The sequence below is a fragment of the Nelumbo nucifera genome, chromosome 1 (assembly GCF_055504915.1).
Source record: "Nelumbo nucifera cultivar China Antique chromosome 1, China Antique-T2T, whole genome shotgun sequence".
NCBI classification, from domain to species: Eukaryota; Viridiplantae; Streptophyta; class Magnoliopsida; order Proteales; family Nelumbonaceae; genus Nelumbo; species Nelumbo nucifera.
The window spans coordinates 109,014,135-109,075,082 of record NC_142649.1 but is presented as its reverse complement, the minus strand read 5'-3'; the positions used below and the strand labels follow the sequence as shown (position 1 = coordinate 109,075,082).

At 37.3% G+C, this 60,948-nt stretch overlaps 2 protein-coding genes across 6 annotated transcripts; one reads left to right on the top strand and one right to left on the bottom strand.

The window, feature by feature from the left end:
• Positions 1-11,798: 11,798 nt before the first annotated feature.
• Positions 11,799-22,910, top strand: LOC104605927 (tRNA modification GTPase). 5 transcript variants are annotated; one of them, XM_088892067.1, is made up of 11 exons: positions 11,799-11,929; positions 12,003-12,256; positions 12,350-12,639; positions 12,994-13,132; positions 15,335-15,456; positions 15,598-15,801; positions 16,619-16,678; positions 18,554-18,692; positions 19,250-19,368; positions 21,518-21,742; positions 22,554-22,910. In XM_088892067.1, the coding sequence occupies exons 2-11, from the start codon at positions 12,034-12,036 to the stop codon at positions 22,746-22,748; spliced, it is 1,716 nt and encodes a 571-aa protein (XP_088748193.1). In that variant the 5' UTR covers positions 11,799-11,929; positions 12,003-12,033; the 3' UTR covers positions 22,749-22,910. The 5 variants fall into 5 exon arrangements, with proteins under 5 accessions (XP_088748193.1, XP_010269184.1, XP_088748194.1 ...); XM_010270882.3 differs by having other exon boundaries at positions 11,835-12,256; XM_088892068.1 differs by having other exon boundaries at positions 11,835-12,256; positions 15,335-15,460; positions 15,602-15,801.
• Positions 22,911-23,998: 1,088 nt separating this feature from the next.
• On the bottom strand, positions 23,999-39,696 carry LOC104605928 (acetyl-CoA carboxylase 1-like). The gene is made up of 32 exons (XM_010270885.3): positions 39,160-39,696; positions 38,039-38,411; positions 37,370-37,576; positions 37,126-37,287; positions 36,809-36,901; positions 36,593-36,688; positions 36,230-36,403; positions 35,509-35,602; positions 35,223-35,410; positions 35,086-35,136; positions 34,950-34,989; positions 34,371-34,495; positions 34,148-34,264; positions 33,913-33,987; positions 33,757-33,813; positions 33,550-33,654; positions 32,663-32,749; positions 32,391-32,582; positions 32,126-32,314; positions 31,834-31,944; positions 31,642-31,731; positions 31,382-31,558; positions 30,357-30,434; positions 30,074-30,196; positions 29,538-29,807; positions 29,105-29,445; positions 28,284-28,521; positions 27,841-28,193; positions 27,533-27,746; positions 26,834-27,013; positions 24,572-26,725; positions 23,999-24,483 (listed from the first exon to the last, which is right to left on the bottom strand). The coding sequence occupies exons 2-32, from the start codon at positions 38,408-38,410 to the stop codon at positions 24,427-24,429; spliced, it is 6,810 nt and encodes a 2,269-aa protein (XP_010269187.1). The 5' UTR covers position 38,411; positions 39,160-39,696; the 3' UTR covers positions 23,999-24,426.
• Between the last annotated feature and the right edge of the window lie 21,252 nt (positions 39,697-60,948).

Here is a 60,948-nt window from a genome sequence, read left to right as displayed (position 1 = left end):
AGTGGGGTATAGAAGGGGGGACATATCATTATTTTTTGTTTTTGATGTTGCACTTGGTTAATAAATTGATTATACTACTGATAACTATATATTTTCCAAACTTATTGGATTTCCTTGCAGATGTTTACCATTTTCATCCACTACAGGTAGGGGTGTAAACAAATCAAATTCGAATTGGATTAGGCAATATCCGCATTCAAATCCGATTAAAAAATATGATATCCAAATTCAATTTGATATCCGACAGATATTGAAAATTAATATTCAAATTCGAATCCAATTAAATATTTGAATATTTGATTCAATTCGAATTTGACTAATTAATTATTTTAGGTAATTAATAAATATTTTATTTATATAAAGTATATAAATATATAAATTATTTATATAATTTAATTATTATATATATAAATTATATAAAACATTTAAAAATTAAATACATATATATAAGAATTAAATAATCGATTGAATTCAGATGTTTATTGAATCGAATCAAGTCATATCCAAATTTGAATCCAATTAGCTATTCGGTATGAATAGGATATCTTAATTTGACCGATTAGATATTTGAATTATCCAAATTTGATTTAATTACATTGAATCTCGAATTCGAAATTAGATTTTTGAATACCATTGACACCCCTAACCACGAGGGCACATTTGTTGTGTTGCCAACATTAATTTATTGTGGTTGTGAGGTGGCAGTTAGTAATAACATGGATGGTGATTTGTTATCATTTATTGAGATAGATACAATGTTGAGGGAGCTAGGGTATGCTGACAAATGGAAGGATGTGTTTTATAGGAAGCCAGGATTTGACTTGGAGGATGGGTTGGTACCTTTGGAAAACGATAGGGATGTTTTGAGTATGTGTGCACCACATGAGGGCAAGCCTCACATAGACTTGTATGTGGTTCATGATGTTAACAATGTTGGCCCTGTCCCACATGGGGTGGATGGTGAGGATGAGGACCATGAGGGTCAATCTTATGAGGGATTTTCTGATGCTGATTGGTTTGATTATGATCTATGAGAGTTTCGATGATGACACTGCTGATGTTGATTATGAAATGAATGATGATGATCTTGAAGAAGACCAGTGTACATCATTAGATGAGGAAACAAGTGCAACACATGATTGTTGTGATGGGCAAACCTCAAACCCTGTCCCTCCTAATTATGCACAACAAGCTAACTATGAACCTCATAATGGAGCTAGTTGTATACCAGTTGAAGCAAATGTAATTGGACTAGAGAAGTTAGATGATTATGAGCAGCCTTTTGATTTGCATGGTACACATGGTTTGTGTGATGAATAGACCTCACATTTTGAGTCATTTGTACCTAAGAGGTAGATGAATGCAAAGTTATCAATGGGAATAACATTCCCAAATCCATCAACATTGAAGGAGGCTCTCTAGTCACATTTGCGATTGTCAATGGCATCCAATTTGATTATGTAAAGAACAACAAGGAGAAGGTTACCACTATCTACAAGCAAAGGTGTGGTTGGCATATATATGCCTCTTGGATGAAGGATAGGGAGGCATTCCAGATCAAATCATTTATAGATAGGTGTGAATGTGCAAGGGCTTTGAAGATTGGCAAGCTAAGTAGTGCATGGCTTGCAAAAAGGTACAAAAACAAGTTCATAGATGACCTGAGTCTGAAGCACTTTTAATATGTACTAAGACACTCAAAGAGTATAGGGTTGACATTAGTAAGTCAACTGCATAGAGAGCAAAGAAAAAGGCAATCAATGGTGTTCATGGGATCCATAGTGAGCAGTACAAGAAGTTTCCTAATTATTGTCATGTATTATTGAATTCAAATCCAAGGAGTGTGGTGAAAATAAGTTAAGGAATATTCTCCGAGATAGCTTCAAAGACTCTTTGCATGTTTCAATGCCATGAGGGTTGGTTCCATGGAGGGTTGTTGCCCATTTACTGGGCTAGATGGCTGCCATTTGAAGCAATTGAACTATGGTCACATATTATCTGCAATTGCATTAGATGGGAATAACTGTATATTCCCGATTGCTTTTGCTATTGTTGAGTTAGAAGCCAGAGATTCTTGGACATGGTTCTTGTCATTTCTGTTTGAAGCAATTGGGGTCCTAGAGGAGCATGGTTAGTCTTTCATTTTAGATAGACAAAAGGTTATTGAAATTGTGCTTTAGGGCCTTGTTGAAACATTTGAGAGAATGATTCCAGGGGCTGAACACTGATTCTGTGTGAGGAACATGTACACGAACTTTAAAGGAATCTTTAGAGGCAGGGACTTGCGAGATTGTTTATGGGGGCAACTACTGCGTACACAACATCTGGATTTGATTGGCATATGGAGTGTCTAAAGGCTCTGAACAAGGATGCATTTGACTTGTTGAAGAGAATACCCCAAGCCTTATGGTCTAAGTTAGCATTTGGGCCAAGATCACGAAGCAAGGTTCAAAGTATTGATACGATATGCATTTCGGTCGTATCGCATCGGTACTTAGAAATAGTCGATACACACTTTTTTTTAGTTTTTTTTTTGAATTTTGGTTTTTTGGGAAGCTTATAATATGTTTTTTATTATTAAAAAAAGTTGGGGTCTGAAACACCTGGAAACAGGCTTTTCGAACCATATCATTTTCAAAAGATACGATACTGTACGCCTGATACAGGGCGTATCGTATCGATACTTTGAACCTTGTCATGAAGTGATGATATATGCAACAACTTCTCAAAGGCATTTAACAAGTGGATTTTGGATGCAAGAGATAAACCCACCATTATAACGGTGGAAACCATCAAGAAGCAGTTAATGAAGTTGCTGCAAAAGAGACACCAGTTGCTTGCTAATGACAACAGTCTTGTTTTCCCAAATGTGAAGAAGAGGATAGAGTATCTACAAAATTGTGCTCGTGATTGTTTCCTTGTGTTTGTCAGGATGTCCACATTCGACGCGACTTACTTTAGCAAGAGGGCGTTTGTTAATTTGGAAAGGAGGACATGTACATGTAGATAGTAGACATTGATTGGGATTCCTTGCTGCTATGCTATTTTATGTATACAAATGCAAAAGGGTTCAGTGTATGATTATGTGGATCATTATGACCCCATCTACATAGTTGCAAGGTAAATTTGAGCATACAAGAACATCATTATGCCTATTCCTGATGAGACACAATGGCCCCAAGTTGAGTAAGTGATCCCCATTGTTCCACCTACATAAGACCACAATTGGGGAAACCAATGAAGTTACGATGAAAGGGTTTCTAGACATCAGGTGTCCATAATGGGCAGAGTCATGAGATATACTTGGTGTGGGCAAACGGGCCACAACAAGAGGGGATGCAAGGGTAGGCAAGTAGGAGAAACATCAAGAGGTAATGGGAGTGGGGGTAGTGGAAGTGGTGCTTAGGCTGCACATGTGTTAGATACCATGAGCATAACACAAGCTTCAGAGGTCAAAGCACATAGAGGGAGGTCATTAGCACATAGGGGTGGAGCTAGAGTTGTGCCTCTGAGGTATAGAGCACCAATTCGTAGGGGTGGAGCTCCACATCATACAGCCAGTGGTAGGCTAGTGTTGCAGTTGCCACTGCCCCCAGTGAGAAACAATACAATTGTTCAATCTCAGGTACATTACTCATTTAAATGATTAGCTGATTGACTATCGGTACTGATCCAACAATTATTGACTTATAATTTGAACCCTTATTGACTTGTGCAAGAAAGATTTAATTTTGAAGGAGGACCTTCAACACAATAACTCATATCAAGAAAGGTTTTCTAGCTTTTGGTAAATTTATAATCCTTAGTTCAATGCATGTTAAAGTTCTTAAGTGAGATACTTACTTCTAGTTGTTTGGTAAACTATGTCTTTATTGGTAAACTAAGGCCCTATTTAGTGTGTCTTTTCGTGCGGTCTATCAGCTATTTACAAGTTCGAAGACTGCGATTTGGTCTATTCTCGTTTGGTTCGTGGTAAATCTAGCCGCAAAAAGCCAATGCATTGAAAAGATGCGAGAAGCCCAAAACAGGCAATTTTCAGGAAGCTTCAAATGAAGCTTTTGCACTTTTTTCTATTCGTCTTCACGTGGAAAGACACACCTTAACCAAACGGGCTTAAGGCTGCTCAGAATCTTAATGCAAAAGCTCAATTTGGCTTTTGACTGTCAAAGCTACCAAAAGATCTTCCCAAAAAGACTTTCTAAGCGGGTCGTAAGTCTTTATTCAAGGATCTTGGCACTAATTTTATATTTTCTGAGGTTTAAATGCTTTAAATGCTGAGATAGTGGACAACTTTACTCAATTGGGTCACTCAAAAATTAAGAAAATATATGATTAATTAACCCACCAGTTTTTTTTTCTTATTTTTAGGTGTAGGAAGTAAAAGAAAATATCCTATTTTTTTTTATTTATTTAGGAGATTCCTAGTGGGTGAGCATTGACAAATCCAAAACAACTCCTAATTGTTTTAAATGACAAACCCACAAGTAACCTAAACGACTCATAATACTTTCCTAGTCTTGCTTAGACTAATGATGTGGTAGACTTGCTTCTGCCTCTGCATCACATTGTAGTGGAAGGCCAATGTTCATTTAGATTGATGTGGCAGATTGGAAAGTAAACATTCACATGGGCCTTATTACATGTTTATATCCAAATATGACCAAATTCGTAGACATCTTTATATATATGAAAAAGGCAATAATGGGTGCAACCTAGGAAATCTAGGCTTGTCAGGTGTTGGATGACTCCAAAGTGATTACAGGGTGGTTGGAGACTAATCAGGTGGGTTTGTGGATCTATAGGTATAAACCCACAAATCAGTTGGATTCCTCAGTTGTCTAACAGTATTAGCAGATAGATTGGCAAAAAGGGGGATTATTAGGGACAATTTGTTTTTTGGGACTGGTAATTTAAAGGGGGCTTTTCTCTTATGTAATTTTTGATGTGGCTAGGTGAGGGTATCCACTTTTGAACTTGATGTAACCCTTTGTTTCACATCAACAATAATTTTCTGTTTATTGCTAATAAAAAAAGACAGTAATAATGAGTGTAGACATCTTATTGACTCAGATTTGAAGCAGTAAATATATGATAGAAAGGATTAAACAAGTGTGACTAACACAAAATAATAGTAAAGATCTAACAGTTTAGGTCGATGTCTTCTCTTCTTGGGATATATTTGCTTCATTGGGAGTGTGAATTTTTAGTATGGCTTTTGTTCATGTGTAGCATTGTATGGTTTTGATGGTAACATGCAAAGTTGGCAAGATGGCTATAGTTTCATGTACTGTTTTAGCATTGATGTTGTTCATTTGAATCAATATATTATTGTTTTGTAAATAGATAAGTAATAATGTTGAGGCTACAGATTTAGGCATATTCACAGGGTAATTATTCTGACTGATTTTTTAATGTGGTTTTGCATTAAAAAAAACTTCATTCTGCGTCCATGTTTTGTAATTTTCTTTTTATCTACTTGTTCAAGATTATTTCTTGTCGAATAAAAGAATTGGTTTTGTTTTATTGAATACATGAAAGCCAGTTCTAGCTAACAAAGCATGAATTTTCAAGCCCTGGACATGGAAAATATAGTGGCATTTGTTAATCTCTTCATGTTCTTTCTGTGTTTTCATTTACTATAGTGAAAAAGGGGAAAACAATTGAAGTTTCTGGAATGTTGTTTAATTTAACCCAATTTTCCCTTTTTTGTTTTTCGTTATGATAATTATTCTTGTATTCTATTACCAATTTCCCCTAGATACTAACCTAGGCTTTGTCCTGGGTTATGTGGACAGAGTTCCCCTTATTGCAAAAATATGTGGGATTGAAACTGTTAATATCCTAATACCCTTATTATTCTGAATTGGCTGGACCATCTGCTATAGTATTAAAGTCCATAGAAATCCATCTCATTTAGGCATCTATGCTCGCTAGATTCTCGTAAATCACAATAAGACGTATAAAAGACACCAAGGTCCCTGCAGAGGTGGCAGGATTTTCTCTTATGTCATATACTATTGCCTTTTCTTTTGTCCAAATTGCTTTGAGCTTTTCTTGTACCAGTTCCTGCAACTATTTCATTAAGATTATTAGTATTTCTAACTTTAAATCACATTAATATTATGAATTTCTAATCCCTAATTAAAATGATCAAGTCAGAAGTAATTCTCTAATAAAGATGAAAATGCCTCCTACATACTTAAAGCTTTGGACAGATTATTCTGATAAATCTCATTGCCTGTGGGCAGAATAATGAGATTTATCATGCAGTATAAAAAGCTAAAAGAATGGAAAATGTAAACAGGCCTTGGCTATCAGATTTACAGCTTGTCACTCACAAAAGTGGGGCTCTTGGCTGGCCTGTACTCATGCAATAACCTCCCTGACTTGAATCTTACACCACATGCATTGTGTAGCTCTTTAGATATTTTCTATTTAGCAACAGTCAATCTTACGGTTGACTTGGGGGTATTTTTAAAATTTTACAAAAGTTGGGGTCTAGAAGATCCAAGACCATAGGTACGTAAAACCTAGAAACCCAAATCCAATGACACCAAGATCATCCAAATCTAACATCGTTTATCCCTTCATCTTGATACCCAAAGCCGAAACCGATTCCGATTGTCTGATCGGAGTCATTTTAATCCTAATCCTCATTTCACATCAAATCCAAAATCCGAGACCGTAGGTATGTAAAGCCCAAAAATCCGAATCCAACAGCACCAAGATCACCCAAGTCTGACACCGTTTACCCCATCATCCTAAGACCTGAAGCCGGAACCGATTCCGATTGTTTGATCAGAGTCATTTTGATCATAATCTTCATTTCAAATCAAATCCAAAATCTGAGACCATAGGTACATAGATTCAAAAAATTCAAATCCAGCGACACCAAGATCACCCGAGTCTGACACCGTTTACTCCATCATCCTAAGACCCGAAGCCGGAAACAATCCCGATTGTCCGATCATAGTCGTTTTAATCCTAATTCTCATTTAACATCAAATTCAAAATCTGAGTCCATAGGTATTTAGAACTCAAAAATCCGAATCCAATGACACCAAGATCACCCAAATCCGACACCGCTTACCCCTTCATCTCAAGACCTAAAGCCAGAACCGATTTCAATCGTCCGATCGGGATCATCTCTGATCCTAAAGTCTAACCCATAGAAAATCTGAAATCCAACCCTGTAGATGGATATGACTCGAAATTCTAAGTCCAACGGTACCAAGATCGTCCAATTCCGACACCGTTAGCCCCTCCATCTTGAGACCTGAAGCTAGACTCGATCCGAGCCCTCCGTTTAGAATCCTCTTCACAATAACTTCGAACCAAGGGCATTCCATGACCAAAACCTCCCCTCAACCTCTAGAACATCTTAAAAATCTAAGATTTGACCAACTATAGCTTCCAATCAATCAAGTCAATCACCTAAACTTAGAATGTCCAGTTTAGATAAATTAGTGAAATCTTTCACTCTTTGTCTTGATTGATTGAGAGAATCTCTCACAAAGCTGTCTTGACAATACATTCTTTCAATCAATCTCCCTCCAAAAGCAATTCAAACATCAACCATTGATCTCCCTTATCTTCCATCTCAGCCCTCCATTCCCCTATCAAAATATCTATAAATACCACCCCTTTCTTACATCCAAAACACACAAGAAAGCCTAGAGAGATGATCCTACACTCACTAGCCTAAAGAAATCCCCCCTTCACATCCTAACAACCCATGTCGTAGTCTCTCTTCCCATCATCTATCATGTCCCAAGAATCCCCCATAACGGTAATACAGTCCACGAAACCCTTAGGTTACATTGTATTTATGAACTTTGAAGCATTCTTAAGTCCAATTTAAACCCAAAATCAGCCAATATACGATCAAGAGCACATACTACAAAAATCTCGAAGTAGAAATCATTGAAAATGTCTAAACTGTCTTAGAGAATGCATCGATGAAGAGAAAGGCAAGTTCAGCTGGTTAAGTTCTTGAAAAATGTACGCCGGTTAGCACCCCAACAGCATAATTTCTATTCAACCCCCTTTTTTATTTCTCTTTGAAAGTAATTGAATAGGATTAGTCAGCAATCTATCAACTTTGTTGTTAAGGTTTCAAGTTTCTTCTTTCCGTTAGTTTATTAGTTCAATCATCATTCATCTTAAGATTGGCCAAGTTGTGTTAGATTTCATGATTAGCATATATTTTCTTCATTCATTTAGTTTTCTTTTCTTTGTTTTGTATTGCATTGGTATGTTTATTTATTTGTTTTTACACTTAAGTGGCACTGTATCTAGCTAGATCATCTGCATGCATCATGTTTAAACTTATTTAACTCCATTGCTCTCCCTCTCCATCATATTTTTCTAGTAGTATTTGGACAATTCTCTCATATAGTGTCGTGGCTGCTTGTTTTGTTCTCTTATTTTGTTTAGTCTCGTTAAATTACATGATCGCAGGTATTGGCAAGTTTGTTAAACATATTAGGTAAGTAATTTTGTTGAGTAGAATTCTCGTTAAACACACTCTATGCCATTATTGGTATCACACACCTTTTTCTTTACTTTTGGATGGCTTGTTCCCTGCTCCCAATTCATGTATATCCTTGTTCATGTGCTCCTTAGTATGAATTTTCTGATGTCCATGATATGATCATGTTACTAGTTGCATATTTAGCATTTCACATGTTTTCCGACCATTCCCTACTGGTCATCTAATTTGCATTAGCTACTCGACTCTTTTTTTTTTTATTAGTTATTATAGTCTTTGTGACCTATCATTTCTTTAGTTTGTTCATTAATATAGTCTTTCTTTTATCTCTCACTCATTTTCTTGATTGATTTTCTCTTTTGGCATGTTACGGTATAGTAGATCATTTGGATCTATTATAATTCAGCCCATTCATTTGCTTATTTGTCTATCTTAGCATGACTCTTTAATTGTTAGTTTACTTTAGTTTTTGCTTGATTCATGCAATTTCAACAATTTGAAGTTCAAAATTATGACTAATCATTGGAATATTGATGAAGTAGAGGCCGGTTTAACTGGGCACGTGTGGGGTGCCTAACACCTTCCCACACCATACCTTGGTAAGAATCTCATCCCATTGGGCAACGAATCACCAAGAAAGCAAAATGTTTTTTTTTTGAAAAATCTGTCCCCCCCCTCCCCCTCTAGGTCTGGTAGCCACACATTGCACAGGCTTGGGTGCTGGCCTGTACTCATGCTCTTGCCATCCACTATGGTGTCTTCTGTGATAGACAATGGGTGCACCTCCTAGGCTGCTGCCCCACACCAATAAGATTGATGGAGTTCTAGTATATACTTAGTACTAGAAAATATAATTTATATTCCCTTCCTTTTTCTACCTTTTCCTTAAAACCAAACATAGCCTTAGTAAATGCAGTTCTAATGGCTGGAATTCAACATGTAGCTCTTTTGGAATTCAAGATTGGTGATTGGGGGGTCTTTGTTTCATTTTGGCAGTATGATTGATGGGATTTGGACAGTGGTGATGTTTTTTGTGGATAAGTTAAACCAACAAATGTTACAAATATATTCAAAAGATATGAGAGCTTAAACAAAGTTTTTTTTTTTTTTTTGAAGATGGCTTAAATAGAGTTTTTTTCTTTTCAAGAACGCTTAAACAAAGGAGTTTACTCATTTGCATTAAGACATATGTGCTAGTAACACATTTACATGCATCAAATAGAGGATCAAGAATTGCCATCAAACCTCTTCATGAGTAAACATGAACATGAATTCAAAAGAAATTCATTCATATAGTCATGGAATGAAGGTGTGGGTGGGAAGAAAAAAGACAATTGGAAATCTAAATTACTGTCACAAGCAGGAAGGAAGAACAACTTTGGTTACAACAGTCATGCAAGCGGTTCCAATTTAAACTATGGGTGCCATAATATTACCTCAAAATTCACAAATGAATTGAACTTTGAAAATAATCCGAATGGACTTTTGGTGGTATGGCGGTTTGGCGACTGCTAACTGAACTAGTTTGATTAATCTTTGACAGATATTTAAAGGAGTATATTTTCTCTACAAAAGCCAAAACTGCCTCCTCACCTTGTGGAAACAAGTGATGGAACTAAAACATAATTTCATTTGGCAAGGGTAAAAAATATCAATATATGATCCCCGGGTACTGAATTCACATCAAATGTTTACAACCCAGGGGTTCAAAACCTAAATAAGTTCAACATCATGGTAATTGGATAAACCCAAAGTATATACTTAAGATTGCCAAATTGATTCTGCCTTCTTAGCAGGGTCCACAAGTAGTTACCCAAGACTGTAACTTCCACTGATTAATGAGCTCACCAATAGAATTAGGAGGAGCTCCCATTGTCCCACCCTGACATAAGGCCTTCCACTGGTTAATGACTTTCACTCGGATGGATGGAAGTCATATCCTTCCCATGTTTGAAATTATAAAATAACCTATTTTAGGAATTTCCATAAGCTTTTAGCCACATGGCAATTGAAGAACATATGGCCAATGGAGATAAAAAGCCATATGTTCTCCCTATCCTTTTTCGCTAGAGGATGTCGAACATGAGGAAAGAAAAAAGTAGACTTTGTCCTCTATGTCTATAGTCAAGAGAAACCATTCAATTCATAAATAAATGCAGGGGAAACCATTCACTTGATAAATAAGTCAACAAATACTTCCTTTGGAATAGTTAGACCCAAATGGGATTGGACAATAGTTAGACCCATTGGGATTATGCAAAACTACATCACCCATGATATGTTCACTAAAACCCTATCTTATACAAACATTTAAATAAAGTAAAATCTATCTTCAATAACACACGATTCATTAACAACTTGACATGATCAAAACCCTAGCTAATACAACAACCTACCTACTTGTAGATGTATATGCCAAATAACACAACAATGAACACAATGATTAAGGCCCTCATTGTCTTCAATAACGACTTGTTTGGAGGAAGTCATATCCTTCCCATGTCAGAACTTCTAAAATAACCTACTCGGATGGAAGTCATATCCTTCCCATGTCTGAAATTCTAAAATAACCTATTTTAGGAATTGCCACAAGCTTCTAAAATAACCTACCTATATGTTCATCAATTGCCATGTCTGAACTTCTAAAATAACCTATTCGGATGGAAGTCATATCCTTCCACCGATATATTTGAAAGTTCGGGTACTAACTTGATACTATCCCCAAAGTTTAGGGTACTAAAGTGAAAATTTCCCAACAAAAAAAGGGAATCACACATGGATTTCTGAACGTTTTGAAAAGTTATGGTAAGTTTTAAGATAAATGCTAAAAATCATGGTGAGCTTCAGACAATTTCCCTAAGATTTGATGAGTGATATGGTTGTAACTTGTAATATACTAATAATCCACCATGGAAAGGATCATTCCCTCCTTTACTGAATTGAGGGTCCGTTTGGTTCGTAGTCGGAATCGGAAACGGAATTGAAATCCTCTAGAATCAGAATTGGAATGGTCCATTCCCATAATCTGTTTGGTTCAAACAGGAATAGAAATGAGAATTATGGTAGCAGGAATGAGATTTCATTCGCAAGAAGAGCAAAAAATGGCCATTCTCTCAAATGGGGGAATGCAATTCTAATAAGAATGGAAATGAGCTGTCCAATCAAACAGTTAGAATCCGAATAGCCCATTCCGATTCCGGACCCCTATTCATATAAACCAAACGGACCCTCAGATGTAAGTTGCAAGTAACAGTGTATGAAATCGTAGCCTTACATCGTCCTCACAGCATATCCTGCCTGCACATCGGGAACATATACGGATCCCAATTCTCGCGAATGTCTCGTGTTTCCGCCGTGCTACCTTGAGACAGGCCAGCCGATTGAGAGTTTTTGCTACTTCAATATTAGCTAATAACTTCCTTTCGACTCCGGATCTCCTGCCCACACAAACTCTGCCCACGTCTCCTTTCGGGAAGCCTGGAAACAGTGTAACTGGAAATAGATAAAGAAGAGGGATGAGAGTAGCGTAGAGTAGAGCAGAGATGGCTGTCCTCCCAACATTTCGTCATCTCCTCAACCACCTCCTTCGCTCCACTTCAATAACAACGACAACAAAAGTAGCAGCGAAGAACTCCCACCTTCCCCACATTTCAAATCGGACTGCGAGAATCTCCCTATGCTGCTCTCCCTCTCAAATTCCCCAACCTCAACTTACACCTAAGTTGAACTCCCATGAAACCCTAAGACCTTCTCTCGCCGCAAAAGGTTTCCTTTCTCTGCAAACCCTAAAATGCTCGTTCAGGCACTGCTTTTCAATCTCATTCACTATCTTCTTACCTCTTTGTGTTCTTATTGCAGAGAAAGCCTTTGTTCTAACAAAAGATGAAAGGTTGGGTTCGTCTCCTATTAGCGCTGAGCATATCGAGAGTTCGAGCACGATTGCTGCCATCGTCACTCCCTTGGGTGGTCGGCCGGGTGCGGTCGGGATTGTTCGGTTATCAGGCCCTATGGCTGTGACAATTGCTGCTCGTGTCTTTCGGCCCGCGAGGAATAGGAAGAAGAAAAACTCCAATTCTGAGTGGAAGCCCACAAGCCACTTTGTGGAGTATGGTGTGGTTTCCGACCTCCACGGAAATGTCGTTGACGAGGTAATTCTCACCTCTATTTTCCTTTACCATCACTTGTCAAAAAGGATCACTTTTTAGCTCTTCGTTATCGAAAAAATTGAAAAACGAATATATTTCCAAGAGAATTATGTCTCAGTCTCACTTAGCTCTTTTAAATGCTCTGTTGCTAACATTGCTTCCAATTCTATACGAATTAAAGTTTTAATGTTCATGTTGCTTGGTTTGTGATTCTATCATAAAAACCCCTGCGTAATTTCTGTTATAGTGTTGAAACAATTGGCCTAAATACTGAGCTTAGCTTTTCTTTTATTTGCGTCTGTACTTGGATCTTCGAGGATGGATTTTCATGTTAAGTGTGTCCCGCTCCCGAACCAGGTTTTAGCAGTACCGATGTTGGCACCTAGATCCTATACTCGGGAGGATGTGGTGGAACTCCAGTGCCATGGAAGTGATGTATGCCTGCAGCGCGTTTTGAGAGCCAGTTTAGAGGCAGGAGCAAGACTTGCAGAGCCAGGTAGGTTTTTGGTTTAACTTTGAGTCGGTTCTTTTTGCAGGTTTGTTAGAAAGGATCAATTACATTGTTTAACTTAGACGATAATACCTGAAAGAAGGTTAGAAGTAATAAAATTATTAGAAAAGATATTTCATATATATATATATACATATATCGCAAATAGGGTAATGGGTTCAAGGAACCCAGCTTGTCAAGCTCTATATATACTTCTTGCTGTGATCGCTATGTTTTTTTTCTTTTAAACATCTAACATGTTAAAAAAATTGGCCAACAAACATTTATGAAATATTATACAGTAAGGGAGTAATGAAGTGTTCTCACTTGTATTGCCTTGTGATCTCAATTCTTAACCATGCTATTCAATATAATTAGCTGGAGTAAGCAATATAGCTTATTTCCAATGCTTAGCACCTTGATCAGACCGAGCTTCCTTAATTTCAGAATCTCTATGTTTTTTCTAGTTTTGCGAATGCCAATTTTTTTCTTTATTTAGATGTATTTCAATGCAATTCTTTATGCGTCCAATTTTAGACTTTAGTTCCTTGCCAACACTTGATAAGGTTGAAGGAAGACTGTCTTACATAAAATCTGAAGATAGTAGGATAACTCTCCAGTCATAGTTGTCAAGGCGATGCCTAGACGATAAGGTGGTCTTTAATGGTCGCCTTGCTCAAATGCTTACATATTTATATGCAAGGCACCGCATAATATTTTTATATTTTTATTGTATGTTATAAAATAGTAGTACAATAGATATTATTAGACTAAATTGTTCATATTTTGGGTTCAACCAACACACAAGTCAGTGACATAGTCCTGAACCCTTTAACACTTTATAGCGGTATAGCCTAAATTCACAAGTAAGAAATAACTTGGAGATTTTATCCTATTGGCACACAAGACAATCAATAGGACCTTTTCTTCTTCTTCTTCTTCTTCTTCTTCTTCCTAGGACCAAAACAAGGGCTCAGCCCTTATGTTTTGTACACTTTCTTTCCTTTTTTATTTTTCTTCTCATAAATATGTTGATTTTCTATCTTTTGATATGGGGTTTATTCTTATTTCATGAGGATTGTGGTAATTATTAGTTAAAGATTACTGCTTATTACTATGAAATCTAAGGAACTACTCTAGGATCTATGTTTTTTATTCTAAAAAACTCATCGCCTAGGCGATGAGGCACTCCCCTGTTGCCTAGGTTCACCTTGGCACCTTGAAAACTATGTCTCCAGTCCTCATCCTCCAAAACTGGTTGTACGCTGTGTATGTTTAACCCTACATCCAAATGTTCTTTCTGTTTTGCATGGGGTTCCACCCTTGACCCTGCAAACATGGAAGGTTATTTCAATTAAGATACTTGGACCAGGAACCATGTATCATTAACTTTTTCTCATGAGTTGCAAAGAGTGAAGTTTTAGTTTCTATTATCAAGATCACTTGGCTGAACAGTTTCTTTACTTTTATTTTGTATACTTATAGATATGCATATGCTTCTCTGCCTGCATATGCACAAAAGCAAGGTTTAAAATATCGATACAGGGTGATACGCTGGTAGGGCGTATTGGCCTGTATCGGTACTGTTTTTTTTTGTTTTTATTTGTTTCGAATCTGGTTCAAAGAGGCCAGTTTAAGGCTGGTCTAGCCCCCTGAACCACTAGCTGACCTGAAACACCCCATGTAGGGGCGTATCAGGAAGGCCCCGATACGATATGTATCGGGCCGATATGTATCGAAATTTTGAACCTTGCACACAAGTATATTTGACATATGAACTGAATAGGAAACATCCAAGAGGAAATGGATTCCTTCTGGGAAATTAGAAATATGTCTTGCAATTTTCAGAGGCCTCCAAGGGTTTAATGTATTTCAGGGTAAATATCTCATAGTTGGGGAGGGTTGATAGCTTTCTTTTGTCATATTATTTATCTCTGCACTTTATTTTTATTTTTCTGTCTTAATAAATTTTTAATCACTTAAAGATAAGAAGAGTATTTCAGGAAGACAATTTTTCCAAAAGACAGTTATTTTTCTAATGGGTGTTTATGTGCTTGTGCACTGTGTAGCAGTTCAAGCAAGCCACTGTGCATGTGCAGTCTCTTTCATGGTCATTTCCTTTGGAAGTGTCATACTATCAATGTGATAATGAAGAAATAAAAAAATAATATGGAGGTCTTAATGCTACTTGTTCTTCACTTTTATCAGGGGAGTTCACTCTCCGTGCCTTTCTCAATGGACGTTTAGATCTCTCCCAAGCTGAAAATGTTGGAAAGCTAATTTCAGCCAAGTCTGTGGCATCCGCAGATGCAGCATTGGAAGGAATTCAGGCATGTTTTGTATATAGGACTATAAATACTTGATTCAATCAGACTTTATCAGTTCTTCTATCTGCCTGTTTCTTATTGGAATATGCTTTTGTTTATTTTATGACTTTAAATGTCTGAATCTTGAATGTGTGTGTTTGGTAGGGAGGTTTCTCTTCTTTAGTCAAATCACTAAGAGCCCAGTGTATTGAGTTGCTTACTGAGATTGAAGCTCGCTTGGATTTTGATGATGAAATGCCGCCTCTGGACTCCGACATGTTAATAAATAAGATTCATGCCATACAGAAAGCAGTAGAGCAGGCATTAGAGACTGCCAATTATGACAAGTTGTTGCAATCTGGATTGCAGGTATAACTGCAATGGAGATATCTACGACTCCTTCCACCTCCACCCCCACCCCCACCCCAATTGCTCGTGTAAGAATCAAGTGAATTGTTGCTTTAGAGCAAAATGCCAAGAATCCACCTTTTTTGCCTTGCCTCAGACATGATAGGTAGCAGCCAGCAAATAGAATCACACCATTTTGTGGGTCTAGTATAGGAGGCCTCTTGGAAAAGAAGTGCCTGATGAGATAAACCTTACGTGCTAAAGTGGCTGAGAAAATTTCTACCATCAATTTGACAAAATTACATGAGATTCCCCACAATACACAAGCATCTCATTTGTTTAAGCACTATCTTGCTTGCTGTGTATAAAGATGTATGCTCTACTTTCTTTCTAGTCATTGAGCTCCTAAGTCATTCTACCATTGTCTTAAGCTGTAATGTTCCCTTGACATGTAAGCATGATGTGGCTAATCCAAGCCATCCACCAATTGGGGAACCTCTGGATTGGCTACTACTTTTTTCAAGCCTCCATTCCACATCAGTCCCATATCCAATCTTTTATTAGTGCTTTTCACAAATAATATTAGGCATCTAAAGTTTCAATATTTTAATACTATACTTGCCAAAAAGAATGGTTTATTTTGACCACATACCGAGGGTTTTTGGTCTGAAATTGGCCCATCAATAGAGGATAGTGAGAGAAATATGCATGCCACTTTGATTCCCAAACCAATTTTCTATGGAAAGATAAACATAGATAGACATGCACACACACACATTTTTTTGCTTATATGCTGATCTGAACTTTTTAGATTTTTTTTTTTTTATTTATCTTGCAGATAGCAATTGTTGGTCGGCCAAATGTTGGGAAGTCAAGCCTCCTTAATGCTTGGAGCAAAGTAAGTTGCACAACTTATTTTTGGAAACTGAGATGGAATATTACTCACTTGTTCATTTTGATCAATTCATGAGAAATAATGGAATGACCTAAAGATACTGCCTTCCCATGAACTACTGTTGTTAGAATTAGGGAAACCTTTGAGGATTTAAGCTTTCCTTGATGAAGACAGGGTGGTATGGGGAAGGTAAAATTTTTCCAACTGTTACATAAATAATGTATCTCTATATTGGAAAAGGAAAACCACATAAGTTGACATTTATTTCACAACCGATGCTTCCACAGCCAGCCATTGACACAAATATGAAATTCCACATATACTCTAATAGCATAATGCTTTTACTGTTGGCACTTTTCTGAGAACAGCAGATTTGTGCAAATTTCATGAAATGTATATTATCATCTTTTACACCATCATCTATGATCCTACTTAAGTGGAGTCAGTATATGAATATCACATATCCCTTTCCCCATTATGGTCTTCAGTATTTTATCATCTTTCTGTTCTACCTGAACCCAATTTCTTTTTAGTCTTATTTTTGCCCTAAAACCTCAACTTGCATCACATTTCTCATTTTCACTATCATGATCTTTTGTTTTCATTCAATATGGGCAAGCAATTGACATGGTTAACAGAATGGAATGGTGAAACAGGATTCATGTAGTAACCCCATATAGTTGGGACAGGGCTCTCAAAAATAGGGAAACAATCAGATTTCTTTGATCGAGAATTGCTGCTATACCTGACTTCCTCCTAGTTTTGTTACTCATCCATCTCCCTATCCTCATAAGTTTTTTTTTGGTTCCTTCTATTGGCATCCTTGTTAATCCCTCCCTTCTTATGAGTAACCAAGCCAAGACACTCAACCCAACCCAACCTTTGACTTTTTCTTACATAAGGTGGCTACTCTCAAACTTGAGCCTGCATTCTTACACTTGTCAGTTTGAAAATTTACCATTGCACCAAGTTATTGTCTTTAAATCTCTCAGTTATTTGATGGGTTTTAGATGCACCATGAAATGTAGCATTTCAATGCCAAGACATGGCAAACCCAGAAAAGAAGAAAACTCATCGTGTTGTGATGGCTGACACAGTATGAGTATGTCATGTTATTGGGCCTGGGAAGTATACTTTATTAAAAGATTTATGTCATATGCTACAACAGGATTAATTTGAGATAAAGAGTATATCCATATAAATATGTTAAGTAAAAACCTAATATCTGAGTCTTATAAACCTTGGTAGCAATGTTGATAAACATCAAACCCATATATAGCTACTAGAGATGCTTGTTATTACCATTTGAAGAGCTCACCTAGGAGCTCCTCTTTGTTCATGATTTTGATGATTGCTGATGCATCCAGCTGTTCTTCAGCCTAGAACACATGCTACAAGTGTCAGCATATGATATGGGAATGCCTGAAAATGCAATGCTTAAAAGCGGCAGTACACTTGGCAAATAAATCATAGTGTCATGAAACATACTAGTTTTTCATGTGGTATTTATATAGATATGCTGGGATAAATATATCAAGTAAAAAGAAAAGTCGGAATTGGTAGTTTTATATGCATATCTTATGCACCTTGGAAATGTTCCATAAATATCACAACTCTATGATTTCTTGGGTAGGACTATCATTGAAAAATGACAACCACTTGATCTTTTGCATCCTTTTAAGATTTGCTATAAATGTGGTGGACAACTAAGGAAAGCTCATTGTTGGATTAGTTTTGAACTTTTGGGCCTGGGATATATATTCTTTTCTTTCATTTATCACCTAATAAAATTAACTTCTGATTCTGCTGGCATCCTTGATATGCAAATCAAATGTATCATGACTCTTATGAGTGCTATCATTTCCTTTTAGCATGCAGAGTGAGAGAGCAATAGTTACTGCAATTGCTGGAACCACGAGGGATGTGGTTGAAGCCAGTGTTACTGTTCAAGGTATCCCTGTCACTCTTCTTGATACAGCAGGGATCAGGGAAACTAATGATATTGTGGAGAGGATTGGTAAGTATGTTTTTCCCCCTGTTCAAAGTTGATGAACAAAGCCTCTTAATGTCAATTTAGGAAAAGTATGGAAGTGCATTGCTTAACCTAAATGACCTGCTAAAAAGCTCAATTGATTCAACTTATCTACTGATTTGTGGTGTTAATCTCGTTTTAGATCAAAAGAACAAAAAGTAACAACTCATATTAGAAAATTAGATGGATAACTTTTATAAATGTGTTTCCTTTAAGTTTGGTGCCATGACTCAAGTGAGATAATTAGTCATCTATGGTTATGCAAACTTGGCTAATTTTCCATGCCAAGTTAGCTAACCATTTGGTTTGGTTAGGGTTTGAATGTCTTGATTTTGCCATGTGCCAATCTGAGCCACTGAATGAATACGCGAGTAATGCATCTTTCTGGATGTATTGAAGTAGTTATAGAAGGGTCTTCCTGCTTATGGGCATTTCTTATTCATGGTTTTCTGCAATCCCCAGTGGTTACATGTTACAAGTGGCTAAGATAAACTTCACAAATGTCATCTCTTCCTTAGTACTATTACCCATCTTATATGCAGGTGTGGAGAGATCTGAAGCTGTTGCCATGGGTGCTGATGTGATTATCATGACTATTAGTGCCCTTGATGGGTGGACTTCTGATGATACCAAACTTCTCAATAGAATTCAAATTAATAAGGTACAATTACCCCTCTTTTTTTATCAAGTTACTTTACATCAGAAAGGCCTCCTTCACTAGGGGGTGCAACTTGGGCATGTCACACTCATAGTTTTCAAGGCGCCAAGGTGAACCTAAGTGACAGGGGAGCAATTAGCCGCTTATTTGCCTAGGCGGGCGCCTAGGCATCACTTAATGTCTAAAAGAAATAAAATAAAAAGGGGATGAACCCCTATTTTTGCCGTTGAAATAGAAATAACAGAAGGGCAGAGCCCCTATCTTTCTTCCAGAAAAAGAAATGGAGCTGTGTTTTTTGTTCCAGAGGAAGAAGAAGAAGAAGAAGGGGTGGAGCCCCTGTTTTTTGTTCCAAAAAAAAGAAAAAGGAGGGGTGGAGCCACTGCTTTTGCTCCACAAAAAAGAAAAAAGGAGGGGCGGAGCCCCTGTTTTTGCTCAAAAGAAAGAAAAAGAAGGGGCGGAGCCCCTGTTTTTTGTTCCAGAAGAAGAAGAAGAAGAAAGCATACCTTGAATGTGATTGATTTCCCTTTCTGAGACATACAACTTGGAACGAGGATATCTCTTGAACTCTCTTCGAATATCATATCTCTCAATTAAGAAGATTAGAAATTAATAAAAATTTTATTATAATATGAGAAAATAAAAATAATGATTCGGTGCATCAGGTCTATGCTTATATTATAAATTTTTATTATAAAAAGAATATTAAAACAGGTAACAGGTAACAGGTTATATATAATCGCTTGAGACAATATGGCATTTGGGCTAGGCGAGCCCCAAAAGCGCCTAAACACGGACACACCGCGTCGCCTTGACAACTATGGTTGCACTAATGCAATACAGTTACTTCAAATCTGAATTGTCCAATATAAACCTTAATTTGATTTTCTCTATCTGAATCCAGTCTAAATCCAGTTAGGTTTGGTATAAGTTGAGTTGATTTGAATGCTATAGCATGCTAAATAGAGAATTTTCAGTGAGACTTAAACTTGGTACATCCTTCTCTCAATGCAAGGTTCCAAATGCTAGGCATCCAACCTCTATTCACATTGCAATTTTATGTTTCACACACAAAGTTGTGTTTCACGCACTAAACACAATAAAATTACTTCAAATCTGAATTGTCCAATTTAAACTTTAATTTGAGTTTCTCTATCTGAATCCAGTCCGAATCCAGTTAGGTTTGGTATAGGTTGAGTTGATTTGAATGCTATAGCATGCTAAATAGAGAATTTTTAGCGAGACTTAAACATTGAACATCCTTCACTCAATGCAAGTTTCCAAATGCTAGGCATCCAACCTCTATTGACATTGCAATTTTATGTCAAACACAAAGTTATGTTCAGTTTGAGCAGGTTGTTCAATCTCTTAATCTTGGCCCAACCAGTTTTATTGGGTCTGTATTTTTCAACCCTAACCGAACCTGATGCAATACAAAGTCTTATCTAACTGGTCTAACTCAGGTTAGGTTAACAGGGTTATGCAAGAAGGTTATTAAGTGATTTTCTGAAGTGATAATTTGGCCTGGCGGTTCTGCTATTGTTGCAAGGGAATAAGGAAGAAATGACCAGGACTTAAAATTGGGTTGAGTCACAAAGGTTCCAGAATGGTAATTTTCCTAAACAGGTAACTTGCTGTTTTGTCATCCCTGACCCTTGCAAGTAATTATTAAATGTCAGGGCCCAGAATCCTTTTGTTAGTGGAGTTCTGATTGGAAAATCATTTGAGTAATTGTCTGCATTAGTGACTTGTCTTTTTGTTAATTTAGCCATTATTGGAAGGGGAGAGTCCACCAAGGGTTTGAACCATGGAATATGCTTAATATATCCCACTCATATTTGTGATTTTTCCTGTTTCCAAATGTTGAGATAACTAGTGGAAAACATCAATTTTACCTCATTTTGTCAGTGCACTAAGGGTGTGACCACTGTATTGACATGTTTGTCACTCTATTCACATTTTTTTCTTTCTTTTTTTTTGTCTTAGGTGCTGATGTAACTATTACAGTATCAAAATTTCCTCTATTAACTTTGTAGAACATAAATAAAACAAATTTAATTATCTGTTGAGCATGATATACTAATCAAATTAGTTTTCATCAATTATCTGTTGTCTTACATGTTTCTTTTTTCCTTTTTTCTTTTGGTAAATGCAGGAGGCAAAAGGTTCTTCTGCACCAATGGTTCTTGTAATCAACAAGATAGATTGTGCTTCATCGGTTTCCATTGAAGTGCCGAAGGCAGGTGGAAATCCTTTCAACAAGCATATTTTTACATGTGCAGTCACCGGCCAAGGAATATTGGATCTCGAATCTGCGATACTGGAGATTGCAGGCCTTGACCAGATCTCAGAGGGTGGACGCCGATGGACTGTAAACCAGGTTAGCTATACTTTTCCATTTAAATCATTGTCTTGAAGTTAGTGACTGTTCCATAGTTATAATTTGGACTGAATTGGGAATTAAATGACTTGGAACTAGGGTAATGGGTACTCAATAGTAAATTTAATGGGTTGGTATATTTGCTTCAACTATGATAATGATTGAACCATATACCAGTGATGCCAGTTACCTTGTTCCTACGGGCCCAATGAGAAATGAAGCACCAATCTTTAAATTCTATCCGCATAATTGCCTTTTTGTATGTAAAGGGGTAAGGTTGCACCGCTGCATACATCTTTAAACTCTGTCTGCATCTGTTCCTCCCCAGGCCCCGCATTGGTGGGAGCCTTGTGCACTGGGCTGCCTTTTTATACTGTATTTCTCTTGGATGAGTGCTGATCTAATGATTCTAACAATCTGATATGGAGTTTTACTCTTTTCACATTATTTTTCAGCCACCAAACATCTAACATGATATATGTCTGTGGCCCATCCAAGAGCTTTGCTACCAAGTGAACTTGTTAGATTGATGGGACTACAATTACTTGTTAAATCAAATTTATTTGTTTCCATAACAAGCAAAAATGGAAGGTAAATAGGTTTCCTCTTCTGGTAAACAAGTGCGCTGGTAGATGGTGAGATCTTTCTTTTGATCATTGAGTGTCCATGCTGTTGTTAATGGCCACACAGCAGTCGCGAATTCAAAATTTCAAATTATTGAAGCTCATTACCGAAAATAAAAAAACCTGTTTAAAGTATTGTTAAAAGCTAATTACTTATTATTGATTTGCTTGATGTTTTAATTTATCAGAGACAATGTGAGCAGCTCGTCAGGACCAAGGAAGCACTGCTGAGGCTGAGGTCATCCATAGAAGAGGAGTTGCCTTTGGACTTTTGGACAATTGACTTGAGAGAAGCTGTATTGGCCCTTGGACAGATTAGTGGTGAAGATATATCCGAAGAAGTTTTGTCCAACATATTTAGCAAGTTTTGTATAGGTAAATAAATCACGGATGACTCAGATATAACATTTGTATATTCAACTCAACTGAACAGAGCCTTGTTCTGCTATTTGTTTATTTACTTATTGGCTACTTGGACGCTGGTTATTCTTCCCCCATGTTGTCATCTTTGCTGTATATTAAGAAATTTTGTTTTCCTTGTGAAATATCATCTCCCGTAATATGATCCGATCTGATTAAGCAAGATAGGATGTTAAATGGGTTGACCTGATTGCAAGGTTCAAAATATCAATACGTATCGGGAGCTTCCCAATATGTCCCTACAGAGGGTGTATTAGAGTTTTGACCGGTTCAGGGTGGATGGACCTTAAACCGGCCGTTGAACTGGATTTGAAAAAAGAAAAAAAAACTAAGAAAAAAAAAGCTACCGATAACCTTGCCTATACACATTTAAGCTTTACAAAATTCGGACATTTTTTTAGTAGTTCGGAAAAATTTATTTTTGACTTTGCGTAGGTTAACAATCTACCGTCCACCAAAGCTCTATTCATATAAGGGGCCATTGCTTAAATCTTGGTCGATCAGGTAAAATCTCATGATAGCCGCCACTCCGTGCCAAAAAATTAAAAGAAAGAAGAATAAAAAGGCCAAAAGAATGGCCTTTAGCTCGAGTCATATTCTAGATCAAGATTTAAGCTTATATTCAACTATGTTAGAACCATAATTCATATAAATGATTTAAATTACAGAATAGACCTCCAACGTCCATCCTGGTCATGGATGGGCAACACAGCATACCTAATATTTTTCAATAAAACATGGAACCAAGACAAGGGCTTAATAGGGGTACCATCAGTTTTAAAGTAGAATAAAATCTGACCAAATCATAAATGAATGTTAAAATTTGGCCTAGAGGGTAGGACTGGAGGAAGATGAACATCATGAGCTGACAGTTACAGCTCAAGTTATGCCGAACTCTACTTGATTCTTGCACATGCCGTGTGCATGACATAGACATGGAAGGGCGTGCAAGGAATGAACAATTAACTATCCCATTGGAAGTTAAAAATTAAAATTCACTAAAACAAATCACATGCGAGTCCTATAAAAACCAAAGTCATCACATGACATAACACTCCCTCTAGGATTGATCAGATTTGAAAGTTGAAAAATCCAACCAACTGGAAGTCTGGATTCGGGAACCCACTTGCGCATTATACAAACAGTTTGGATGATTTACATCAACTTATTATTGTGCGAGTCCCTGTCTGGAACCAGCAGCAGAACAATTGTCTTTAAGGCAATAATGAATAAACCATTAAGAAACTTTATTACCTTGTTCATAAATAGAAGAATTTATTAGCCAATGCTTACAGCTAATAATTTCTAAAACTACAGGGACTGAACAACCAATCTAGAAGGTTGCCAAATAGAACCTGCCAATGCTAGCGGCTACCTTCTAAACATCACAAAATTCCCTACACTAACTAGTCTCTTGACAAAATTTACAATTCAGAATGGAACAAATAAAACCCAACTCACCAAGCACATCCTATTCCTACCCTTCATGCCAGCATAATTCTATTTTGCTGTTAAGGACAATATTGGATCAGTCGTGGGCCATAGAAATTGGATTCAATTTTAGAGATAAGCAATATTGTACAGATGATATAATCCTCAAGATGGAGCCTGAATTTTGTGCTATAAACCTGTAGCATCTGATTAGCCAATCACCTTTCGAAGCTCAGCAATCAACTGTTTCCGGGTTGAGGGTTCCACCTGCATTGGGTTTTAAAAATGGGTGTCAGGGTTCTTTGAGATAGACAAATTTCACCCCTACGACAAGCAAAATAAATAGATAGTTTACCTTGTCTAGGAGAACAGAAAGTCCTTGAGGAAGGGCTTGTAAATCTGATGTTGATTCACCAAGATTTGACAGTTGATGCAATACTTTCTGCACCCGCAACTCCTGCAAGTGGTCCTCATAATTCTTTGGATCATTCTTCCATGTGAAGAAAGTATTGTCATCCACCCAGGCATCTTCTCCAACTCCAGCGGGCCTAGAAGCCAAGAACCACTTCTTGATCAAATCCATAGCTGATTTATGAGACAGCAGATCACCTGCAGCATCCTTTACCATCCCAATAAGTGATCCCTCAGCAACTCTGCGGTGTAGCCTCTTGTAGAAAAATGACCTGGAGTTAGCCCAGTCCACAACTTGTCTAACTACTCCTTTGGAAGCCATTCTGAGGGAAGTATCATGTAATTCAGCAAATCGGGTGGCAATCTGAGTGTAAACTGGTAATAGTTGCTTCTCACGGGATCTTATCTGTTTTTGTAGAGTTTCAACAGCTCCAGGAGCTCCACTGTTTCTGGCTTCCTGAAGTTTTGCCTTCAGATTGATCAACTGTTGATCAAGTCTACCCATGCAATCAAGCAGTTCTTTTGTTCTGAATTTGATTTCAATCATCCCTTCTGGTTCAAGAACATTTCCCTTGGCTGTTCTCTCAGCATACATCTCAATGTGGTCTGGGTTGATCCTGCTGTCAACAACAACCCATGCTCCACCACGAAGCTCACCCATCATGGGAATATAAACAAAGACAGGTTGCTTGTATGTTCGGAGGTTCTCCACAATAGTTGATCCTGCCTGAAGGATCCCTTCAAAGAGATCCCTCTGCCCACCAGAAAAGCCTCTCCAGTTTGCAAGAATAAAAAGTGGGAGTTCTTCCCTGTTAAAATCCAACAATGCTTGAGCTGTCTTTGTTGCAGAGTCCGGAAACCATACTTGCCCTGCTTGAGGGACAACCCTCTCATGGGAATCAAGCTGACCAGGGTCTGCAGGGATAACTTGCATCATGGTCTGTGTTTCAACAGCAACAATTCCTACAGGGATCCCCCCGAGCTTTGCCCTTCCTGTTACCACAGTCTTTGCCCAACCTTCCAGAGTCTCCACAAAGCTATCCTTGTCAAAAATCCCCCCAGACCACTTCCCTTTTCCATCCTGAACACCACAAATAGCTGCACGAGGATCACATGAGTTCTCAGGGAAATACTCAACAAGCCTCTCAGGAGGATCTGAAGGACTCAAAATAGGAAGGGGCCCACCTACATGGGGAGGGACATAACTGAGCCACTTCAGTATGGATGAAACACCTTCAAGATCATCTGAGACTGTAAGATGAACAACCCCATTTGTTGCCATGATTTTAGGTCCACCAAGTTGCATGTGGGAGCTGTATACTTCCCGCCCAAGAAGCTTGTTCAGTGCAGAGAATCCAGTCAGAATAATGGGCTGATCAAGCCTCTGGATGCACCGCATGCCAAGCCGAGCAAGATATGCACCTATCCCTACAGTTCGACTAGTCACATATGTTAATGTGAAGGTTTCTTTGTATGCCCTTGAATATGCACCAGCAATGGCTCCACTGCCCGTCAAGTTCTCAACCCCCAATCCATCTTCCTTCCCAACAATGGTGTCTATGACCCATCTGGTTTCTCCAGTTTCCATCTGCAACTCATGTGCAATCACAGATGATCCAATACGTGCATGGTCTTCAGGGGTTAAATATACATACTGAAATCCACGCTCAGGACTTGATTCATCAGACCACCCAACTCTAAAACATGCTTTTACTTCTTCAGCTACTCCAATTCGGGCCCCAGAGTTTGCTGCCAAATAAATCAAAGGTACTTTCTTATCACAAGCTAGATTGGTTACGGCAAGGAAGAATGCATCCTCTCTTGGGCCAAAAGATCCAGCTTTGAAAGTCACATCATTTGCTACTATCATAATTGTTCTTCCTTTTGGAAACTCTGGTGTAGACATCTCCATACACCATGCTACCATGCCCACATCATTGAGTGCAGGAGGACGTTCTACAGAAACAAGAGGTGTACCCCAGGCACCTTGTTTATCAGCAAACACAAGCTCTGTAACTTTAACAAGATCCTTATCCATGGGTCTGTTAACACCCAGGAACTGGGAAGACCATGACCGTTTCAAGGCCGTCTCAAATGCCTGCAAACAAAATATTTCTTTAGGAAAACATTTCTGGCATTAAATTTATTAATGCTTAAGTATCAAAACCTAGATAGAAGTAAAGAATAGATGAATTAAAAATTTCACCAATGGAAAATCATAGCAGTAAGTGGTGTTGTTTTTCCTCGCCAAAAGACGTCTGCGGTCAAGAAGGCCAAGAGGTTGATAACGTGCATTCACAGGCAGACCATGCAAAGGACCTGAAACTTTGTAAACTGAATGATAGACCACTTCATGCTTGCTGTTAAGCTCCACTTCTCGGTATATCTGCAGAGTGAATTTGAGTAAGCATTTGAGAAAAGGAAATACGTATCAACAAAAAAAAAAAAACTCAATAGGAGATTTTTATGCTTTGCACTATAGCTACTACATGAACCAAAAAGTCGGTTTGCATATAGAGAACTTGGTATGTTTGTTTGTTTTCCCCCTTTTGTGGTACTCTAACACCATATGCCACACTAAACTAGGTATCGACTGGTCTGGACTGTTTACTTTGTGAACCACATATTTGGGAGCCATAAAAGATCACATTAACAAACAATATAGACCAAAAAAGAATGAATAGAATTATTCTGTAACTCTAAACTCATATTTGTTTGTGCATCCAAATTCTGGTTCTTGATTGGATGGTTAAGTATCTCCCTGTCACTAATAACTTATGAGCAGTTGTCCATTTAGATGCCCACCTAATAACTAGACATTAATCTGAAATTTGTCTATGCTGGTAGTAACATCCACAAGGGTAATTAGCATTTTGATGAAATCATAAACCAAATACAAACTCACATGCACAGTACAAGTGTGGCCAGTCACATTTGTAACTACAACCCTCCAAGCACCACTAGCAAATCCAGCAGATGCCATCCAAAGTTTCACCTCCCACTCACAAACACCTAGCCGATGCATTCTTACACCAGCAGATTGATGGATCTCATGTGCCAGCTCTTCCAAGATCATCCCAACCATAGCTTCTTCTTGCCCACCATTCATGTCCACTCTCCTGGCAATGACTTGATGGTGAGAAAAGTGGAAGATATCTTCTTGTGTACAATAAGTAGTAGATAAATGCAGAACAAGTATACAAAAATGATTACCTGGGGTAAGGCACAAGATCATCTACTTGTTGCTCTCTTAATATGCAAAGGTACATATGGGCGTGTTCAGATTTGACAGTATCATTGTGAACAAGTAGTTCCAATTCTTCAAGTGCAGCCATTAAAGACCTTAGGACACTCCTTGCAGTGTAAGACATGGATTTTTGGAGTTGGCCCATTCCAACATCCAACCCTTGATAAACTGAGAACCCGTCATTCATGTTAGGTTGTCTGACAAGGGTTCGAAGAAACATCCTGTGAATGGGTTGTGGCTTGTCAATAACAGTGTACAGGTGCCACTGGCGATCCCTGGATGGGGTATACTGTATATTCTCATAGCCTTTGAGTTTATCCTGAAGTGAAAGATGTTGACAAATAAATAAAGATCAGCTAACAACACCAAACAGTAAACAAATTTGGTCAAGGCCAGTAAAACTACAAACCAGTTCAAGGAAAATTGACAGAGGAGGTTCCAAGTGCCGCAGTAGAGGCTCTTCTTCATAGTAACACTTCTCAGGAGACCAATGAAAGGAATGCCTCATGGGGGCTCTCCCTTCATCCCTCTGTATGATACAGCTAATAACCCCAACACCTGCAGCACGTAGACCAGAGCCTACATCTTTCTCTTTTAATATCTTGGCTAATTTATTAATTCTTTCTTGAGCCTGGTCCTCATCGCCACTGCAAAGAAATATAGGAGAATGCACATGAAGGCAAGAATGATGTGTACTGAAGGTTCCATGAGTCATATTGATAATTAGAAATTTAAAGGCTCAGAGCCTTTTTTTTTGGGGGGGGGGGAGGGATTTCAAGTGAGGGATTGGTTCATTTAGTATGAATTATACATTATCGTCTTTTCTGCAAGTCTTGTTATGTCTTCAAAATTCTGAAATTTTAACCACATGTCCTATTTAAAATACCAGTAACATGTTAGTCTGTGATTCTTGGTCTTAACAGTGCAAACCATCAGTTTTGGGATTTTTAATTACTTGTATGATAATTTTAGATTGTAATTAAGTTCAGTGCCAACAAACTCCAAAGGGCCCTTTGATAATGGCTGAAGTAGCTGAACTCGATGACATTGTTTTATCTTTTAGTAATAAAATATTCAAGGATATAGTAATCAACCCAAGTTCAGCTTCAGGCAATGAGCCAACAACCTCCTTAACAACTGATTCACTAAAAGATAAAGCAACAAGTTCTAGTTCTTTCCCAGTGTTGATGTTAGATCATTTTGAATGTAAGGAGGTAGAACCATACATACCTATCCTGAAGCAAACTCATCTGATTGTTTATGCCCGCCAAGGCAACATGCAACATATTACCATGGCTAGCTGGTTCTAGGTGTCCATTAGTCATTACTCCATGAGAGCTATGAGTAGTTTCCTTCAAACCAGCACCAATAGCAATTGGTAAAAACTGAAGAGATTTGATGATAACCATTGCTCCCCATTTCCTCTCACTATGTTTTTCAACCATTGGTTTATCAGAAATGTGATCCTCAGACCCATTCCTTCTCTCAATATGTTCTTCAGAGAATTCCCATGAAGCAATAAGACCAGATCTGTGCCACTGCATCCGGACACTCCCCTTTACAAGATATGGCTGGCAATGGATAAAGAGTTACATGGGGGATCACAATTCAATTTGTAAAACAGTTAAAGAAACATAAGATTTGAAATGTTAATGGTTAGTACCTGATACAGCCTGCGAACATAGGTCTCCACCACCCGCCTTTGAAGAGTGTGGTCACTATGGTCAAACAGACCAACAAGTGCATCTTCAACAGCCAAAGGAGCACTGACAAGATCCTCCATCCTTTCATTTATGGCACTTTTCCTCCTAGGAGTATCTATACTTTCACCTTCCTCTGTGAACATTTCAAGCTCTGAGAGGCTTCTAGCAATACTTGAACGTAGTTCACTCAATTTGGTTTGTTCAAGCAGTTGGCTTGCCTTCAATGCTAGCTACAAAATCCGATTAACATTACAATGGGGTTTTAGAACCTTTTCTTTTGGTTACATGGGTAAAATTATTTTATAAAAACAAGAAAAAAAAACAAAAATATTTAAGCCAAATGTGATAACAAAAAACCAACTATCAACTAAGAAACCACAGCCCCTGCCTCACTGAAGAACTATCAGTATTACTGATTGTTACTAAATATGAATGAAGCATGCAACCTATTGAATCACATAAACACGCAAAATGGGGGCTATTCAATCACACAAACCTCAGAATAAATTGTATGGTTAAGAGCAGAGAACCGTATCAGTTGGTCTCTATAAGCAGCAGGGTTGGGATAAACCAACGCTTCAATAAGTCTTAGTATCAATTTATTTTTACTCCGAACACCCTGCAAAATAATGAGCATTTGTGGGACTGTCAAAAATGGTATCTATTGAACACCAGTAACAAATTAAAGCAGAACATGCAAGCCAGGCTAGAATGAATCAATAGAAATCTTCTTCAGGTACTTATAAAAGGACTAATAACTGCAAGTTTTCTGAAAGTACCTGATGAGAAAGAACTATGTCAACAACCTTTAGAAGATCTTTCTTATATTGAAGACGAAGACGTTCAATTACATCAGCCTGGAGGAGACAAAAAAGCTGTAAGAACCTTGCAATCAGGGAAAATAGAAAAGACTGATGTTTCCAAGTTCCCCAATTAAGTCCTTCATTTGGTCTGAAGTTTTGAACCTTTTGTTATTTGCGAGTGTAGGCACAGAGTGCATCACAAAACAAACATAAAAAAGATAAAGCTAGTAATGTCAATATAAGAATTTGTGCAGCCTGGACAAATTTAGCAAATCTTTAAGATGAAAGAATGGATCAATTTTACTCTGAAACTGGAATAACTAACTACCTGGTAGCAAGCAAACTGCATACTTCAAATACTACAGTATGAATGTTTGTTTTTCCTTTTTTAATCCAAGGGTGAGGGCAGAAGCTATGACAAAATTTTGTCAACCATACAAGGTAAAAATCCAAATGCAAAAACACCAAAAGGATTATCACATTCTTATTTCTTTATATCTAATGGTAACTCAGTAACAAAGGAGGGGTGAACAAAGTATTTTACCTAGTCATCAAAATATGATCATTCTGTCTGGCTTTCCTTGGTTTTAACCTTTTCCTAACTACAGCCAAGATTTATAACATTTTAGATTGAGGTGAAACCTGGTGAGAGCTCTACCAAAAAAAAGCATAATCCTATAGTTTCATTTTCATTGGGTTATACATAACCAAAATTACCTATATCAACAGATCATTTTATTGTCAGTATTTTAGTGACATACAAGTACCTTCTGCTAACCAGTAAATCTGAATCAAGTATAAAAGGATATTTTTCCTTATAAATTTCACATGGAACTCTATGACTTCTTATTTGTGTATATTTTTTATCAGATCTTATTTGTGTATATTTTCAATAAAGTCCTTTTTTTTGCTTGGCACTTGGAACTAATTCAGCTTTCATACAGTCATAACCAAGGAAATAACAACCGCAGAATGGGATAGTACTCGCTGGAGCAATCTACCTGAATATTGTCACTAAATAATTCCTCAATAGATAAATATTCTTCAAAAAGGGATTGAACAATAACACGTGCATGACTCTCTCTTCCACCCTCGTAAGACTTCACAAGACTCATAAGAGGCTCCACAAGTCGTTCCTGTGTTGCTTTTTCTTTAACAGGGCAGGATAAGAGATGTGACTGTAGAAGCAAAAAAGGTTTGCTTTAAAAATTGACATCTGCAAAACGAAATAAAATTGGAAGAATACAAAACAAGAACTAACCTCAAGTATGCTCCGTAATAGTTTTGCTGGGAAATCAACATTTTTCTGGGAGTCAGAAAACCCTTCGTACTCCTTATATTTAGCATCCAACTAGATTCAGAAAAAAGAAATGTAACTTAGTAAAAATTCAAGTTGGAAGCAACAATCCAAAATCTTAAATCCATAGAGGAAAGTCATAAGATAGATATGAACCTCATTTTTGAGATCTTTTGGTAGACGAGTTGCCAGAACAGCCATGCACTCTTGCCACTGAAGGAAAGGGAGCTCTGGGCTATCTAGACAGTTGAGCAAATCTTGCACAACCTGAAACAGATATGGACTATGTGATAAAGTAAAATCAATGTTTCAGAAAGAAGAAAAGGATGCATGAATTTCACAACATGTGCTCATAACTAGTTTCCCAATCATTATTTGGTTGAAGAGTGCATTGTTCAAAACTCTTCTATCTGGAATGGATAGTGTGCAAGAATATCCATATCCTTACTTCATCAATGTTATGTTCATAGCCCGCAAGAATCATCCGTGCAGCATTTAGACTTGCAGCACATCTCTGGTGTACTTTTCCAGAAACCGCAGTTGGAGGCCCCAAGACTGGAAAGCTCCCATGGAATGGTTCTGCTTTCCTTACAGCCGATGGGTCATCAAGATCAAGTCTTGCTATAAGGTCACCAGCCTGCACCAAAAGCAGCTTGTAAATGACACACACACACACATGTGAGAGAGAGAGAGAGAGAGAGAGAGAGAGTTACCTGCATTGCCTGACCTTCAGACATCTTAAAATGGATAGCTCCAGAAGCGGGTAGCAAAAGTGGCATACACATCTTCATAACCTCAACTTCAGCATATGGTGTGTCAGCTTCCAAATGACCACCATCTGGGACTAGGAAACGAAGCAGCTTGCATGGTGTCTCTGCAACTAACTTGGATGGATCGTGATCATTCTGGAAAGAACAAAGATTTTAATCTCATTCCTAAACTTTATCCACCTTAAAAATAGAAAGAAATTATATATTCAGGAAACCTGTAACAAACAGGTCCTTCCATCAATTAGAAGTCGAGTGCCAGCTGCCTCTTCCTCAGCGTAGATTACATGACTGTTTCCATCCAACTGTGCAAGATACAGAATTTGTTAATGCTTAATAACAAAAATAAATGAAATATCAATTTAAATAGAAATTTCCACCATAATTTCTTTGTCAATGCTATAAACTCAAATTTTAAAAGAAAGAACAAGATGCTATTTTCCATTTCATAAACAGATCCAACATCTAGGAAATTGCATCAACTCCTTTTCTTTGATCCGCAATAAAAGCATGTCATCTATAAAAAACAAACTGAATTATGAACTTAGAAAGTTTTTTATCATAAATTAGTAAAATATAAAATCCAACTATATAACAAAGAAGCCCACTTCTTTATGGTTTGAAATCTTGAATTTCTGGGAGAGAAAATATGTCAGACATGTATAAATATATGGGAAAATCTACTTTGCTTAAAAGCCTCTCCCAGCTGTTATCTGACCATTGTTTATATAATTTAATACCAATAATAGTATACAAGTTATTAATACAAATAAAGGAATTTTCTATAAGTTAATTTAATAATGTCATTACCAAACAACTATGTGGTCATGTTATGCCAACATGTCAGTTCCATTAGTGTAATTGTGTCTAAAACCAGCAAGTATGCCTATATCCAAGTAAATTGTGAAAGAATAGAGGTTATGGAAGATACAGTGACAAACATAAGCTTAAACTAAGAGATGGAAATTGAATATTACTGATACTAAGTTTATTAAATATTAAAACCAGAACTGCCAAAATAAACAACAAAATTTATTTATGAAGTGCCTAACATTTATGCCAAAAGATGATATGTGTGAATTGGAAAAGGGAATCAAATGCTTGCCTGCATCAATAGCCCCCCATCACGCAAAGTATGTATTTCAGCTTCTATTTCTGATTGATTCATTTTCAATCTATAGCTTCCAGGTCCTCCCCTCACCATTTCAATCTAGAGTTTAGTATCAAATAATCTGATTAGGTCACTAGAATTTATCATTCTCAGAGAATGACAAGAGCTCCTTGCAATCAAAGTTATTATTTGCATGCTTACTGTATATTTGCTTCCTTCAATGTTGAGAGAAACTTGAGAATTGACAAGTGATATATGCTGCAATTAAGGAGGCATTATTAACCACGTTAGTAAGTATAACAAAAAGGAAGTGCCTAAACTGAATATCTCAGGTAGCTTATGTATGGTATGCATTACCTTGGGTGGTATTTGTCCCTTTTCAAGATAGCCAATATAATCAGAAACAATGGATGCGCTGCTAGTTGATGCTTTCTACAGAATAGAAAATTGGAGGCAAACGAGCTGTGTTAATAGTTTAAACCCTTTGAAACAAAAAGAAAAAAAAAAAAAAGAAAAGCATGTTGCAATAAACTCTAATAATATAAATAAAAAAAATCAAAATTACGTAAATTTGATTAATTGATTTACTTACAAATAGTGCCCCTCCAACAACTGAGATGTACCAAGGGGGCCTCTCAGCTCTAACCCGCATGGCAATTCTGCTGTCCAGCCAGCCTGTGTGGATTTTGTTGTCTCTGTACTCTGAGGCCTACAAGAGAATACATCTTACTTTTCACCACCTGATTTCCTAGGGGTATAACTTCCAATAATGATGGCAAAAGAAAAATAGTATCATTGCTGTACCAGATTCTTACATGTAAAAGATCAATTGTGTAATCAACATTTGTACGTATTTCTCCCCGGATTTGGATTTCCTTCAGCCCAAGAACCATATTTGCAATAGCCAAGGCTCTTGACTCTCCAAAAGCAAAGACATGTCCTGAGACATGAATTAATGGTTCATCAATGGATATTGATATGTGTTACCAATATATTCATGTAGTATATCTAAAAACTAGTGGATAATGTTAAAGATGCAAGCAAATCAACTCAATACAAACGTGGTACCTCTGGTGTCAACTTGATAGTTCCAATGAGTAAATTTAAGTAATAGGGCAAAACATAAATTAGAAGATAAAAGAAAAGATTTGCAGAAATTAGTATAGAGGAAAAACACAATCCGAAGTCTTTGAATAGGCATAAAGGAGTTCCTAAAGGCTTTTCTATTAAAACTAGAGTAAAAGATAATGAACTTACAATGTGCTTTTTCAGGTTAAAGTCTTACAAAGACCCAATGAAATCTTAGTATCTAAGTTAAACTGATCAAATTTCTTGCTTAAAAATCATGTCTCAGTTTCTCAGATAGTCAGCTCACAAACGTAGAGAGTACTTACCAAATTGAGAATCTGAAAACTCATGAATACCTCCTCCAGACTGCAAATTGTAATTGCAATTAAGCAACCACTATTAGCTTTGAGCTTTTAAGTATGAATTTGAACTCATCTTCATACAGTTCCACAAAATTTATACCTTAACAGAGAAGTATGCCCACACATTTGGTTTGCTTTTAAAGTTCAGCTCCTGAAAGACAAGAACAGCTCTGGTCATAACAAAGGTGGAATGGAGGATGGTACAATTAACTACTCTGGAAATCCAACAAATCTAACCTGTACTTTTCCGCTGGTAGGTTTAAAACCATCATCTGGGTCCTCACTTGTTACACGGACAGCTACACAATGACCTTTTGGCCTCACTGACTCAGCTTTGTCAAAATCAAATGGAGTGGCAGCAATTGATGTTCTCTTCCAAGCATCATATCCCCCACCATGTTCCATTCCATAAAATCGCCTTATTTCTAGTTATAAGATGTATAGAATACCAATATATAGTCAATAAAGGATTTGACCAAGAAAAGTACGGAAATAAGTAAATTGTAGATATATGTGATCATACCAGGAATTTGCCAGAGAGGAACACCCATGCCAACTGTAACTTGTGCGGCAGGCAGATTTATTTCAGCAATCCACTCTGTAACAGGATGCTCCACCTAAAATAAAATAATGGATAATAAATTCAGAAAATTGAATAAATCCCAGAAAGACTTGTATACCATTCAAGCAAATCTGGTGACTGTACAAGACAAAATTATTTGCCCAAAGTAGCGTGTGAATAGATGCGTGTTTGTTTACATATCACTCTCACTTACTGACCAATTGATCAAAATTGGGAAATAAATAAAACTCATCTAAAATAATGGACTCATAGTTGAGGCCAGGACCATTTGTTTTTCTCATACTACCTAGAATGAGATCAAGTAAATAGTCTGGATCATCCAACTGCTTTGTTTTTTATTGGTGACAGTTAAAACGTTAGTCAAGTATAATAAGAAAGTGTACAGTAGCATGATAGGCCCCTTTAACATAGCTAGCCTTGGCTAGTCTCCCAATTCATTACATTTTATTGTCTTGCATTTGCACCCAATGATACAAGCCACCATTAGATTTGATCTAACTCGGTTGATTTTGATGGGGAATTTTCTAGGTAAATATGCACATATATGCAACAGCATAGGACAGCATCCATATTCATACAAGCATATAATGATGCACCGGAAAATAGAATAACAGAATTTACTTTCACTGAGATCTAATGTACATGTAGTGCTACTACAAACCTGTAACCGAGGGTTGAGTTCTAAGAAATAGTATTCGCCAGTGTCCATACTGTATAGATACTCAACAGTAGCAGCACCAACATAATTTACACACTTAGCTAGCCTCCTTGCTGCCTGCTCCAGCTCTTTCACAGTCTCCCATGGTGCCACAGTAATTGGGCCTTCTTCAATAATCTATTTGACATAAATGATCATGTTAATACCTTTATGGTTAGAATAAATGCTAGTGGAATATCCTGAAAAGGTAGAAAAGAAAAGGAAAAAAAGGAACACATTCCAGGAAGCCTTGGCAAGTGAAATAAGAAGAGAACTTGTTAAAAAGAATCATCCAAATAGAAACAGAAGCATCTAAGAAAGATTTACCTTTTGATGCCTTCTTTGAATACTGCAATCACGGCTATGCAACGCTGCAACGTTGCCATACTGATCACAAAGTAATTGGACTTCTAAATGACGACTCTAAATGAAGAAATCAAGTTATAGTCAGAACAAGATTAACTTGTGGAAACTCGAGTTGGTTTTGGTGGTGGTGGTGGTTGGGGGGGTAGAATGAAATTAACAGATGGATGTTGGTCTTACCTGGGAAGCAACCTTCATTATAAATATTGGAGATCCAGGAACTTCACCCTGGACTTGCTTAAACAATGCTCTCACTTCATCGTCATTATGAACCTGAGAATTTTGAAAGAGGATACACTATGTTCAATTCAAAGTTGAAAAATGAGGCTTAATTAACTTCAAACCAAATCACTCAACATATGACCATGAAAATACTTAAAAAATTGTCCAAGTGTGCATTTATAATATAATTTGAATTCATTTAAAACTTGCTATTTAAGAAAAGGTGGTGGTATATCCTGCATCAGAAATCCATTTCTTGTTCGAATGAAGCTGACCTTTCTAATGCCTTTACCACCGCCACCCCAAGATGCTTTGATCATTGCAGGGTAACCCACCACCTGACAGCTTGCCAGTGCCTCCTCTGCTGTATAAACACAAGCATCTCGATAGATGTCATCTGGTATAGAATCCAAGCAGCTTTCTTGAGAAATTTTTACCTGGAAGAGAAAAGTTGTAATGTTGGAAACTGTATTAACCCCAGAAAATGAAGAATCAAACAAAACACATAATGACAATTACATGTGAGCCACTCCATGGAAGGGTTGGTACTCCTGCTGCTTGGGCAATTAGTGATGAACCAATCTTATCTCCCAATGCTGCCATAGATGTAGCAGGGGGGCCAAGAAATATGATTCCCTTTGCATTTAGTGCATCTGGAAGTTCAGGGTTCTCTGATGCATGGCCCCAACCAGGCCAAACTGCATTGACCCGTGTTATCTCTGCTATCTGTTAGTGACCAAAAAGTTAGAATAAAATATCCAATACTTTTCCATGTTTTTGAATAGAGAAGTTCAATACTCAACAACTGAACCGTTGAAAGCCAATAATCATAGTTAATAGAAATCAAACATAGATAGGACATTAATAATCAGTAACTCATTCTGCAAATCTAGGTAATAAACTCTTCCAAATTCTGAGATCAGCTAGAAATGGATTTCATGTTTCCCCTCATCTGGGATTCGATACTTCTTTTACTAATTTTACACTAGTTGTTCTCTTTTAGTTAACTTTCAATTAGAACATATTATCTATTCAAAGTGATAGGAAAATGTTGCAATGTAATCAACATTATTTGACATGTAGATCATTAATTACACTTTTTTTTTTCTTTCTATCAACCTAACTCAATATTTCCCAAGAAAAAGAAAAAAAAATATAATACAAATGTAAAACGAATGAGCTGCATACCTCTACAATGAGCTGCACATTAGCATAGTTGTTATTGTTGGTCCCACCTGGAACTTCTACAAATTGATCAGCAATTCTAATGTGTTCGGCATTGATTCTCATGTCTTCTGGAGTTGCCATGGCCACTAACAGGATTGCCTTCTCTGTTCCAAAGGTTTGTAGTGCCCATGTCCTGACACTACGCATGAACTTTACAGCTGCCATTCCATTGTTTGCAATCAAGATGCTGTGTATTGGGGTTTTCCCGCCAAGGGCATAGCAGAAATTATCCACTTCAGAAATTGTAGCTTGTTGCCTGATTGGGATTGTTCCATTTATGACCTCATTCCCACGCCAAACTCCAGCCATTTGCTGACCCTTTTGGGTGTACATGCTGCATTTTCATATTAGTAAGCAATCAACAAGCCCATTGAAACTAAATACTAAATTGAATTCATTTTTCAAAGTTTCTTTTTTTTTTCCTGTTTCCTGAACACCTTGATCATCATTTTTTTTTTTTTGTTTTGTTGAAGATTTGATTTTAATTAGTAAATTGGATTCCTTAGCCATGATCTTATCACCCCGAAGTTAAAACTCTGGCCACCGCTTTGTAAATAAACCCGGTGAATTTGACAAAAGAAAGCCGAAAAGAGCTTCAACAGTAGAGCTCTGTTCAGACCATACATAAAAAACCCACAAAGGAAGTTCTCGGATGCAGAACAGGTAAAACAAGTTCATAAAAAGAAACCCATATTAAAACTAATAAAAGAAGAAAAAAAAAGGGAGACTAAAATGACGAAGATTCGAGACAAGAGAGAGCTAGAAGAGACTTCGGAACTTCATACTAAGAAAAAAACAGAGCAATTCAACAGAAAATACTCTAACAGAGTAAGTCAGATCCCCAAATCTATGCACTACTAAGACCTATTTTAGAGGAAAAAAAAAACATCCACAGTAAGCACCATCTCGTAGGATAAAGCAAATCCGATACTACTCACGCTGAACTTAACAACTCCCATCTCCAAGAAGCGGAAGAGAAGAAATGATGAGACACCCAAATCAAGATAAAGAAAAAAATTATAACAAAAACTACTAAAACGAACACAAAAACGAAACGAAGACAAAGAATTGAGACAACTGACCTTAATGAACAACAAGTGAAGCACAGAACTCAAAATCCCAAACAAGATTTCTTTATGTTGTCTTGGATCAGAGGAAGCATTATGGGTCAGGAAGGCAGGCAAGAACTATACCAGCTCATGGTGCCTGCGTTATGTTCGTGTGAAATAATAGCTTCTCAAGTTAGGAAATGAAGAAGAGAGGGAAGGGGGTATTAACGGCTTTAATTGGTGATGCACGTGGCACCAGCCCACCTGCATTCTTTGTAGTAGTTCCCAACTACTCCCATCTCACTCTCTCTCTCTCCCTCTGTCTCTCAAGAAATTCCAAATCAGAGTTCTACCCTTTTTCCTCCCTCTCCTCTCTCTCTCTAAATCTCAAATTGAACGACAAACAAGAGAACTACTAATCCCATGGTCCATAAAACTCCACATTTTTGTCGGGAATAGAACCCATCTTGTAAATAATTGGTACGGTTTGACTGTGAGTTGGGTAATGTGGTCGACCAACCCTTCCCTCCTTGAACAACATGGGAAGGGAAGAGAACAAGAACAGAGAAATAGATTACAGGGTTAATTGCCAAAACTCTTAACCTTACTGCTGATACCTTGGTAACTCGCCTCTTCATCTTCTCTCTTACGAGATCACAGTAACAGGAAGAAAGAAGGAGGAGGTGTTTTTTATATAAAAATTTACCATTTACATTTTACACATACATAAATAATAAATTTGGGTAAAGAGAAGGAGATGGAACACATGGTCAATAAATTAGTAGGGTCCAACAGTTTTCATTGAGATGCGTGTTTTGGGTTTTTTTATTATCTGCTGAGGGTGGTGGATAGTTTATTATTTAAAGGGGAATAGTGTAATACGGTTGGGAGTTAGATGCAACCATGCCTTCAGCCTTCAGCCTTCCTCACCTCTCTCTCTCTCTCTCTCTCTCGTGATTGTGGCTCAAATAGGTTGATGAAAGTAAGGCGTTGATAGTTATGGGATTGGGTTAGGTTGGATGCATGGTCCTTTCATGCTTATCTTTCGTTCTCTATGCGGCGTAATGAAAACAAAGACTTTGACCTCAGTTGCTGACTTCTAACTCACATTCCCACACACCGATCACTCCTTTGCATCCTTATCTAATACTTTGAACTGGAATATGTTAGCAACAAAATACTTTTCCCAACAAATTCCAACATGATATATGTCTACGCTTTTAACCATGGTGGGCTGGGTTCCTTTGGTAAGATGTGTAGACATCATGTAGGTATTAATTGGAAAATATTGTGTTGTTACCACAGGGCTTTAAATGGATCCAAATTTGATTCGTTTATATTCAAATTCAAATCGAACTTCTTCATTGTAAGCAGAGGTTACCTCTTCCCTAAAAAATAAAATAAAGCTGCTAACAGTTTTTTCCAATTACACTGCGCAGAGTGGCACTTTGGAGGTGCTTCAACTCCACAGAAGTTTTTGGGAGCTGCCCAGGTCTTCATCGCAGGGGTTTAACGTACGGGTGCAAGATCCATCCGACATCTAATCTTATTTGGTTGAATTTGGATGATTCCTGTTTGAATTTTTGTATTGGACCGGATTTGGATAACCTCCTATGATCCAATCTAATATATGTTATATTTATTTATGGGAAAATTCTTGATCAGGATACTGTACTTTGGTTAAAGTGATAATTTGGTCCCCGAATTTTAAAATACAACAATTCAGTATCCAAACTTTCAAAATGTGATAATGCAGTATCTTTCATTAATCAGACTGTTAATCAGCCGTTAAGTAACATTTGAAAAGTCAAAAAATGCCTTGAGAATGCCATCTAATTCTTTTTATCAAACATCCAAACATTGACAATAAAACGAATGGTCCCAAATTCTAAATTCTTTTAAACAGTCACCAACTTTTTTGAATAGAAGAGGCTAGGATTTGGGACTGTTCAATTTTTTGTCAACGTTTGGATGATTGATAAAGAGAATTAGATGGCATTCAAATGGCATTTTTGACTTTTCAAATGTCACTTAACGGCTAATTAACGGATTGGTTAACGGTAGGTACTGGATTGTCATATTTTGAAACTTCGGGTACTGGATTATTGCATTTTAAAGTTGGGGGACCAAATTGTCACTCGAGCCAAAGTATAGGTACTAATCGGAAAATTTCCCTTTATTTATTTATAATATATTATTTATATTGTATTTTTGTAAAATTGTTATATTATTTATTTTTTTATAAAAAACATGTATATATATGATGAAAATAATTAAAAAATACTTGTTTTTTTTTGTTTTTCTTTATTTAAATTGGCATATTTTATTTTTCTTTTAATAATTTATTAATTTTTAAGGAAAACAATTCGGGTCAAATCAGATTCGAAGATCCAACTTCCCAATTGGATTCGAATTCAGATCCTATCGAATCTTCAAATCAGATCGGATCCGCCATGAACAGTATCAGATCAAATTCAGACTTAACTTGATTCGAATATGATCCGATCCGTTTGTATCCCTAGTTTAACCGACGTTGCCGCTTGGCGGTTGGCACGGAGTGACGGAGGAGATGAGAAGTAAGAGAGAGAGAGAGAGAGAGAGAGAGAGAGAGAGTTCTCAATTCTGGGCCTTTTGGCGTGGCCGTAACAAAGAAGGGAGGGGGAGAAGCCGTCGAAGGACGACCGTCGACCGACACTAGAGGAAAGCAAGGGGAACTGGGGAGGAAGATGAACGAGAGGAAAGCAAGGATTTTCGGTTTTGGTATTAGCTTTTAGGTATCGAAGAAGGAGAAAGAGGGAAAGTCAAAAAATCAAATGATAGTAGGTTTATTTCAATTTAAAAAATAAAAATAAAATATTATATATATATATATATATATATATATATATATATATATATATATATATATATATATATATACCAGTTGTTTAGTTAACCGCCGATTTTTTTAAAAGGTTAACCGAAACAGGAAAGAGGGGTTGACCGGTTCTAGAACCAGGTTAAACTTTGAATTGGGGTAATAGCCAAGTGTTTTTGAAGTAATCTAGCTCAAATCAGTGTTTTAACACCAGGCTGGAGTAGCAAATTGTTGGACCAATTAATTATTGTCTTCAAAAACAAATTAAAACCATCTCGTTTGAAAAATATATTGTTCCTTGAAAACAAAAACATGGAAAATGTACACATTTTTGGTTGTAAATGACTAAGGTGGTGTCCCGTAGCACTGGAATCAACCTTCGAACACTGAATTGTTTGCTTTTTTGGTGTTTCGGGGTCCTTCTGTGGCACCTCCGAACTCATCCTCCAAACTATGAAAATCCCTCAAAATTGTTGTGGGCTTGCTACTTTCGAGCACGCTCAGAGGTAGCGGACGATACTTTATTCCTCAAAATGCCCGTTTATAATTTTTGAAAATATCCATTTTAACCTTATTAATCTTTTTCTATGGTTTTTAAAACCGACCTCGAGGTCGAACCAGTCAAGGGTCCGGTTACTGGGTCGAATGGTTAGTCCATTCTGACAAAAAAATAAAAAAATAAAAAAAGTAAAAAATAGTCAAAACCGTTCAAACGATCGGGTCAGCGATTTGCCTACCAAAATCAATGATTTTTAGAGAAAATCCAATTTTGAGAAAAAACGGAACCAATCACCAATCCAACTGTCTGGTCCGGTCCGATTTTGAAAACCATGTCTTCTTCTTCTTCCTCTCTCTCTATCTGTTTCTCCCTCCACTGTTTTCACTGAATCAACAAATTAGAATCATTCCAGTTCACATTTTTCATCTCTCTCTCTAATGTCTATATTTATTGCTCTTCTTCTTTCCCCACACTGTTTCCTCATCTCTCTACCGCTGCAACGAACATCGGACAAACACTCACTGCAACTCAAGGGAAGATCTTCTATCACAGCGATGAACATCTAACCAAAAAAACAGAACCACGTGAACTGTGTTGCAGAACTTTGAACCGAACCAAGAATCCGTCACCCTTTGTAACTTGTGTTGCAGAGGAAGAAACCCCAACTCACACTGCTTGTTTCGGTTGTGATTATCATATCAACTGATTTGGCTTCATCACCGTTTTGGAACCTTTGATCCTTTCCATATTGGTCTGACACCAAATCCATTACAATCTTTCACCCCTATTGTTCTACATTTCCGTTTTGTGTTTACAGTAGTTAATCCCTCCCCATTGCAACGCCCACAACCCCGTAGTAATTGTTAAGACCATCTAATTTTAGTCACTTTTAATTATTTTATAATGTTTTAGTTATTTATTACAATGATTCTAACATTCTAATCATATTAGTTTAATAATATAAACTTTGATCGTTTTTTAGTATTTTATGCGTGGGTAGCTGGTTGCTATTTGTTTTACATTAAACTATTGTTTAATTTTCAGTGATGTTGTTATTGTTTTTACAATTTTCTATTATTTTTAATCTTTTTTTCTTATTTTTATCATATTATTCTTATAATAGTATTTATTTTATTAATTTTTAATTTTTAATATTTTATAGGGTAAATTTCTTAAATTACCCTTATGGTTTAGCTAATTGACTAACTCTACCCTTACTGTCTGAAAATTGATTAAGTGTACCCCTAACCGTTAACCATGGACAGAAAAGCTAAAAATGCCCATTATACCCCTATACAAAATTACAATCCTTGATTTTAAATTAATTGAATCCCTCTCACACACTCGCCCTATCTATCGAAGGGAAGAGAAGATAGGAGCATCATCCCGATGGCTTGCCATCGCCATCTCCACCGATGGCGATCGCTGCAACTAACGAATGGCGAAGGTCCGATGGAAATCCAACAGAGGTCGGCGGTGGGTTTTTTATCCCTGTTAACACCCCTTTTTGTTTAAACCCTAAACAAAACAGAGATGAGTTTTTTTGTTTTTTACTGAAGTTATTTTTTTTCACTGAAGGAATCTTTAGTGTCTGATTAGAATAGTGTTATTTTTTCGCTTTTGTATGGTTTTTTCACTTTTGCAGTGAGTTCTACGGATGAATATTGAAACCTGTAGTTTCTGAGGTATGTACACATGCCTTGTCTGTGGTAGGGGACCATCTCTTTGTGATTTGTGTGTGTACAACCATGCTTTGAGATTCGTGGCCTATGTCCGCGTTCATGTCGGTTCTTAGGCCGAGTCAAATGGCAGTTTTGGGACCCATGTGTTTGCTACAGTGCAAACATTGGATCCACACATGTCTACTTCAGAAAGAAAGGGTTGTGTTGCCAATACAACCCCATGTGTTCGACTAAATGCCTGAACCGCCAAGAAAGGGTTGTGTTGCCAATACAACCCCATGTTTTCGACTAAATGCTTGAACAACCTAGAAAGGGTTGTGTTACCAATACAACCCCATGTGTTTGACTAAATGCCTGAACCGCCAAGAAAGGGTTGTGTTGCCATTACAACCCCATGTGTTCGACTAAATGCCTGAACAGCCTAGAAAGGGTTGTGTTGCCAATGAAATGAGGTTAATAATACTATCATCTTCTTGGAAGCACCAAAGGGGAAACAAGATAATCATGGATGCATACTATATACACATAGAGTTAATAATAAACAAATAAAAAGAGTGTGAACATATCCAGACCTCCTTCGTCCATGGTCTTTTAATGAGTTCAGGATTGAGAACCTTTTGCCATCGATGCAGACACTGCACATCTGACCGACCAGGCAACCATTCAGCTGCAAGAGATCAGAAAGTTCATAAAATCACAAAAATAGTAGTAACTTTTGTACCACAAACATGGAACAAATTAAGAAAAAGCAAAGGACATAAAAAATAAGAAAGAAATCAGAAGGAAGAAACTCCATAAGTGCTTATTTCTTTTGGATCTAACTTCCTCATATAGCTTGCATTTAAATATGAAATAGGACTACCAAAAACATAATTCATGAATTCCCATTAATATAGCTTGCATCTAACTGCTCACATTAATATCCAATAGGAAATCAAGAAGTTACTGAATTCCCATTACAAAGGTCCTAGAGTAAATGTAGAAGATTAATAAATATGACTGGGTATTTTGGGCCTTCAGATGCTAAAGGCAAAAGAGTAAGGTAAGATAAGAAAACAAGCCAAATTGCAGTCCAACTAATAGGTACTTGGAAGGCTAAATAAATCCAACTTTAACTTTCAAATATTAGCAGTACTATATATAAAACAATTAAATAGATTGATCTTTAGAGTCAAGTGTTATGAAACTCTTTGCAAATTAGTGAATAATTGACAAACCAGTTAATACATAGAAGCACACTCACCTATTTTCCTCCAATTTTTCCCGTTGAATTTTTTGACTGCTTTTGTTAACAGGTCATCTTGTTTCATATTAACAGGTAAGAGACAAAATGAGGTAATAGATGGTTAAAAATATTAGATTCATCCACTCACAAAATGGCTTCGAGTTGAGTGGTGTTCTAAATGGCCTATTTCATTCACTTTTTTAATGATTCTATTGTGTAGAATTAGCATTAGGTTAACCAACTTTAGTTAAAGCTTAGTTCATTGGCTAAAGTCTTGTTTCTATCATGTTTAGGAATGAAGGGAGATATATGTTTGTTGTCAACCATGGTGGCCAATGGAAGACAATTAATGCGAATCTGTCATATGTCAGTGGTAACGTGAGATATGTGGATAACATTGACAGTGATAGGATTTGTTACCTAGACATCATGGAGGACTTTTGTAGTTTATGTCGGATACCTCCTAGCAATACGGTAACCATTAACTACAAGGTACATAATCATGAACTAGAGGAGCAGTTGGGCAGTGAGAGTGACATGTTGCAGATGTTTGTCGTGCATAGTTCTATGTGTGAGATTATCTTATATGTCACTACTATAGATGCTAAATGTGTATCGGTTGATGACACGTGTGTTGAAAGAAGTGGACGGAGTAGTGCCCATGAAAAAGGAAAGTATACAGTTGAAAGTGAGGGTGATTGTTGCATTATTGAATCTATTTCAGATGATGATGCATTTGAGCATGAGTGTGGCTATGGAATGGAGGGTACTGATGGTGAATTTGATGAAGATCAAAATTGTGGAGATGGGCTAGGTGGTGAGGATGATTGGCTGGAAGGTGGTATTGGTGACTTTGATTCAGAACAATCGGGTGGTTTTGGTGTACCATCAACCGGGCATGATGGTGTTGGTGTATCATCAACTAGGGAAGCAGTTGATTTGTCGGATTGTGAGCCATTAAGTGACAATGACAATCAGGAGAGAGGGGGAGTTGGTCTACCTGATTTTGATTTTTCTAATCCCAGATTTCTTGTCGGAATAGAATTTGCAACTATAAAAGAGTTCAAATAAGCCTTAAGGCATTATTGTGTGGTAGAGGGTGTGGAGATCAAGAGAAAAAAGAATGAGAAGTCCAGATTCCCTGGAGTTTGTGTTGTTAATAAATGAATGTGGAGGACACATGCATCCCTCAGTCATGACGGGGGTAATTTTATTGTCAAGACACTCTGTGACAGACATACTTATCTGAGGGTGACAACAAACAAGGAAGCTTCCAACACATGGCTATCCACAAAGATTGAAAAGCTATTAGGGGTTGACCCCAGCATGTCAGTACATGTACTCATTGCTGAAATCAGGCGGTTGTATGGAATAGAAGTTTCGTGGAGGAAGACACATAGAGCCCGCCTAAAGGCCATTGATAGGATTAGAGGGTCTCTAGCCGAATCATACTCTTTGTTACCTAAGTACTGCACAGCTTTATTGGCAAGTAACCCTGGGTCTATTGTCAAACTACATGCTCCACTAGCCACAATAGATGACACATATGGCACATTCAAAAGAGTGTTCATTTGCCTTGTAGCCTGCAAGAATGGCTTATTGGAGGGATGTAGAAAAAATTGTTGGGTTGGATGGTTTCTCACACTAAGACTGGTGCAATTGGAGGGGTAGTTCTATCAACTGTAGGCCTAGATGGGAATAATGGCATATACCCCATTGCATATTTTGTTGTGGAAGCCGAGAACAAAGAAAGTTAATTGTGGTTATTGACTGAGCTTCGGGAAGTATTATGTATTGATGACCCACATATGTGAACTTTATGTATACAACTATTATCTTTGAATTCATTTTTTCTTTATGTTTTTTTATGACTAACAATCCTACTAATTGGTGATGCAGGGTATAGTTGATGGGGTTGCGATTTGCATGCCCGGTGCAAATCATCATTTTTGCATGCGACATCTGTATAGCAATTTCAAGAAATTATTCAAGGGAAAAGCATTAAAGGATGCTCTGTGGGCTGTCGGAAAGTCATACACCCAAACTGACTTTACTCACTATATGAAAATTGTGAAGAGTTGTTATAAAGAAGCATGTGATTGGCTATGTAAGATCCCCCCTACAACATGGTCTAGGCATGGGTTTGACACAATTGTTAAATCATATGACATCACAAACAAATGGACTGAGTCATTCAATTCTTGGATTGGGGAGTCCAGGTCTTTGCTAATCGTAGAAATGCTAGGAGATGTAAGAAAGAAGCTGATGCAAAAACTATTTAAGAGACATGAGGCTGTCAATGCACAGACATCTACATTAATGCCAAGAGTGGAATCAATTATCAATAGAAGGAGAGAGGTTAGGTGATTATTGGTTAAAAAGCATACTCATTTATATAGATTTTATCTTTTTCACTACTTGAGTCAATTATACGTTGCTCACTCATGTTAACTGCACTTACAGGTCAGTGGTTTTCAGGTCTGGACATTATGAGTACCAAACAAGAGGGAATGATTTGGTAGATAATGTGACTAAGATGGATGCTAAGACCTGCACCTATAGAGTATGGGACATCAGTGGCATCCCGTGCTGTCATGCACTTGTGGTTTTAACATACACCCGGGGTACAATGGAGTTGTGTGATGTGGCCTTTCACAAGTTAACATATTCAAGAGTGTATAGCCACCTTATACATGCACTACATGGGTAGAAGTATTGGGCACCAGTTTACCACCATCCAGTCAGACCTATAGCAGTGAGGAGAAGGCCAAGTCGACCTCCAGTTAGTAGAAGGGAAGAAGATGAGGCAAGCCCATCCCACCATGGGCCATTGGAACGTAAAACAATAAGATGCTCTATTTGTGGTGGAACTAGGCACAATAGAAGGAATTGTCGTTCTCCTCCTCCCAGTGGCAACATACCAATGTACAGGTATCATTGTTTAAAAATTTGAACACACTAATAGTTAGAATTTTCACTTTAATAATATTGTTTAACTATTCCTTGTAGGTCGATGTGCCTGCTCCAGAACAAGCACAATCAGGCCGAATGGTTAGACAGAAACTCTCATATATCATGAGGGGGGGGGGGTTTAAGTACCCACCTAGTGCATGGCACCATGGGGATGGCTTCTTCATCTATGGCAACACCTATTCCACCAACATCTGAGGCTGGATCCTCGACAGGAAGAGCATCTAGTGTTATAAGAGGGAGATCATCTGATGTTCTGAGGAGGGGTGGCATCAGGAGTGGTGGCAATGGAGTGTTTCAACATTCACATATTGGCCAATCAAGCAGTCAAGTAACATTGCTAATGTTGTAGATTGTTATAGTATCTTCTAGCTATATCCAATTTCATTTCGATTCTAGAACATACGGACTTAGCAATATCACTTCAATTTTTATAGGTTGAAGGTCGAAGTAGCCAAGAATTGAGATACTCACAACCATATTGAGTGACATTCAATATCATTGAATTTTTTGTATAAACCAATTAAATTTGATGGAATTGATATATATGATGGAACTGACTTCTAGAAAGGTTTCTAGATAGTGATATATATGATGGAAATATGTACAAATTCACAAGAACATCACACCTGGTTTCTGCCCTCACTAGAACTCATTTGTTTTTAGTAGCAAAGGGCATCAATTCTATGCCAATTCTACTTTTCATTTTGAAAATACAAGCTCACCCCTATGTTGTCTTTTAATTTCTCTTCAGATCGACATTTGATGTATTATAGTTGAAAACTTAAGGGTAGATTTCATCAATTTAACCCTTTTTTCCTGGATGTTGACTAATAGATGCTTTACTAGTTATCATCTTTGGTGATATTGAGAGAAAGTTATCTGGTATTTTGAAATCTTGTCTGTTGGCCCCTCAGATCTGTTAAAGCTATACAAGTTGTTCCCTTGCTAGTTGAGGGTGACTCAAAAAATGTGATCGGTTGGGAAGAAAACCTAGGACTAGGCCTTGGGGAGGCGTAAGCTGCGGCCTCTCCCAAACAAATTACAAAAGAAGTAAATATCAAATTACAACTGAGCCCAAAACCTTTACCAATCTTTTGGTAGATAGTTTAGCTAAACCTGGATTGGTTTGGATTGGTAATGAATCTTTTTTTAATAGTGCAAAAGAACATTATATCTTTAATGTTCCAGGTCAGTGAAATAATGAACATTATATCTTTAAAACTGAGAAGGAAATTGCTTTTGGAGTTCAAGAAATGGTTGAATCTTTTTGAATGGTGGCAATTGATGAATCATTCTCCTTTTATGTTATTCTGAAATTAATTTAATTATTTATTCGGCAGCTCATTGATTCAACTAAACTAGTAGGATGCATGTTTATCTACACAACCCCTCATATTCCGTGTTCAGTTCATTCCTGCAAGGTTCCTAGCTACCTGGATTCTCTCACCATCACCATCTAGTTAGGGGGACTAGTGGTTATGGAGGTGCACCCAAGAATTCAATTAATGCAATTCATTACTACCACACGGAGAGGAAAGGAAGGCTTCCCTTCATTCCACAAGTTCAAAGTTGAAAGTTGAAACCCTTGCTGCCTCCTCAAACACAGGGGTGATGGTGACTGAACTAGTTGGGTCATCGCCATTCTTTGAACAAAGAGTGTAGAGGCATGCTTAATGCCGCTTCTATAATTGGTTTTATAGGATGAATTATAGATAGATATTTTATTAAGAATATATGTGCTCTATCTATATAATTCTATTATCAGTTTTGAACATTGACTATTTCTTCCCTTTGATTTGAAAATCTTGAGATGAGAGGTATGCAGATTAAGTCACAACCAAACCAAAATCAGATTTATTTGTTCCCCTTGATTTGGAAATCTTGAGACAAGAGGTATGCAAATTAAGTCACAACCAAGCCAAAATTAGATTATACATCTTTGATTCTCAGATTTTTTATACAACCCAACAATTTATCACAAAATTTAGACATTCTATCGAATTTATCCTTTTCTAACTAGACAATTGCTTCAACCTCATCTAGTGGGTCTTTAGAAGGTCTTGCCACATCTCCTTTGATGGTTACACTCTGTTGGACTTGTGGTCTCCTTGGTATCCATGCAAAGAACTTACACCCACCTGCATCCTACAAAAAATAGTGTGCTTTAAGTGATTGAATATTTAACAAACTTTGCACAGACAAATAATTAAGATTAAATAATCTTACTTGGGGCTTTGCACAAACCCAAAATCGTCTCCCTTGTGTACCGGGCCGTTTAGATGTGAAGACCCTGCAAAACCCATTTCCACATGGACAACACCTTGTCTCATCCTTCCAACAAAAGAAATTACATCTTTTATTGTTGTCAAACTACAACAATAACAAAAAACAAATTGTGTTACATGAAACATTAACAAACTACAACAATAACTAAGGTTTTGTATAACCTATGTAGTAGTGACAACCATAGAACTCCCACCCAACATTCTCAGCCTTCCCATTCTGTGCCATTACAAGTACACACTCCCCACCACCATATGGGCAAAAAACCTTTGTGGTATTAGGAGGGTGCTCGGGTGAGTGGGGGTGTGCAGGCTGCATCAGGATGGGCGTGCACTAGCATACGCTAGCGTGTGTGGGCATGCGCGGGTGTGCGCTGGCATGCGTGGGTGTGCGCTAGTGTAGCTACGCTAGGATCACTCTGGCATTTCGTCGAACATCTACAAGTCCACTTCCAAATTGCCCTCCTTCCTCCTATTCTTCCTCCTTCCCTCCCCGCTCAACCTTCCGCCTCCCTTTATTCACCTCTTTCCATAAGAGATGAGATGTGACCAAACGACTGTCCCTCCTACAAAAGCGAAAAAATAACACTATTCTAATCAGACACTAAAGATTCCTTCAATGAAAAAAAAAGCCTTTAGTAAAAAACAAAAAAAAAACTCATCTCCGTTTTGTTTAGGGTTTAAACAAAAAGGGGTGTTAATAGGGATAAAAAACACACTGCCGACCTCTGTTGGATTTCTGTCGGACCTTCGCCGCTCGTTAGTTGCAGTGGTCGCCATCGGTGGAGATGGCGATAACGAGCCGTCGGAATGACGCTCCTGTCTTCTCTTCCCTTCGACAGATAGGGCGAGTGTGTGAGAGGGATTCAGTTAATTTAAAATCAAGGATAAAAATGTAATTTTGTATAGGGGTATAACGGGCATTTTTAGCTTTTTCGTTCATGGTTAACAGTTAGGGGTATACTTAGTCAATTGTGAGAAACAGTAAGGATACACTTAGTCAATTTGTAAACAGTAAGGGTAGAGTTAGTCAATTAGCTAAACCATAAGGGTAGTTTAAGAAATTGACCCTATTTTATACTTTTTATTATTTTATAAAATTTTCTACAATATTATAATATTTTTATTTATCATTATTTAAATGACAACTTGAGGGATAAATTTGTAAAATGCAAAATTTTCAGACCTCATAACATTTAGATTAGCGCACAACTCCATTACATTCAGATGTCTACAAAAGTAGAAAAACAAAACTTCCTTTGAATACTTTTAGATTTACCGAGCGCCACCTAAATGTGTTTTTTATTTCTAAAGCTGAAGAAAAAAGAAAAAAAACAAAATGTATTATTGAATTTATGGTTTTAAAAAAATATGTTTTTGTTTAAAATAATATAATATATAGTTCATCATCTTTCATAAATCATGCAATATCTTTTGGGCGCCATGACTCCCCTGGGTCCCCCTGGCTCCGCCCCTGCCCATGCATGATTTTGAAATATTGGTTCAGTTTGGAAGGAGTGCACTCAACATATTTGTATTTGTATTCCTTCCAAATTAAACTGAACCATTAGATCAACATCTGATTTGATGTTTGAGAAGCATTATATATTTAGGATTGTAAATTGTTGTGAAGAGTTGGTCAGATGATAGATGGTTATGATCTATCTGCATCATATCCCTTGTAATTTATAAAGATGGTCCAAATGACATTTGGATTGTCTACATCACAATTTCCATACAAGTTCTGACGTAGAAGGTATTCTTTCTTTTAAATGTAAGATTAATTATAGTTCACCTATTAATTAGACCTAGCTAATCCAGAATAAAGACTTGAGTTTTAAATGGATGCATCCAATTGGTTAAGCTTTTAAATACACATTACTGTCAATGATCAATTCCAGCTCATGTGAAAGAGGTTTTTCCTTTAATCCTCCAATAATATATATATAGTGACAAATGACAAGAAGGCATCCCTATTCCCTAGTAGAGGTAATTTATGTTATGGAGTCAATATGCCTAATTAGGGAAGAGAAGAAGGATGTTGAAGAGAAGTTGGGCAATGTATTATGTATCTGCTTAGAGCATTATTTCTAGCTCTGGGTTTGTTGGTGTACGTTTTGTATCTTGTCCTATATACTATGTCTGTGTTCTATTCAAAGCTCTATTTTTCTATATTGGCAGTTGCTTTTATTGAAAAGGTGTGGTTTGAAAAACTGGGAATAAAGGTTTTCTTCCTGAGTTCAAATTAGCCCCCTACAAGATTGTCCCCTACAGTATATCCCTGCCGTGTATTGAGAATATTTCTCAATGATGACATCATTATTTCTGGAATTATCATCGGGAGATATTCTTGATACATGGCGAGAATGTGCTGTGAAATATTGTGGGGGGTTAATTTGGTCTCTTTCTTCCTTGTCCTTAATTGGGGAATCAAGGGCATTGCACTTAATGTTTACATACCTAACTGTGCACCTACTTTTAAGTTATTTGGAATTTGGAACTCATTCCTCCACTACTAAAACAGAAGTTGCATTAGAATATTTCTTTCAGACCTCTTTGTGTATTGGCAATTTCTATGCATGATACTGAAAATCTTTCAACCAAATAGAAATCCATGTAATTTTTCTTTCTTTTTTTTTTAAAAAATTTTTACAGAGTTACCTACTTTGGGGGTAGTGATTCCTAGTATCCCCAAATTTTCATTTGTGGCAAAGAGCTATCTTGTACTTTCAGATTTTAACACGCTATTATTTTGCCAATTGTATCTCCAAAACGTAAATTTTAACTTTTCCTATTTTTAAATTATCTTATCTTTCTTTAAAAAAAGTGAAAAAAGGATTAATTATTTATATATATCATGTATATTTAGAAAACTATTTAAATATATCTTAAATTTTTAAAACCTACAGATATACTTTGTTGGCTTTTCAAGGGTTAAGTTTAATCAAGAAAATTTAAAAGATAAAAATATTTTTAACTATTCATCAAATTTTCAAAATATGCATTTTTTTTTCCTCACAAAAGACTGGTTCTTTTCTCTTCGTAGAAAAGAAAAGACCCCTCAAACTCAGTGACCAACGGTCGGTCTAGAACCGGGAAAAAACAAACTCGTCCCATCTCATTGAGAATGCCACCCATGGGAACGAGATGACAACGACGACAAAGTGACTTTTTGTTAGGTAAACATACCCACACTCACCCATGTGGGTCTGGATGAGCCAGATTGTGCCGTGGAATCAAAAGCTGGCAGCCAATTGAGCTCCAAACAAAAGCATTCAGCCTAATTAATGCTTCACAAAATACAGAACAGTTGTAGGTCTCCCCTAAATTTGATCAACCATTTTACATTTAAAATCATAAAAAGTCTGAACCATTGTTGGCCTTGAACTTTCAAAACTTGAAATGTTTTAGACTTTTAGAAATTTCTAAGGCTGCATATGTTTGAGGTATAAATTTAAATTTTACATCAGAGAAAAATGTGAATCGGTTTAGTGATGGATGGAAATTAGAATCGATTGATTTTGAAAATTTATATTGATCATGTTTGGTTTTCTATGATGTAAATTTTTAAATTAGATCTCGACCGAAAGAGGTAAAGCAATGCTATATACGCTGATAGGCATGAGCGAGCAACGGCCATAGATACCGGTGAGCTATGTTCTCACATCTCTGCCACCCCCACGACATCCTCTTCCCTTTTCTTACCTTCAACTTCAAGACCCAATGGCGACTGCTACCAATCTTCCGTTGTTTTAAATGCAGTAAAAGTGGAATTTTACACTCATCTAAGATGTATTAGATGAAAAATCGAATTGGGGTATAAAGTTTACCAAACCGGTTTGATTTTTCACCTCAAACAAACATGAGCTAAATTATTTTATATAGCGTTGTCTGAGTTTTTATACGTAGTTTTGGGATTTTGCATTTCTTGTTCCTTTGATGTTTCTCTTGTTCCCCTGTTCAAGGTTCGATGAACATGATCGAGGATGTTGATTATGTAAGGTTAAAAAGGTGGGTTCTTAGTTCAGGGTTTTTTTTTTTGCGGTTGTCTTCTCTCTTTAATACAAAAAATTTCTGGGTTTTGGTTTTCAGTTATAGAACCCATGGGGCAATATTAGTGTTATAAAAGATTTGGAGCAAGGTATTGATGGTTCTAAACAGTCCATTATATATATTATGTAGGGTCCATCAACAAGGTATGCATGAATAGGTTTTGAAAGTTTATAATACATCTAAGTAGTTTCTTAAATGTACAAATTATATAGAACTAATTAACCCAAAAAGAAAAGAATATATAACTAATTAACCCAAAAATAGTGTATATATTTTTTATTATATAATATATATTATTAAGTCAGGCTTGGGCTTGGGCTGGGAGTTTTTGAGAAAGCCTGAGCCCGAGCCTGTGGGCCTAAAATTATGTTCAAATCCGACTTAGAACAGGCCGAGCCGGCCTATCGGGCTACCTAGCCCATGAACAGGCCTAGGTGAGACCTATTGAAAAGCATTTTCTTTTTTGTTGGCAACAAGGGAATATATTCCAACTCCATGCCTAGGAGGTCTGATTGTTCAAAGTTCTTTTGATACCATTGGGGGGGGGGGGGGGGGGGGGGGGGGGGGGGGGGGGGGAAATACTTAAAACTACCCCTATATTTTAACAAATATTGTTTGAAAAATCACTTCAGTGACCCTAAGTTTTATAACAATTGACAATCATTAGCATCCATTAACAAAAAGATTTGTCCTACATTCTTCTTCACATTTTCAAAATGGTAACATTTTAATCTATAGAAAATCCATCTCTATAACCCAGTGAGGAAATTCTCTAAGATTAGATGGTTTCATATCAAACAAGGTTGGTTGCCACTTCAAAAGCATTGTGAGTATGAGCCAATAATCCCACAGCTCTCCAAAGAGGCTGGTTACCTATTGATTTAAAATAGAGGAGATGATTATTTAACAACCATTGTCTGTAAATCCATGTAAAGAAATTTTCAATGTAAACAAAAAACCCAATATTACCCATTTATAATCATTTTTTAATAAATTATTCTTCAAACGCCTTTTCAACTATCTGAAGTGTAGAAGATCCTCAACTCTACATGCCTTCTCAGGCTTCACAAATGTAATCCCAACAAGACTTTTGACAAAGCATCATTTGCCTCCGTTCTTTTGCTTTGTTCTTGGTTTCTATTGGCGTTTATGGATGGCCATTTTTCAGATAAACATTTTTATCCGAAAAATGCCACTTCAAACGTTTATTGGTTTTGTCTGTTCGGTGGGGTGTTTTCAATTACACCCATATAAGGCATTTGCCACCTAATTAAGCACAATAAATGTTTTTACCTTTTGGCTGTTTAGTGGGGGTGTTTGAAGAAACAACACCATAAACAATCCAGTGTGACATTATTGCTTTATGTTGGAGGGTTATCAAATTGATTAACGGCCCAGAATGCCCCTACATGTCTATAATGGCTGAAATTGATCTTGCATGCAAATCAAATCTAAAGATTCATATCAAATCAAATCACTTCTTTATGCTTCTATATAAGATCCATGCCAGCACCATCCGACTCAACCTGAGTTGGTCGATTTTTCAAAGTTAATGGATTTGTATGAAAAAATAAACTGACAACTCAGTTGGATTTGTATGAAAACCAAAGCCAAACCGATCCTTTATTTTTAAGTAATTATTAATTAGTCCCTACCCTATATGTTAAATTTTGATATATTTTATTTGTGTTTTGTTTAAACTTGAAAAAAAAATTGGTTATTTATGACAAAAACTAAAAACATAAAACCAATACAAATATAATATAATGGCACAATATTTAATTCAGCTTTGTTTAAATTTAAACATATATTGACAAAAAATCAGTTTTGCATAAAAAACTAATCGATTTAAATATATATTTTGGTTTGCATAAAAACTAAAAAGAAACAAACATAAATATAAATAGATATTTAGATATAGTTATTTTATTTTAAAATATATATAAAAACCGACTAAACCGATAAACTGACCTTTTATGTTTGGGTTAATTTTGCTTCAGAGTCAGTCGATTTCAGTTTATTCAATAATTAAATAGAATAGATCGGATTGATTAAAAAAATGACTCAAAACGATCCAACCCGACCCGTGAACACTCCTACAAGAAAGGGGTTACAAAGCACGGGGGTAACACATCCCTAGGCGTCAAAATAACAAATGAAAAAAGCTCACTAGGCAAATCACCAACAGGTGGAGCACGATTTGATAGAGAGACATGAGAAAGCCGATCCACCGCTTGATTAACTTCATGATAGACGTGATGATACCTTACTTCAAATCCCAAAGCTCGCAGAGATGGTGACATTCCTCAATGACGATCTTGAGTCTCCATGAAGGTGTAAGCGTCTTCTGAAGGCAGTTGATGACAATCAAGGACTTTCCTTCAACTATTACCTGATGACTGTGAAGGTTGATAGCAAAGTTATGGGCTTTCCAAGCAACCCACGCTTTAAAATGGTTGATGAGCCCAATAGGATAAGTCTTAATGCTCATAACTTTGTCGAGATGATTTCTAGCTAAGCATGCAATAGTACAAAACCCATTTAGCCCCCTCGTGTGGACACTTCCAACGAGCCCACCAACAATGGATGTCATATCCAAATGGTAGTTAAGGGCTCTATCAAGAAGGATAGGGGAGAGGTAATGCAATTATTCAATATTTTCTTGTTTCTATTTTTTCATAAAAATCATAGAATAACCAAAAATTTTTCTTGGATGTACTTGTCACTACCTAGGTTAAAAGGATTAGAAATTCTGGTCTACCATTCACACACGGAGGTTTCCTCTTGTAAAGGCCTCCCGTTATTATCATTTAAGGCCATCCACACCTGTTTAGCAAAAGAGTAGCTGATTTCCTCCACTTCCCCACAAATCGCACAATTCCTAGAGGTGTAAATCGGGACCGGCTCGGCACGACAGCATGCGAGCTGTGTTGGGTTTGGGGTTTTAGGTCTGTAGGCCAGGTTAGAACAGCACGATCGAGTGGGTCGTGCCACCCACAGCCTGTATGCCAACACGATTCAGTCTGCGGCCTGGCCTAGCATGACCCATATATATTATTTATATATTATATATATATAGATAGATATAGTATAATATATTTTATATTATACAAATTATAATTATATAATAATATATAGTATATAATATATTAATAACATAAACAATTATTTTCAATTTTATTATACTAATTTATTTAATTATTATATATATAAGCAATTGTATACATCAAAATTCATATAAAATTAAAATTTCAAGTTTTTTTTTAAATAAATAGCTTTGGCCCAGCTTGATCCATGGACCAGCTCAACCCATGGCACAACACGGGCCTGCATGGGCTTGAGCCATGGGCCGTGTTAGGCCGACCCCCCAAGTTATCACAGGAGAGGGCGGCACAACCCATTTGACACCTCTAACAATTCCCATCAATGTTACACCACCTCCTAACTAGCAGGTTGATTGAGGGAAGTTCATAGCTGAGCACAAGGAATAAGAACACTTTGAGCTTAGGAGGGCATTGAATCTTCCGGGCTTTATTCAGGATCTCATTTGGGATGGGATTCTTCAAGTTTGCCAAACACTCCTCAGTATAAGCTGACTTCATAGTAAATTTACCATCAGCTGTGGGTCTCCAAATCATCTTATCTTCTCTGGGAATAGATGGGAGGATGATGGACTTAATTTTCCACCACTCACTAGTGGGAATAAGATTTTGAATTATTTGATCATTCCAAACATTTCTCTCCTCATGAATAATCTCATTAACACGAAGGTTTATATTCTCGATGTGGTCTTGATTCACCAACTTAATTAACAACTTGTTCCCAGCCCAAACATTAGTCCAAAAGTTAGTATTTTTTCCATCTCCAATGATCCAACCCATTCCCCATTTAATCACCTCCTTTGAGGAAAGGATGCCCCTCTAATCCCAAGAGATACCTTGTTGGTTTTAGCCTCCCAGAAATTGTTTTTACTCAGATGCTGGAAATAACTCTAACCCAAAGGTTGTCACACCCTTTTAAAATACGCCACCATAATTTAGCCAAGCAAGTTGTATTCATCCAACGTAGGTTTTTAACCCCAAGACCACCCCACTTTTATGGGGTGTAGGTCATTTTCCAATTGAGAAGGTGGATTGGTCTTTTGCCATTAGACTTGAATCAAATGAATTTTTTCTTAATCTTATCCAATTCATCTTGGGGCATCATGTAGGTGGTAGAATTGACTAAAGTTAATTTGCTAGCCATCGGAAGGGAGTTCATTTTCCAACCTGCAAGGTTCTTAGCCATTCTTTCCTCAAGATTAAAAAACGTTTCTTTGGTCACTCTGCCCTGAATAAGGGGTGTACCCAAATATAAATCCCTTTTAGATTCAAGAGGTACCTTAAGGATTTTTGACATAATTTTTCTAAGTCTATGGTGAATATTCTTTGAGAAATAAAACACAAATTTAAAAAGAATTGGACATTAATCAAAGGCCCTAGAAAACTTGTCAAGGATTTCCTTGATTTTGAGACAAGCATTGACAAAAGTTTTAGCAAATATTAAACAGTCATCCACAAATTAAAGAATAGGGATGGTAAGGCCATCCCTAGATGACGCAGCGTGACGTACTCGACCGGGCTAACTATACAAGCACCCAGACGATCAAGTCAGCTTCAAACTTGGAGCCTTACGAAAAGAACTAGGCGTAGAGCCTTAGTAGAGAGAGAAGTGATAAAAGAAATTCTTGTGCATTATTAAAGCTCAGAAACAGAAGTATTTATAATACACTGGTAAACTTGTAGAGTAAAATAACTAGGTAATTCGGACTTGTAAAACAACTAGGAAACTTGACTTGTAAAGCAACTTCGAACTCTTCTTCGGTATGCCTTTGACGCCCTTCGTCCGATGTCAATGCCTTCGACGTCCACCATTCGATGTCCACCATCATTTGATGCAGGTTGGTTGGCATAAGGAGTCCTTTCTAAACTTGAGTTGGCGCCAATTGGTTTGGTGGGTCTCGAGTTGGCCCTCCATTATTCTCCCCCACTTGGAAAGAACTCAACCTCGAGTCATGATCAGGATAGGCAAGCGTCACTTCCGGAAAATAATGATGAAGATCAACAACATTAAACATTTTCGAAATACCCATGTGGTTTGGCAAGTCCACTATGTAAGCATTGTCATTGATCTTTTTAATAATCTTGTATAGACCATACTTCCGAGGCTGTAGCTTGTTATGCTTCCCGCCAGGTATGTGTTCCTTCCTTAAGAACACCATGACTTCATCACCAACTTCAAACACCTGGTACCTACGATGCTAGTCAGCTGCAAGTTTATACTTCGTATTGGTCCTTTGAAGTTTCTGATGTACTTCTTCCTGTACTGACTGAATCTGTCTTGCCAACTGCTCTGCTGAAGTACTAAGGCCGGGTACCCTGGGTAGCTTCACCAAGTCCAACGCATGGTTAGGGACTTTCATATAAACAATAGAAAATGGGGATCTACCTGTAGAGATATGAATTGCATTGTTGTAGGCAAACTCTGCTTGAGCAATGGCAAAGTCCCACTACTTCGGCCTCTCTCTGCAAATACTGCGGATCAGGTTACCCAGAGTTCGATTTACCACTTCTGTCTGCTCATCAGTCTGCGAATGAGCTGTACTACTGAAATTTAATGACGAGTCAAATAGCCTCCACAAGGTCATCCAGAAGTGACTTAGGAACCTCGTATCTCGGTCCGACGTAATGGTCTTAGGCACCCCATGTAAACGGACAATCTCCCTGAAGAATAGTTTGGTTGTTGCTGTTGCATCCGCGGTTTTCTTACATGGGAGGAAATGTGTCATCTTGGAAAACCGATCAACAACTACAAAGACGGAATCCATGTTTCGTGGAGTCTTCGGCAAGCCCAGCACGAAATCCATAGACAAGTTTTTCCAAATAGCAGTAGGAACTGGTAAGGGCATGTAAAGACCAGTATTTTGGGCCTATCCCTTAGCTGTCTGACATATATAGCACCTACTCACGATAGTGGTCACATCTCTTCTCAGTTTAGGCCAGTAGTAACGCCCCTTGACATCATCAATCATCTTGTCCCTCCTGAGGTGTCCTGCTAAGCCGCCACCATGCAAGTCCCTAATGACTTTCTCGCGAAGGGATATGCAAGGAATACACAATTGGTCTCCCTTCATAAGAAATCCATCATGTACATAGAAATCACCCGCTGGCTGCCTGTTCATGCATTTCTCCCAAACCTGCTTGAAGTCTTCA

Excerpts from the sequence above, each read along its gene's own strand:
- LOC104605927 (XM_088892067.1), top strand. The coding sequence starts at position 12,034 with ATGGCTGTCCTCCCAACATTTCGTCATCTCCTCAACCACCTCCTTCGC. Across the intron at positions 18,693-19,249 it reads TGATATTGTGGAGAGGATTG|GTGTGGAGAGATCTGAAGCT; the intron begins GTAAGTATGTTT and ends TCTTATATGCAG. Across the intron at positions 21,743-22,553 it reads GCCGATGGACTGTAAACCAG|AGACAATGTGAGCAGCTCGT; the intron begins GTTAGCTATACT and ends TTAATTTATCAG.
- LOC104605928 (XM_010270885.3), bottom strand. The coding sequence starts at position 38,410 with ATGTACACCCAAAAGGGTCAGCAAATGGCTGGAGTTTGGCGTGGGAAT. Across the intron at positions 34,990-35,085 it reads GGGCATACTTCTCTGTTAAG|TCTGGAGGAGGTATTCATGA; the intron begins GTATAAATTTTG and ends TACAATTTGCAG. Across the intron at positions 30,435-31,381 it reads TATTTAGTGACAATATTCAG|GCTGATGTAATTGAACGTCT; the intron begins GTAGATTGCTCC and ends TGTCTCCTCCAG.